Source organism: Solanum dulcamara, chromosome 9 (genome assembly GCF_947179165.1).
Source record: "Solanum dulcamara chromosome 9, daSolDulc1.2, whole genome shotgun sequence".
Taxonomy (NCBI): Eukaryota; Viridiplantae; Streptophyta; class Magnoliopsida; order Solanales; family Solanaceae; genus Solanum; species Solanum dulcamara.
Genome location: NC_077245.1, coordinates 72,475,804 through 72,547,892, shown reverse-complemented (window position 1 = coordinate 72,547,892; position 72,089 = coordinate 72,475,804). Strand labels below are relative to the sequence as shown.

Genomic DNA, 72,089 nt, shown 5'->3' with positions numbered 1-72,089 from the left:
CCCAACTAAGGATTGAGTGTAGTTAATTGATTGATTTATTGTTGGGATGAGTTAGGGAATCTTTCGCTTTAGTAAACTCTTGATGTCTTATAGTACACATTTTCTAGTATTAAGAATAAAATGGGTCTAAATGGATACATAGGATTCATATCCCGATCCCAACTAAGGATTGAGTGTAGTTAATTGATTGATTGATTGCTGGGATTTTGTTGGTGATAACTATGTAACAAGTATGCTAATAGAACTTCAGATTTTCAATAGGCTTTATGCCCATCCTCTAAGTATCAATTTATTTTTCGTGTTATCAAATATCATATTTTGAACCTCTTCATTTTTGCGTTTGCTGATTCTTTTCTGTTCTTTGGTTAATTGCAGAGCTGGAACCATCATATCTGAGGCCTGGGAAGATGGGCAAGCACTAAAGGACCTCAATGCTCAACTTGTATGTTTCGTAATTTGGTGGTCTGGCAAGAGAGTGCTTGTTTTGCAGTTTCATTATATGGATATATTAATATATCCATACCGACAACTAACATAGTCACTGCCTGCCCATTTAGCTTACAGAGTACAATAGAGCTTCAGCTTATGTCCTAACAACCATGCCCACACAAAAGAAGAGATTTGAATTAGGGAAAATTAGTATATTGAGAATCTGAGAGTTAGAGTAAAGAATTTAAATAATAGTTTAAATATGATGGAGGGTTAAACTGAACACATCACACCAATAATAAGATGAAGTGGTACTAGTTTCTATTGCCTGGATCCTTGGGCACCCAAGTGTTGTTTGTCAAGGAAAGAGGCATTTTACGTATAGAAAAGAAAGGCAGGCCAAGTAACTTTGGAGATTTACCAGTCGATAACTTCAGTTAGATTATTTGCGAGCTGAATAAACCCAATACGGGCTGATCTTATATGCTATTTAGTTTCTGGTGTCTCCATGATAGTTACACTGCTAAACATTGCTTATATCCTAGATCCAACAGGTGTTATTGTTAATGAATCTTTTTTACAGAGAAACTTATTGGAAACAAAAGAAGCTATTGAACGGCAGCGTAAATTGCTGAAGAAACGACAACCAGGTGAAGTTTTCCCTTTGAATCATATGTACTTTCTCATGTTTCCTTCTCTTGGATAGAAAGATGGTGTTATTTTGCCAAATGAGTGGATTTTGTCCCAAAGAATGTTCATACCTGTTTGTTTTTTTAGTAATGGTACAAGATCTCTAAAACTTCTTTTACTATATTTCTGGTTTCAAATCTGCTCTTCATTAAACGGTTGCATGATATTTCAAAGGTCTTAAGTTGTGTTATTTTCAAGTTCACTATCATCTTGGCAGATGTCATTAGAATAAAGCAGGAGCTTAAAGCACACCATATTTAATTTATATTCGTCTCTTGCTTGAGTGTTGTTTCAGCAACATTCACTGGAGGTTCTGTCTTAGTATAGTTGCCTAAGTCTTATCAGCTTGAAAATAATATTTTACTAAAATGACTTCCACATTGGCTTCTTGTTCATGACAGTTTGTCATTATCTCAGCAGGAATAGCTGTTCATTTGATTTTTCAATTTCTTTGATTGCCCAAAACTATGTTTCTTGAAATATAAATGGTTACTAACAATAAGGTTTACCCTACCATTGCAGATAAAAGTGATGGAGGAGATGTGGAGGGAGGTTTGCAGGAAGAGGATTCTTTCATTCAGGATGAAATCTACAAATCTCGTTTAGCTAGCATCAAACGAGTAAGTGCTCTTCTTTCTCTGAATATATATCTGCCTGTCAGTTTCTCTGTCATTTCTGGTGCTTGTTGCTAAAATATTGTCCATGCTTCACACCTTCATATTCATTTTCATTAGGAAGAGGATATGATAATGCGTGAGAGAGATCGGTATGAACTAGAGAAAGGAAGGCTGATTCGTGAAATGAAACGCATACGTGATGAAGACGGTTCTCGTTTTAACAATTTTCAGATTTTGAACCACCGATATGCCCTCTTAAACCTTCTTGGAAAAGGAGGATTTAGTGAGGTCTATAAGGTAGGAATCTGAAAGTGGGTGTTATATATATTTTCATGCACCATATGGCAATGTAGACCTCTTTTATGTATTAATATATTGAGAAAAATATCTTTTCCATTCACTTCAAATTGCAAAATTCTGGCAGGCTTTTGACTTGATAGATCATAGATATGTTGCATGTAAGCTACATGGACTAAATGCTCAATGGAGCGAAGAGAAGAAGCAAAGTTATATACGACATGCAATCAGGGAGTACAACATCCACAAGACTTTGGTGCACCATCACATTGTGCGGCTTTGGGACATTTTTGAGATAGATCATAACACATTTTGCACTATCTTGGAGTACTGTAGTGGTGTGTATTGCATAATCAATATGGATCAATTACAATTATGCTCAGTGCAATGAGGTATTTTAGGATTCCCTCTCATATTTGTCATAAATATTTTTGCCTGTAGGAAAGGACCTTGATGCAGTTCTCAAAGCAACACCTGTGTTGCCAGAAAGGGAAGCAAGAATCATCATTGTGCAGATTTTTCAAGGCCTTATTTACTTAAATAAAAAGTCACAGAGGATTATACATTATGATCTGAAGCCAGGAAATGTTCTATTTGATGAGCTTGGTGTTGCTAAAGTCACTGATTTTGGGCTAAGCAAGATAGTAGAAGATGATGTCGGATCCCAGGGGATGGAGCTCACATCCCAGGGAGCGGGAACATACTGGTGAGTGCTAGATTTTTGCTGTCACATTTGTCATTATGTTTTTACTTAGGTGCACTAGTTCTGAGCTTACTTTTACTGTCAACTCTTGCCTTCATAAACTATTACTAAGGTCCATTATTTCTGGTTGTGTTGTTTCTTCAGGTATCTACCTCCCGAATGCTTTGAGCTAAGCAAGACACCTCTTATATCCTCAAGGGTGAGTGCTCCTGCTTTGGTTTCACTTGTTGATAAAGTTAAATAGGATTCCACTGAAACCAGGAGTACGCGACATTTTCTTTAGTTCTTATTCTAAAGATTTCAAACTTAATGCAGCGTCCGCATCTTGATTGATGCATATTTAATCCTAAAAATCTATGATGAATGAACAATTGTGTTTTATGAACTAAACTCGTAACTTATATTTATGTAACTAGGTTGATGTCTGGTCAGCTGGTATTTTGTTGTACCAAATGCTGTTTGGTAAACGCCCCTTTGGGCACGACCAAACACAAGAGAGAATATTAAGGGAGGACACAATTATTAAAGCAAGAAAGGTTGAGTTCCCTACAAGACCAACTGTCTCTAATGAGGCAAAGGTGAGTTTTTGGCTATCCATATCTGACTACATTTCTTATCTGACTACGATATGATGAATTATCCCTATTTTATTTTCCTTTTTGTGAGCATTATCAAGATAAACTGGAGGCCCTCAAAGTCGGTTAATACTGTTATTTCTACTGATGTACAGGACATATTTTGTACCCAATTTTAGATAAAATGAAACCAATCAATGGTTTGCCTACTTTTTAGGTCATTCGATGCCCCAAATGTGGTTAACATTTGGTCACAGCTATATTCTTCTTTTACGGATACATAATAATATGGCTTTGTTTCGTGTTGAGTACATGTCCTGATGCTCCAAGTGGCTCCATGCTTTATCTCAATCCACATCAACTGCTATATTACTAGCATGACAGTTGTCCAAATACACCATGACCAGAAACATCTACAACATATCAAGACTTGGAATCAGGATACTAGAACTTAACTCTCCTGTCCGATATAACTACTCTAGACCATGACACATGGCATACTAGCTGTTCGATGAAACAAAACTCGATTAAGCAATGTACAAGAAAAGTTTCATATCAACAGTATTTGCTAGGGCCTATTAGGATTTTTTTATATTGCTTCCTGCCACTGATTCTTAGATCACCGGTTTTATTGATTCTCTCTTTTCCATTTGTTTGAGCAGGAGTTCATTCGTCGTTGTTTGACATATAATCAAGCAGAGAGGCCAGATGTTTTGACTATCGCCCAAGACCCTTATTTGACATACACTAAGAAATGATATGAAGATGTTAATCACCACAACTTAGGCAGAGAGGGTCGTGTATGAACGTGGTTTCTCTCCTAATGTAGGGACGAGGAGTGGTGCTCGAAGAATTTTGTACAGTTGTAAAGCGTGTGTAATTTTTTGTCCCTGTACCTTCATCTGGTGCATCCCCATGTTTTCCATTTTCCGGTTTTCTCTTCTTGGAAGATCTTTTATGCCATGCTTATTTCATGTTTTTGAAATTTGATGAGTGTATCGATGAAATTCCATGGCGATTAAGATATCAATTGTTTAGATTCTACATACTTGTATGTTGGTAGAGGTTATACATGCTTTAAAAAAGACATGCAAGAAAAGTGGTTGATGAAAAGATTTCATCACCTAATGTTTGTTGTTTAATCCTATCAAGTTTGTGACTGACTGAATTTTACTTGGACGTATTTGGTTTATGAACAGCCTATGATAGAAAAAAAAACAATCTGTTTGAATTTATGCCTCTTTTCTTTTTAATTTCTTTCAAAATAAGTGTCACTTTTTATATTTTGTAATTTTCTTAATTCCAGAATAATGCATGACACGTTCAAAACCACAATACACCCATGGTCTAGTTGTCATTGAAGTGAGTTGATAACCATGAGGTCTTAGATTTAAATTCTAGCAGAGACAAATACTTGGTGATTTCTTTCCATTTGTGGTAGGTGGTAGGTATCATGTGGAATTAGTTGAGATGTACACAAGCTGTTTCGAACACCACGGTTATCAAAAAATAAAAAATCACAAGATTCAAATGACATTTTGATATATTATTATTTTTAGTTTAAAGATCACAAAATTTATGTCTCTTATTTTCTTGAACTTCATATCCAACATTAAGAAATGAAACGGGGTGATTAATATTTGTTTATATGCTTTCTCCAGTTGAGAAACTATATTGTACTTACTGTTCCTAAACTATAAAGTGACCAAAACAAACTATTCACTTTAATTTTAGGTTATAACTTGGAAGTATAAGAGGTTGAGTTTGTGTCTTGGGTAGGGTATATAAATTGCAGCCAATTGTTTTTGGATCTTGTCAAAACTATTTCCAATCCAATTGAATATCTTCAAGATAAATTACAATTTTGAGTTGGAGAACAATCAATAAAAACCAGGATTCCCTTTTAATGTTTCAAAAGAGGTCAAATTAAAAACAATGTAAAGTGTGAAATATTGAATAGTTGTAAAGAATGAGAATTCATTAAGCACAAAAAACACTATAATTTTTTTTTAATTGATTCGATTCAAATCTTAAACCTTCATTGTAAAAAGTGATTTTTACACGATATCGCGAATGTATGGTTTTCTCGATCACAACGAACACTTGCAAGTTAACAAGGTTGGTTTTTTCTCGCGCACCAACGAGCACAAATTTAAGTACTACCTTACCAGTAAAAAATATTATACATGGAAGTAGTGAGTTGGTGATCAACATTTTCAAGGACTGTTGTACTCCATAGTAAGAGCACAAGCTTCAGACCTCAGGGCCTTGGTCTAGTAGTACGAGCGCAATACGTGATGTGTGAGTTAGATATATGTCACGAGTTTGAACCATGCTGCAAGACACAAGCTTGAAATGTAAGTGAAGAAGGATAACGGGGTGAGTCCATTATCTATCAAGTTTCGGAATTTCTCAGTTTTGAAGGGGGGAACATGGCTGCAGGCTCCAAACTAAAACATTCCTTCCAAGGATGGTCCTCCCTCGCAAAAAGAAATAAGGAGCGTCTGGTTTCATCTGAATTGAGAAATAAAATGTGTCAATATAATGGCAACTATTGTGTCATTAATGGCAGCTAAATGCATCATTTAAGAATTGCCTTGTGTTAAAGCACCCAGTCAAGCAGTGAATTACTCAACAACATTCCAGTGTAATCTCATAAGTGGATTTGGGAGGGTAGAGTATAGGCAGACCTTACTCCTACCTTGGGAGGTAGAGAAGTTATTTCCAATAGACCCTTGGCTCAAGGAAAAGCATATCGAAAATGGAAAAAACTGAAGTGAAGGGATCATGACAAAATATTATAGAAAGCATGATAAAGTATTATGAAAAAAGCAACAATAACTACATCAAAAAAGTATGATAAAAAGAGACAATAGATAGTAACAGAAATTGACGAACAAAAATTATAAGAAAAATACTACGACTAAGTAGAATGGAAAGGTATGCGAGACAAACTATCTACTAACCTTCTACTCCAAATTTCTATCATCCACAAACTCCTATGTAAGGTCATGTCCTTGGTAAGCTGCAACTACGTCATACTCAAGGCCCCATATAATGAGAATGAGTGCATGGTAATTGGTAATCCGGAGGTTGCATCTTGTTTAATGGGAGAGCATCCTAATTTTAATCAAGACGACATCCCAATGAGGGAAATATTGCACTAGGGTAACTTCGACATAAACAGACCCTGTGAGCTATTTGAGGTTCCCGTGAACACTTCTTCTCCACTATGTTCCACCACTGACCTCAAAATTACCCTGCTAATTAAAACTTCTTGCAATAACCTAAATTTACACGTAAATTTTAACCCAAAAGTTGATAAAAAGGGGGAATAGGTGGTCTTCGAGAACTAGGATTGCTCCATTTGTTGTTTTTACTCACCACTAGGTGGAATCAGACCGTCAACATTCGAATGATGCTTAACTACCTATGTCGGATGAGTTAAGCTATTAGTTTCGGCACAAAACGGTCTCTTTCCCAAGTTGACCGTCTCTCACAAAAACTCACTTCTTGGGTAAGGCCAACAAGGGATTGCAAGTATTGAAATATTGTGCATACAGGTAAAAATTCTTACATGTAGATGTATAAATGGTTGAATTCCCATGAGACAATAGCAACATGTTTAATGCAGTGATAAGGGTGGTTCTAAAATGATATAGGTTGTAGGTTCAAATCGCAGTTGCGAAATTGTAACATTTTTCTTTGGATAGCCTTATTAAAATTCTTGGCTGCACAATTATATTTTACCCCAACACAACAATTATTCGGCATGTTCTGGTACTCTCTTAACTATGGATTGCAAACAAGATCACTCTAACAGATGTCTGTTTATTGGACCTGATAAATGTGACATCTAATATGGAAACTCATATTTATAGACATTGACAAGTTTTTTGGAATCAGAAATTTAGTACTGTTTTGTCTCATGAATTAATTTGTGAAAAAAAAATGTATGTTTTAAGCATGCATTTTTCTATGGACAATGTTTTGACTAGAATATTTGCTATACAAAATCTATGAATGCATATAATGCGCTTTTTATTGAAAGATCTCAGATTAATCTTTTCAATGGTAGTATTTGATGTTTGGTTATAATATCTGATCGGATGTTTGATGTACACCAAGGATTTTTATTTTCCTTAATTTAGGAGTAGTTTTGGAATGAAAAGAGCTATTTTTAAAGATGTCGCGGAATTCTTGACACCGGAAAAGATAAGAGCGAGAACTTCTAACCAGAGAGAGTATTGTGGCTAAAAGAGAAGTTCAAAGATTTGACCAGAGAGATTCTGTTAAGTGTTATACTCCCTCCGTTCCATTTTCCTCTTTAGTCTGCTCCAAAAAAGAATGTCACCTTTTATAATTAGAAACAACTTAACTTTAAAATTCTCTTTTTACCCTTGATAAATGACTTACAATCACACAAATGTCTAAAGTTTGTTTTAGACCACGAATTTCAATAGTCTTCCTTTCTTTCTTAAACTTTGTGCCTAGTCAAACAGTGACACATAAATTGGGACGGAGGGAGTAATAATTACCATCTGCTACATGGAAAACTTATCAGTTATGTAGATAGCCATAAACTGCCACAACCAAGAAGAAAAGAGAGAAATTTTACTCTCAAATATTTGAGTCATGTCTGATAGGAGGTAATGTTGTGGAATACCAGACATTCAGATTTGGGCACGAAAAATATACTTTGCATTGAGTAAACATCATCTGCACATGAATACTAAGAAAGCTTGCTAAAGGATCAACTGGATGTCACTATTAGTATTGACGGAAAACTACTTCCTCACCTCTACTGGGCCAACTTTCTCAGGATACCCCAAAACAGAAGAATGAGGAGACAAAGAATATGTCTATTAGCCTATATCAGCCTTCACCGTTAGGAGATTAAAACACCAAATGTTGCTTCTCTCAGAAGAGATAAATACTTGTTCTGAGTCAAAATTGAACCCCCCATATGGAATTTAATTATTAACAGGGATCAGGTCATACAATATTTGTGGGACAGCTTCCCCAAGTTTTGAAGAAGAACCTAGGAACCAAAATGCAATATGATATCAAGATTCTAGGATCACTTTAACCAAAAGCAATTAATAAAGAGCAGGCAGCATAGTAATTAGCAGAAAAAGCATATAAAAAAAAGATGCAATTTTTTTTGGAGAACAAAGAAAATAATGACAACCCCAACTTGTTTGGGACTGATTCATAGTTGTTGTATCTAAAGAAAATATTGCAATTGATTTTGTAAATTTCAAATAAATAAATAGACAAACCTCATTTGTAGAGATCTGAATTAGAGGCCTGAAATATTGATTGAAGAGTCCACAGCTACATATCAAACCAATGCATCAGGTTGAGGACAGGAAAACTCATCGGACATAGTGAGGTACCGGAATCAGAGTCGGTATACATAAGGTTACGAAGTCGGAACTTGATTGTTCATATACCTCTTTATCCTCTTGGATCAGTTGTGTGGAGGAACCAAACGCAGCCATCTTTTCTGACAAAAGCTTAAGAGCCTCCTGTTTATTAGCCAATTCCATAAGCACCTTGATCCTCCTAAAAGAAACATTACTTGGTTTTTGCCCTTTATCTACCATTTCCAAGAAACATCTTTCTGCCTCCGCCAACTTTCCCAGATCACAGAGCAAATCAAACAAAACATCAGAGACCAAAATATATGAGCCAAATCTTCTCTCCATCATGTCATCCCACAACTCAAGTGCCATCTCCACTTTATCGTGTCTCCTGATCAACCTGATCAAAAATATACATGATTGGGTACTCGGTAAGCACCCAGTCTCCTTCATCCTCTGGTACAAAGTCCACGAACTTCTCAAATCATTTATCCAAAAAAATGACCTTAAGAACACATTATAAGTAGTGGCATTCGGGCTCAAGCCATTTATAACCATCTCATCCATCAAACTGTATGCATCCCCGATCCTCTTCGCAATGCAGAAGTTCCTAATCGCAGCATTATAAGCAGCCACATCCGGATAACATCCATACTCCCTCATCTCCTTCAAAATGTGCCTCGCCTTATCGGGTTGTCCAGCCAACCCCAAGCCTCCAATTAAACTTGTAATCACATCAGGAGTAATATCCTTCTCTCTCATCTCCTCCACCACCCTAAACGCCTTCTCCATCTCTCTCCCTTTACAATACACATCCACCAAACAATTAAACGAAACAACATCCGGTTCAACACCCAAATCCCTCATCTTCTTAAAGAAAACCTCCACATCCTCCGACGACTTCCAACCAGACAAAAGTATATTAAAAGTCTGGTTATTTGGCCTAAAATTGTACTTCAACCTATGGTACACATTCCTAGCATCACTCATACTCTTCTCCTGACACAAAGCCCTCAACAATGCATTAAAACAATCAAGACCAAACTCATTCAATATTCTCGTAAAACCCCCAAAAGGCTCAACAGTTTCCCTAACAGAGCAAACCTTAGCAACTCTACCTAAAACAACTTGAACTGTTCTGGGTGTTATCAAAGATTGATCTTTTCTCTTCATTCCCACTAAAACCTCCCAAATCTTATCGAATTTACGATTCCTACCAAGTACATACAAAATGGTATCTAAAGAAAACCCAGTATGTTAAAACCCTTTTCGCTTATATGCATATTTAAACAACTGTAAGGCTTGTAATGGATTCGAGTGAGAAAAACGTATCCTTTTGAGAACTCTGTCGACTAAGTCGTTTGATAGTTTGATTTGTGATGATTTCAGTCCTTCTGGTGTCTGTGTTATTGTTATGATGCGATAAAGCGTTTCAACTTCTTTGTCTATGGATTGAGAGGATTGAGAATGGAGAGAAGAAGGAAGAAAATGGGTTGTTGGGTTTTTCCATTGAGGAGCTATAGAGAGGTTCTTGTAGGAGAAAATTCGAGCCATTGTTGGAAGTTCTTGTCGAGTGTTGAAGCTTTGCTAATTTGTGGGAAACTCATTTAAACATTCGAATTAAGTTAAGTTTCAATTGAAAATTAATTTTCGTATAGTGTTTTAATTAAGCTTTTTCAATTCAAATTTTAAAAATTATTTTACGGTAGATAATTGAATTAAATATTATGTTTCAATTGAATAATTATTTTGTAGTAAAGTGTTCCAATTAAGCTCTTTTAGTTCAAATTTGAAAAAATTGTTTTATGTGAATTTTTGTTTGATCTCTTTTTATGTTTTTTTTTTAATAGAGGTCTCGAAAACAGTCATCCTACTTTGATAGAAATAAGGTCCGCGTACATTTTATTCTCCCCAGATCCCACATTATGCTATTTCACTGGGTTGTTGTTGTTGTATAGTTGAGTTAGCTACGTAACATATAATATTTCTTTTGATGTAAAATTTCAAAAAAGATCTCTATGATTGAAAGAGATGACATTTTATGCGGTTAACTCTATTTAATAGACGAATAAAAATAAATGTAATTTTTTTAAAAAAATAAATTGAATCAAAAGTGTATAAGAGTTGAGGTGTTCAATAGAAATATAATTTAGTTCAAACATTCAAATGAAATATTCTAACAAGTTTAAGAAATGACTATGTATTAAAGCTCAAATAGAAAATATGAGTAATATAAGTGATACTCCAAGTTTAAAAAAAGACGGAGTTTGAGTCACCCTCACTATAAAGTTATCTTTATTAGAAAAAAATGTACTTTAATATAAATTTTATCGATACAAATGTGAGTTTAATTACGCTTCAATATGAATATCGAATTTTGAATTGAAAATCTAAAGAAAAAGAATTAAAATAGGAGTTAGTTACGTATTGTCATGAAGTAATAAGAACAATATTTTATTTTTAAAAAAAATTTTAATATTGTGATAGTAATAAAATATTTAATTAATAATTAACAATAAGCCGTCTTAGCTCAGTAGTCGAGCGCGTGGCTTTTAACCACGTGGTCATGGGTTCTATGTTTAGTTGTCATGTTATATTTTTCAAGAGTCAATTTGATTAATTTTTAAAAATAAATTGAATTATATTAATTTGATATTTTAAAATAAAAATTTAGATATTCAAAAATAACACGAAAAGTATTATAAATTGCAAAAAAAAATTCATATCAATATAATGAAAATCAAATAATCTAACATTAGCAATTAAAGATTGAAGCAAGAATACATGATTAAATAATTAATAGGTTTTGCAAAATACATGATGGTGTATATATTTATTGATTGGTATAAATATGTGATTTACTTCTTGACATCAGATCATCTTGGACGTTTACTGATTCTATTCTTCTGGATGCGCTCTACATTCATCAAGCTCGACTCGCAATTGACTAAATAAATATTCCTCCAAAGTAGTTAAATTACCAAGTATATTTTTTTAAATAAATTAGCCATTTTAGCTCAGTGATAGAGCGCGAGGCTTTTAACCACGTGGTCGTGGGTTCTCGATCCCCACAGACGGCGAAGTTTTTTTATTATTATTATTAAAATTTGAATTAATGATCATGTCATTCGATTTCCTAATTCTTAAATGATAAAATTTAAGTTTGTCTTTCTTTTAATAAAATAATAAGTGCGTTGTTTTCTAATTGAGGAATTTGAAATGAAAATGATATATGTAAACACACATTAATACTCACATATATATTAAAATTTAGACTTCTTAATATTAGAGCACGTTTGGCTCCCCCCCCCCCCACCCACACAATCCCTTCCTTTTATTTTTTAAAACTTTTTAAATTTCTTTTAGAAAATATTTTTTTTAAAAAAATAATCATAATTCACCCCCTCCCCTCTCCTTCATAAAAATGTTATTATTTTTATTTTCTTAAAAAATAAATTATACCCACCCCATCTAACCATCCGCTCTATATATATTATTATTTTGTGTTAGATATGTACATATATTTTTAGGAAAATATTTTTTTCAACTTGCATACCAAATATAACATAAATAGCAATTTTATTTTAAGAAAATTCTTACGGCAAGTACTTGGTAAAGAAATGATCCATTCGAAAAAGCAACACTTGCCCACAAAAGTACTTGGTAAAGAAATCAGGAAATAGTGAAAGATTGTAACTCTGGATAATCTAGCCTTGAACGAGTTGTGCAAAAGTTTCAAGATGTTAGTTTCCTGAATTTTGTTTTTAATTTACATTATTGTGTTGATATGTAAGATTAAGATCTATGATTATGTTTTCGTTGTGTGCATATTCTACAACCCGTACACATTTTCATGGGCCGTAGAACGGTCCGTGAGACTCAACCCTCAGGACCTTGGGCAAGTCCCCCTTATACGATGCTCTTCACGACCCGTGGTGAGGACGACGACCAGTAGACTATTTCGTGGAGGAGGAGATCTCAGTGACTTCTAGAGAGTGGTTCCACGAGGCCCTTCATGGCCCATCATGCGCTACAAGACCCATTACCCCGTCAGTCAAATCTCTCATTTGACCAGAATTGACCCCCTACCTTCTACGGACTACTCTACGGTCCATGGAACGTTTCACGGACCGAAGAAGTAGACCATGCAGTACACTTCGGCAGTTTTTCATTGGGGTGTTTGGGTCTTTTTCCATTAGTTTAATTATGAACATGGACGTTTCTGGGGATTAATTCCTAGCCTATAACTAATTCCTAATACTCCTAAACCCTCATTCTTCCAAATCACAAGATCAAACCTCTTAAGTTTCTCCCAAATTCTCTCCAAGGAAATATATATGGAAAAATCTCCAAGCTTCTATTGAAAGGGGTTAATTCAAGCTTTCTAAGTCCCGCTATATGGGAATTCAAACTATTTATTCTTAATGAACTCATGACCCAAATTATCTACTCTCTTACCCCACTTTCTCCTTTTTTATTTCGCGCATACCGTCAGCATCACTGTTATGAATTAATTATCTGTGATACTCCATCGGTATATTGATACCATATCGGTATCATATAGGATTGAGCTCTTTTTTTTTAAGAAATAAAAATGAAACAATTAAGAGAAAATTATTAAAGTCACAATCTTAATTACTATTCCAAATTGGTAGAAAATATATTCTTTGTGATACTCCATCGATATATTGATACCATATCAGTATCATATAGGAGTGAGATTAGTCCTATGTGATACTCCGCCGGTAATGAGGCAATTAAGGGTAAATATTTTTCCTTTTTGAGGTATAAATGTTCTTTTCCTTATCTTTTTGAGGTATAATTGTTCTTTTCCCTATCTTTTTGTTGCCGTATGTCTGTGTTCAACAACCTTTTCTCCACAAGACTTTTAGCACTAAAATTCGTGCATCCCTTATGTTGTTGGGATAAGCAGAATATGTAGGATCAAATAGCAACTGCAGTTATTATCGGAAGTGTTTTTTTTTAATTGTGTGTATTCCCCAATGGTTTGCTCTTAAAGTTCTCATTTGGGGAAGTTTTCGGTTAAAATGAGAATCTCCGATGAAAATAAATTAATATGTTACTCACTTTTTATCATTATATACATGGTGTTGCTTAAACAATTTTTGAAATGTATATATATTCAAGAGTAAGCTTGGCAATCTTTACCTTAGAATCATCTTAGGAAAACATGTCCTCCAAGTAACTTTAGTTTTCTGCAATAAAAGTAAATTGGAGAGCATCTGGGAAAATCATATAAAGAAGAAATTTTGCAAAGTTACAAGTATTAAAGTAACAACTGCACCTATATGAGCTTGTTTACCAAGACAAGATATAGGAGGAAGGTTAAAGAGGGTTAATCAAAAACAGTCTCTCTATCAAGGATAAGGTTGCGTACATCTTACTCTCTCCAAGCCCCATTTGAACTCAAAATAATGAGTTTGTTAGTGCTTAAATAGTATTTTACATAAGACAATTAGTCTTCAAGAAGAATGCAATAACATTAGTTTCTATTACATTGATGTTTGGGTATTGTATTAACCTGCAAAGATGATTAATTTAATCAAGCCAACTACATAGTATTGTGATAGCTGTAGAATTTCTCGTTATTATATCCAAACAGCACCTTTACTTGGATTGCTATCAAGGCAGAAAAGTTTTACACTAGACCAGATGCAACGGAAAATTCATGGTATTCTAGACACTAAAAATGTCAGGAATACAATAACACTAGGACCAACAAAAGATGCCCTTCAATATCAGGAGGCAACTCGGACACCACCAACATTTTGTCAATGCTTTCAAGCATTGGCGACCATCCCTTCATGGAAGTCAGTGGGTAAGCTTCCTTCTCCATCAGTTCCTTCCGAATCTGCTTTTAGCTCGGATTTGGGTGACCAACCATACATCTTCCTTCTGGCTTCCCTACGAGCTTCTCGTTCTTCCAACTTTACTTCCTTAAATTGCTCTTCAAGTTTTGTTTCATCTTCAGGTGTAAAGAAAACTACCTCCATTTTCCCGAGCTCCTCATACAACTTCTCAATCTTAGCTTTCCAGAAGAGGCCTAATTCAGTGTCCATCTCATGGTAAGGTGTCTTCAGCAGGTACTCATCAATACCCCCTGCCTTGTCAATACATCGCAGGGCATGAGTTGTAACTTTCACACGAATCTGACGATCTAGGATATAGCTGAAAAGTCGTTTCTCTTGCACATTAGGCTTCCAAGTCCTCCTCGACCTGTTCATATAAACAATCACAGTTTTATTTTTTGAGGAAATCAAAGAATGGCAGCTTATTATGATTTACCACATAAGATCGGAACTAAACTGCAGTCAAAAATATAACCTTACCTTTTACATCTTTGGTAACCAAAGAGTAGCTAGAAAATAATGTCCTAGAACAAACATTTTGGCAATATACCAAATTCTAATTTGGGAATTATCAAGTTTTTTGAACAACTGAGATGTACTTCAATCAAAACTTCAAGCAAAACATATATTTTGAATATGGACTAATAGGATCAAGGATTCTCATGTTCACTGCTTTTTACCGTTTACCAAAACCATCCCAAAAAGGGTGATTCTTGAATCAGAAAATATAAATAAACTGAAACCTCACAAGGCATTTCCGAGGCAACCAAATGCAGCTCAAAATGAAACCCCTTCCAAGTTGTTATTACTCATTAACCAAAATTACCAAACTCTCATATGCCTCACTTTCATGTTGTAGAAGCTGCATAGGCTTGAGCAGAAACAGGCATAAAATCACATTTGGCTATAAATAAACTTTCTTTGAAGTGGTTGCCATTGTAAATGACATTCATGGTAAGCAGTTAAAAGATGATTTCCATATTTACACAGTAAAACAGAAGATGTCTTCTGATAACTTCTAGCCAGTAACGAGATTTCACTTTTAGAACTTGATATTTTTTTCTTTATTTTACAGAATCAATCCCAACTTCCAGTTTACCACACACTTTCAAAAATTGAACATTTTAGATGAAAACTTGTTATGACCAACCTCGGCCCAATGTCAATACCTACACGGATGTGACAAAACTAGTTATTGGGCCGAGAAGAAGCAACAGAACTGGAAGCCCTTCACAAAGGTTGATTTGGGACCCAGGCCCAATTAACAACTAGCTAAAAGGACGACGGATGACAAAGAATGGTTTATGCCTATTGTGAAGAAACTGTTGTTCCTCTCATCTTCGTTCTAGAGTCTAATATTCTCATCCTCATTCTTAAATCTATCCTTTGTTACTTGTTAATTCAGTATTTTCATTGTAGTTCAATAGTTTTAAGTGTTGTCGTTGAAATTTGGTTATCTGTAAGTATATAATACTTGAGTATTAGTGTTGAGAATTCGGATTTGCTACATTGGTGCTTTCATTCAGAGGCCTCTCTAATGGAGGACCAATTAGAGCAGGTAACCTACGTGACAGAGTACGTAAATCGTTGTGACGATATGTTGTCAAGCTTTCATGAGTCACATGTACTCTTCCCAGGCCACACATATGTTCATTCACAATGGAGCAACATAACCAACTCACTTTTACCACAATATTATGGTGAGCAATCAGAATGCCAAAGCAATGCGGGCAAGGTGTTTGATGAATTTTCCGATTGGGCTAAAGGTGCTATACTGGAACCACACAAGGTATGTAAATGACCAAAGATACTATTGAAACACATTTCCCTAGTGATTCTGAGGATCTTGTTGCCCTGAGTGATGTGACCAATGACTATGTTGTTGCTGAAAATAAAGACATGAATGAGGGAGAGACTTCACTTATCATTCCTACTGAAGATGATGTGATCGCCGAATTTTTCCCATGCCTATTCGCCTAGCCCTCTCTAGCCTTGATGGCTGATGATTTTGAGGATCTAACATTGTGTGTGAGCATGAAAAATGGCTTACCCCCTTGCTATTGGTTTGGAACTGGACTACATATCTCAGCTCAAACACAGCTTGGGAATGGGTTGCTCACAATTTGCTACTCAACATGTGGGCGAACCACGTCCTAGGTACCTCATAGTTGTTCCTGTCAATACAGCGATTTTGGAGCGGTTAGTGGGGAACCAATTGAGGGTTGCACAAAGGCAGAACAATTGGATCGCATTGAGTTCTCCTTATTTTGTTTTCATGACAACCTTTCGCCAAACAACGATTCTGACTGGAGCATGACTCTTCAACCTTATTTTTCATTGTTTCTCTCGCCTTTGCAAATCGTCCATTTGATCCTGGTATACATGGTATTCTTCTATCATGTGGTGCCAATGAGAATATGTTTCCAAATAGTAGTTCTGTTTCTACTTATTTTTTAGTAGTTACAGTGTTGGTGAACAAGTTTGTGGTCATTGGCTGAAACATGTAGGCACTGATGCATCTAAAACATTTTAGTAGTTCCTTGGAATTTTTATTAGCACTCAATCATGTTAGTTTAGTGCAACATACATGGATAAAGCAGTGGAATGCACTACTTCAACACATTGACCCAAATTATGCTAATATTATTAAGCTTAAGAAAACTAGGCAATGGAAGGGTCTTGAGCATAACTCTTCAGTGAATCTGATGTCACTATATACCATCACCTACAGAGGATGGCATCTCGGTGCACAGTACTATGGAGGAACAAGCATTTTGGCATGGTCGAGAGACCATATCAGAGTCCACATCTTTCACATAGTTATCAGACTAACCCGACTTTTAGTGTCCCAATGTTTTTCAAGACCATGTCATGGAAATTGGACGCAAGCACTGGTTATATTGACTGGAAGCAACTGGAGAAATGTGCCCCATTGTTTAGACCAAAGTTAATTGTTACTAAGGCAAGTGCTTATGCTCGCCGATGTAATCGTGGACGTCCCCGCAAGGTATGTAACAAGCAAGAAGTTTTTCTCTTGGCATACATGGCACATATCAGTGGCTTGGTTGCTTCTTGGGTCAAGTATTCTCCTTTTGAGTTGCAGCTGTTGTTACATGTGCTACACAATTTATGGGTGCTAAAGTTTACACTACAATTGTGTTTGGAAAGAGCCTGTTTGCATTTGAGGGTTTTGGTAATGAGCAGACCGTCTTTTATATTGTTCCCAGGTTGGTGGTTCATGTTGTTGCAAGAAGTATACTAGATCACATACTATTTTTTTCCAACATTACACAGTTTGTCTTGGCTACAATTGGTGGGGAGCATGCTATTACCACTATTCTTGACTCGAACCTTGAGGACAAGGTTCTTATTAAGGACAGGAGTATTGTTATGAACCAGCTTACACGGATGTGACACAACTAGCTATTGGACCGAGAAGAAGCAACAAAACTGGAAGGCCTTCACAAAGGTTGATTTGGGACCCATGCCCAATTAACAACTAACTAAAAGGACGATGGATGAAAAAGAACGGTTTATGCCTACTATAAAGATACTGTTTGTTCCTCTCACCTTTGTTCTAGATCTAATCTTCTTATGCCCATTCTTATATCTATCCTTTGTTACTTGTTGATTCAGTATTTTCTAGTGTAGTTCAACAGTTTAAGTGTTGTGGTCATAATTTGGTTAACAGTTAGTATAAAATAATTGAGAATTTGGGTTTGCTACGAAACTACTCAGTCCACTACGTTAACAGACTAGCATCTAATACAACGCCATTGAACCCTATAAAACAACAACTAATGAATTTCCTGTCTCTTTCGATAGAGGGAATTGTGAGAAACTCCTAAACGGATGAAAACATACCTAATTAATAATAGAAAATTGCCTAGAAATTGAAACAACATCCGAGCAAGGTAATCTAAAGAAGAAACTTAACAAAATCTCACATTTAGCGTAGAAATAGAAAATTGCGAAGAAGAAAAAACTCACGTATTTCCACCCTTCTCACTGACCCTATTACCAAACTGAATGTGGCGGCCAGCAAAGAGGCCACGCTGAGCACGGCCCATGACGACTTTTGCATTTGGTACGCATCTCTCAAGCCGTTGTTTGACTCCAGATGCCAAGTTCTTCTCTCCACCTATATTCTTTACTATCTTTTTCATCATTTCTCTAGATCTGAACGCCATTTCTTCCCTTCCACTTCCCACTTTGGATACAAATTTCTACCTGATTTCAATGGAATTTGAGGTTTAGGGTTTTTTACAAGAGCTGAGAAAGCAGTGGATACTTTTTATTAATTTTCCACAATATTACTGTTGATGCTTCCACTTCTTCTTTTGATGTTGCAGAGTTCATTAACGTTTATTTCTCCTTTTTTTCAGATTGTTTACATTCAATTATGCCGGAAACAGTAAAGCACGAAGTAATGCTAAGTGGAACAATGATGCCAACATTAAATTTATTGATTTGTGTGAAAATGAGATTAGACAAGGATGTAGACCACACACTCATTTAAATAGAAATGGATGGAATTGATGTCTATTGGATGGTTTTCGCGATATGATTGCTAGTGACATTTCTAATGCTAAATGCTTGTATTATATGAATATTTTCCACTTCTTGTATTTATAATGGAGTGGTTTTGGTTGGAAACAAAAGATACTAAAGCAATCACATTACTCCAACAAACTTCATTAGAAAGCGTAAATGGGACATGTATTTATAAAAATATAGTAGAGTGGTTTCGGTTGGAAACAAAAGATATTAAAGCAACCACATTACTCCAACAAACTTCATTAGAAAGGGACATGTATTTATAAAAACATTAACTTAAATAAACATTTTATAGTGGATGTGATATTACATTATAAATTACTTTTGATTAAAATCAACTTTAGAGTTTAAAAATGTTTTAAATCAACTTATTCTGGTGTTAACAACTTTGAATTTGTCAAACACATCAACAACTTATTTTCAGCATAAGCACTTTTATCCAAACACTCAATTGCTTATTTATAAAAATAACTTTCAGCACATAAAAGTTTTAAAAGCACTTCATACATAAATATTGTTTTTTTTAAGTCCATCCAAACAGGCTCTTAGACCAGTTTTTTCATCATCTATCTAAAGTTTCATCTTAACAGAGCTCAAATAAACAAGTTGGTGTGTATCCAATTCTAAGTTTTGTATTGTAGATTTGAAATGATCATTGCAATCAATAAATTGCTGAATTCATACATAGATGATTATCAGATGTGATTCAATAAAGGGAAAGTTACACAATTGACAGTTTACTCAAAAATATCAACAGCCCCTGAGCGATATACATATTTTTTTTCTATAGACCTACTTATAAAGTACACATTTTTTAACCAAAAATCTGAACAGATCTGAAATACACAAGCATATATAGATCAAAATTAAACAAGTATAAAACATCAACCTCATACCATAAAAAAAATTAAAAAGTTTTGCAAGATAATTTAAAGCTGTAGATTGAATCTAAGCTCATTTATACGAACATACAAGGCACAAATCATGCAGATTTGATCTCAGAATGAAAGGTTCATAACTTACAACACTGATAAAGAGTGAAATTGAACTGAGAAACTTGCAAATATTCAGATCATACATCTTCAACAAAGACTAAACAAATCTCAGAGAAACACAGACTAATCTGCCATAACTGAAAATCACATAATATTCAAATCTCATATGTTCAACACAATATAAGCAAATCTCAGAAAAACAGAGACAATTTTGGCATAACTTAAACTGAAAATTCCATGAATATTCAAATCTCATATCATCAACACAACCTAGACAAATCTCAGAGAAACACAGATAATTTTGGAATTCCATGAATATTCAAATCTCATATCATCAACACAACCTAGACAAATCTCAGAGAAACACATATAATTTTGGAATTCCATGAATATTCAAATCTCATATCATCAACACAACCTAGAAAAATCTCAGAGAAACACACATAATTTTGGAATCACATGAACATTCAAATCTCATATCATCAACACAACCTAGACAAATCTCAGAGAAACACAGATAATTTTGGCATAACTTAAACTGAAACTTACGTAAAAAAAAAAAAAAGCAGTCCGGTGCACTAAAGCTCCCGCTATGCGCAGGATCGGGGAAAGGCCCGACCACAAGGGTCTATTGTACGCAGTCTTACCTTGCATTTCTGTCAGAGGCTTAAACTGAAACTTACATGAATATTTAAATTTGATATCATCAAACATATGATAGACAAATCTAAGAGAAACACATACTAATTTTCAATTATTACTAACAAAACACAGATCTATTACCAGATTTTCGCATCAATATCATACAATCTGAAAGGAAAATACAAGAGAAAATGCAATAGATCTAACCTTTCGAAATCCGAAGACAGAAATGAGAGAGAGAGCTTCACTAAAACCCCTGTTGTTTGTATATAATTTCCTTAGGTAAGTGCTTCATAAGTGGTATAAGTGTAACAATTACAGCCCGCAAGTCCACATATGATCTGAGGTATTAATTAATTCTAAGATTATTTTATTTTGTACTAAAATTATAGTGGGATGATTACTGTCTCATAACTAATAAGAAGGTAGGATAGAATAATCTCATAACATATCTTAATCTATAAAATATCTTAATCTATAAAATATATTTATTTATCTTATTATGTATATCAAAAATTATTTGTATTATAAGTAAATTGAGTTGTATTCAAATTCGTTAAATGAAAATGAAACAAGTCTTGGATGCTTGAAACATTATCCAAAAGAAAAAATCCATCATCAAAATTAGACAGTATACTTGAAATATATAGTGAGGTAATTTAAATTATCAGATTAATTGAAATTAAATTCACAACTAAATATATTTTTATCATTAATTTAAAAAAAAAAGAATTGTAGGACTAAAATTCTCTACATACTCATAAAACCACACATTGTTATCCATGTTGGATGGTTAACTGATTCACTTCTTTTCTTACCTATCTGTTTTGTCATTCTATATTGACAAAAAAGCCCTCATAAAACCACACATTGTTATCCATGTTGGATGGTTAACTGATTCACTTCTTTTCTTACCTATCTGTTTTGTCATTCTATATTGACCAACAACCCCCCATTGAAAAAGTATAAGAGTTATTGGTGTTACATGTGTAAGAAGGTGGATGAAGACGTGGATCGTCAACTTATTCATTGCTGGTTAACCATGAGGTTATGATATGTTATGTTTAGTAGAGAAAGGTAAATTCTTTAGGAAAATGTTTTTTTTTTATTTCACTTAACATAATGAAGAGATCATATTTCAACCATAGCTTTGATGCAGTCTGTATAATAACAATCTCTTTACTGCACTAAGCAGACATTTACTTATTGTATCGACCAAGATTCTTTTGTGATATTTTTTTACTTAGCTGATCTAAATTCTATTCTTGATCCCGCATTCTAAAAAGTGTATTTACAGGTACCAAGCGCCTACCCGTTCTAAAAAGGTTAGAATGAAAAACACATTTCGAATGCATGACTCGATTTGGGTGATTGTAGATAGAATGACCAAATCAGTTCACTTCTTGCCCATTGAGACTACAGATTCAGTAGAGGATTACACAAGATAGTACATTAGAGAGATAGTTAGATTGCATGGAGTTCCTTTGTCCATCATCTCAAACAGAGATACCCAATTCACTGCACAATTTTGAAAGTCATTTCAGAAAGATTTGGGTTCAAAGGTGAATCTTAGTACCACTTTCATCCACAGACAAATGGTCAGGCAGAACGTACAATTCAGACTTCAAAAGTACATATGATGTTTAAATATGTTATTCAACTTTGGGAGTGGTTTAACAACTTGAGGTCATCAATAAATGGATCGAAATATAATATTAGGATATCGTTTTTGTTCCATGTCTCTCTTGCTTTTGCCTTAGTTATGTCCATTCCATTTTAGATGTAGTTTGTCCTATGGTAATCCTTCTCTCTACTTTCTATCAGATTATGGACATATTATGTTGTATCATGCTGTGTTATGTGGATGAAAAGGTTTTAGTTGTTGGTAGGCTGATTCATTTTTGATGCAGGAAGAATAGGTTTTTACGCGTTTCATTAAATCTACTTGACTCCCTTTTGAAGGCTCTAATTTATTCTACTTCTTTGTGGAGTCGCGAAGTATTGACCCTCATTTCTTCATTCTTGTATCAATTTGTGAATGATTTATGTTCGTGTTGCTGATCAGTATCTTGAATTTTTTTTGGACATCTTATCGATAAGTATAAGCTAGAAGAGCAGAAATGGACAGACTTATAGTGTATTGAACGATCAATTCATATGAGCCTACATCTAGGTAGGTAGAGTTGTTATGTAAATGTACAGGTTGAATAAGTTGAGGTGCGTTCAACTTGGCATGGCACCATGATTGAAAGAAATGATGGTGATTGTTGTCTTCTTTTTGAGGTTGTTAAAGGAAGTGGTTGTTTAAGTGGAAAAATGTAGATGAGCAGGCCAATTATCTACTGAACTTTGAAATTGGAATTGCGGATTCTCGGTTATCAATAATAACAACATCTCAATCTCAAACAAGTTGTGTTCGGTTATATGAATTCTCACTTCTTCATTTAACCTTAAGATATGGTTCTTGTTATGTCGAAAATAGACAGTTTAAAATTAATTTCAACTTTATAGAGAAAACTTCAATTTTAGAAAAGAAGAGTCGCCACTTAATTTTTTAAAGAAATTAAGAAAACATAATTTAAAAGATTCTAACAGATTTAAATCTTAAAAATTCAGAGAAGAAGGTACGAGGTTCTTATTTCCACTTTGAGAAGGTGTTAAGCATTCAAATTGACCGCTAACGCACGATTATCCGACTATTTAAAAAATTATTTGACTAACTTTTGAAATATTAATTTAAAAGGAAATGAAGACTTTAAAATTATTATTATTATTATTATTAGAAAAATGATCAAACTTAAACATTTGAAAATAATATACATGTGTATATATAAAAAAGTAAAAAAGTTTATCAAATGACTAAGTAAAGGTAGAAAATCATTTAAAGAGTAGATTAACATGAATTGGTTTATCTTTAGGGGATTCTAATTAAGTTAAAATAAATTAAAATTAATATCTAAGTAAATAAATTATTACAATCCGAATCAATATAAATAAACAATAAATAACACATGAAAATATTGTCCAACACTTAGTTTTTGTACGTCTGGACTAAGCTGTTGGGTCATCTGCGTTTTGGGTCTTAAGCACAATTTCACTATATATCACAGTTGTATATACATTATATATCAGACTGTATATATACTGTATACATTGTATACAATATTATTTTTGTATATCGAACTGTATACCACTTGTTTGTTCCATGTATCTGTTGTATATCACTATATATCAGATTGTATATATACTGTATATCAGTGTATACAACAGTGTTTTCCACCTCTATTCTGTGTATACAACTCAATGTCAATATTCAAATCATGAATATTACCTTCCTTTCCATGTATCAACTTTCCAGAAATTTGAGCAAGATGATGGGAGACTCAAATTCAATGATATGCAAGGATGGAGTCCAAAGATGGACTCGAATTGATATCACATACATCAAAAAAAATTAAATAAATATTTACTTATTTTAAGCTAAATTAAGAAATATATCATGATATTTTAACTTATCAAATTGATGGGCATCTTAGAAGTGACTAACAACATGCATATATGTAGACAAAGGAAAGGAAAAAAGAAATATATTCAAGTAACTAAAAAACACGGATTTAATATATACGTTATAATAGCTAAAATTTTAAAGAAATAATTAAATCAATTAGGCCCTGAAAGTTCTAATTAAATAATAACTTTAAGCATATTTTTGTTATCTAAATCATGTTAAAAGAAGAAATTAAAAACATGAAAATTTATATTGTCAAAGAAAACTATTTGGAAAAATAATGAACAAAACTAAGATCTTTCATGAAATAATCCTAACACATGATAACTAATTAATCCTAACACATGTTAACTATAAGAAATTTCTATCATTAATCTAATTATTCTTAATACATGCTAACTAAAAAAATAAGACTACGAATCAACTAAATATAAAATATGAAATAATTAAATAAAATAAAGTTGAGAAAAGGTTTTACCTCTTTTCGAGTAGTGAGAGTGAAGACGATGAGCAGAAGACAACTCCACCATCACCCAAGAGCTTGATGGGACTTCAATCTACAAAAAAAAATAGACTCGAACCTTCGTGGTTAGATGTTATAAGAACACTGTTCTTAGCCTAAATTTCTACTTCAATCCCCTATTTTTCTTGAAGAAAACTATAGATTGAAAACTAAAAATTTTCACAACTTTTAAGCTAGGGACAATAGTTCAAAATCCTAGCAAGTTAAGAAAACTTCTAACTTTGGGTGGCTAAAATACCTCTCCCTTCTCCCCCCTCTTAATAAGAATATGAGTCTTTATATAGGCTCTAAAAACTTTAAATTTTCATACAATTTTTGATGTGGGAGATTGGGGATTTTATTATTATTTTTATTTTGTTTTATTTTTAGAAAAAAACTAAAAATTTCAAAAATGCAAACTATAATTAAACTAACCTAACTAACATTGTATTTAGTTAAAATAAAATATTTTTGAGATAATTTTTGAGTAACTACATAAATAGTAATCAAAGATATAGTTATATAGAAATATGTATATTATACTAAAATTTATAAAAAAATAAAAATAGTTAAGAATAACATGAAAATATCTTTGTTTTTATAAAAGCTAATTATTTCAAAAATGTTCAAAATTCAAAGAAACTCGATAGCTAATTTGCGTTGTGGAGGGTCAAAATTGGGTGTCAACAGTTCTTTTTCTTTCATTGTGCCTTGTCTTTAGCTAAGTTTGCATTGATCTCAAGATATTGTAGATATTTCGAGACAACTTACTTCCATCTGATTATAGATCTATCTTATTCCCTTTTAATACCTTCACTCACGATAGTATCACACCTACAAAGTGGTGCATCTCTGTAGGTTAATGCATGATATGACCAAACCAACTCAAGTGACTTGTTCTCATTTTATCCTCAATGCGCTCTATTTGCACCTTCAGACAAATGTGGTCATCTATAATCGTATCTGATCTTGTACAACCGTATAACTATTATTAGCATCTGCATATCTACAACACTCATCTTGAGGATATGTTGGACTTTAGCGGTTCAACATTCACTATCATATAATATTTCCGGTCTTATAACTGTTCTGTAGAACTTACCTTTCACTTTGGAAGATATCCTTTTATCACGTAGCACCCTGGCAACACCTCTACATTTCAACTATCTAGTTTAAATTATAAGAGTGATAGATGAAGATGTTACTCAGAGAATCAAAGGAAAGGGTAGTATGTACGCACATCTTGCCTCTACCTTGTGTGTTTCCGATATTTAAGTAAGCAAATTAAATGTTGTACCTCAATACTTCTCCTAGGTGTTCTACTATTCTGCTTATTCTGGGTGACATTCAGGGTAATGCAACATACTAAAATTTACCCTGTTTGTACTTTTCAATTTAGAAATATCAATTAGCTTTAGTTATACATGCAATTGTAAGGTACATCAAAAGCTGAAAGTTCAACAAGTATATGAGGTACAAACACAGATGCACATATTTCTGCTTCCCAGCCCCCCTACACACACGCACAAAAGTCTTGTCCTCTTGGATCCACAATAATAAAAAGTGGACCAATTGGCTAGTACTACACATGTAAACATACTTGTACTTCTGTACAATTTGCTTACTCTAATTAAACAACCACAATATATTCAATGTAATCTCATAAACAGGATCTGATGAGAGTAGTGTGCACACAACCTTATGAAGGTAGGGAGATCCCCAGCTCAAGTAAAGCATAATAACAAGTACTAAAAGAAAATATAGTAGTGAAGAAGTCATGCTAAAAATAAAGTAACAGAGAATAGTAGCAACAATAAATAATACAGTAACCGAAGTAAAGGAAACAATAGGTAATAATAAAATCGAAGAAATTGTACTAATATGGAAACTAATCAATGATCGATTACCTATTAACATTCTACCCTAATTCTCGACCTTCATATCCTTCTATCTAAGGTCATATAATCTTTAAATCACAGGTGAGTCATGTATGGTCTAATCGATCACCTTTTTCCAATATTTCTTCGATCTTCCGCTACCTCTTCTTATACCCACCATAGCCAACCTTGCTCAATTCAGATTTATGAGTCGTAGAATATAGGTAAAAAGAGAGGGACATTTTAATCCATTTTAGATATTTTTTGCTATAATCTTTGCCTTACATTGTCCTTGCTCTTGCCATAGTTCGATATAGAAAAATAGAGTAAGTTTAAGTTTGTTGGGTTTTTTCGTCGTACTAATCATATTATTGTAATTCTTTGTTTTTGATATCCACCATCATTGGTAAATCTTACTACTTCAGTTGGTTGACTACCTGAATTCCTACCTTGTGGGTGAGGGTTCGATTCCTCATATTGTAATCCCCTCTCAGTTACCTCTTCCTCTTCCCCCAGTTTTTGAAAGAAAAAAAGAAGATATATACCATCTTTTTTTTTATATTTCGATAATCGCACTATTTTGTTGTTTTTATTCTTTTCATGCAGGCTTTGAAATGCTTTCCTTATTAGTTGTTATGTTTTTTCTACATTGTTTTCTTCTTCTTCTTTGTACTTAGATTTGCTACACTTATGTCGTCGAGGGTCTTTCGAAAACAACTTATCTACCTCCTCTGCCACTTTGTTGTTTTCTCTAAATGTATAGATGGTTTTGAAATGGCTAGCCGAAAATTTACAAGGTAATATTAATAGTGTACACCCTAGCCTCCACATATCCCCACTTATGAGATTTCACTGGTTATATTATTATTGTAATGGTTGACTGTTGTCCTCTTTATTTACTCAATTGTCTGATCAAATAGTCTTTTACTTTGGTATATTTTCACTAATACATTACTCAAACTCATATTTCTAACTTGGAATGTAATAATTCAAATAAAAAATTTTATTGCATCAAACATGAATTGTCAAATATTTGAGGTTATATTCGTGATAATTAAGCTCTAAAATTTAAAAAATTAATATATCTCATAAATTATCAGATCGATAATTATGATCTACATATTGTCAGAAAGCTCTCGACGAGATCTATAAAAGACCTATTGTTTTATGCAAAATTTAGGCAATCACAAACATGAAATAAGGCAATTAAATTACGAGTTTAACATTAGAATCCTAAAAACAGACAATACGTTGGCATTTTAATCATGTCAATCATCAGAAAAACAAGCCTATAACTCTTATGCACAAGAAATAAATATTGATTTAATTCAAATATTTACTTAAACAAACAATATAAATTTTATATTTAGTTATGTTCCTATTATTGGGTGATTGAATTATTTGGGACAATAATGAACTGTCAACAATGACACAAAATTAAATTTGCATATTTGAAATGTCAGTTTCTCTGATACACTGTTTCCAATAAAATGATATCTCCTATGTTATTTTTTTCTCCAGTACAATGCTTAGTACACATATTTGCTACTTGATTAAATTACCATCAGGGTCTATATACATCTCAACTTTGTGAGTGACCTGTGTAACGGTGGAAATATATGTGAGTCAAATTATTTTTATTACGATGAATATATTAGTTTTAAATTATAAAATTGAAGGGGTATGTCAAATCTTTTTTCCTATAATAATAGTTGAAGTAAACAATTGTGTATAACTAATTATATCTATACTTGTTTTTCACGCGTATAAATAGATGGATCTGACCAAAAATCAATGAATTTTGTTGAATCTGCGAACTCATGGTTGAATTTGCCATCGTTGATATTATTTACGAGGGGAAAATGAAAGATCGAGTTATAACTCATTTATATTATTTTAGCTCGATTTATATACAGTGAATCGAAAATATTGACACACAATTATATATCTATTCATCATATGTATGATATCATTTCATTATAATGATTAAGTTTTCTTGGAATCAATTTCTTATGTTATATTATATTTTATATTTTTATAATAACATTTAATTCGCTATATAGCAACCACAAATTATCTAAATAATCAATAATGTATAAATATTTTGATTGTATATTAAGTATGTATCCCTACATCTATAAGCATTGTAGATACATTTTTTTATTATTTTTTCATTCGGTATGTGGTACTCATATTAGAGTTTAATTAATTTGAATTCATTCATTACATGGTATTTTTTGATGGCAGCGCTCTCAATATGATTTTTTCTTTACACCCAAAGTTTGAACTTGAGATCTTTAATTAAGAATAAAAGAGTCCTATCAATTTTACCGCATCGTGTTGGTAAGCATTAAAGACTCAATTATCCTTTATTGATACATGTAGGGACTTTAGCCTTACCTTTTTCCAAAAATGATGACCCAAAATGTTCACAAATACTCTTTGAAAGTCCTCACACGATCGATCGATATTGTGTCTCATGATAAAAGTTATTTGATTTATTTTCAAAAACATTGAAGACTCATTTGTCCTTTTTTGATATATGATATATGTAGGTATTTACCTATACCCTTTTAAAAAATAATGACAAAAAATGTTCACATATAGCTACTCCACCTCTCGAGCCTGTAGAATATTATTTAAAAAATAATGTATTTATCCGCGCTTCATATACTAATAAAAAGTTAAAATACTAATATTAAAAAATTAATATTTAGTAATCTCTTTTTTTTGGACAAATATTAAATGTGAACTTGTACGAAAAACAAATGTTAAATATAAACAACTCATTATATCAATACAAAACTTTCTAATCAGTTTTTTTTGTTTGTTAATATGAGTTAGTGACACTTATATATCCTGAATTATTATTATAAGATACAATTAAAGATGTTGGTTTTTGTAAATTAGAAAGAATCCAGAGACGAATAATATATTTTATGAGGAGCTTAATACAAAAGTAAAAAAATAAAAGATTGACATTAACGTTGAAAATTAATAGTAATATTCACAAGTCCGTTATTTCGGAAAAAAGAAGCCGCCTGCCAAGCTGCAAGAATAATCCAGAGATGAATAATATATTTTAAAGATGTTGATTTTTATAAATTAAAAAGAATTCATAGATGAATAATATATTTTATGAGGAGCTTAATACAAAAGTAAAAAAATAAAAGACTGAAATTAACGTTGAAAATTAATAATAATATTCACAAATCCGTTATTTCAAGGGAAAAAAAGCTGCCTGCCAAGTTGCAAGAAGAAATAAAGACTATATTTGTCACAAATAAAAGGGAAAAAGAAGAAAGCAGAAAATAATGTTAAATAATGCTTTATTTTGAAAAGACATATATGTATAAAAACAAGTCACAAACAATTAGAAAAAGTTCCTAAATGATGTTAACAACTCAATTCCTCTCAGGTTAGAAAAATTATTAAGCTTTTATATTCAAAATAGCTGTAAGAGACCCCAACACCAAATTGGAGAAAATGAAAACACTAGAGTTTCCCTTATTTATGTGTCAACCATGTTATTTTGTTACCCTCAAAACAGACTATACAAATTGCTATTCCTCATGTTATATACTGTGGACCAATTCTCAATTATTTATTTTGGTTTGCTCATTTAGTTTCACAATAATATAACAATAGCAATAATAACATATTCAATATATTACAATATTCCAATAATAACAATAATAATATATTTAATATATTTTTATATCCCAACAAGGGAATCTAGAAAAGGCAAAGTGTACGCCTAGTCGCCGACCTTACTTCTATCTATGTGAGAGTACAAAGAATGTTTTCGATAAACTCTCAACTCAAAAAAAGGACGGACCATAAGGTTCTATTTTACGCAACTTACCTTACATTTTTGCAAAAGGTTGTTTTCATACTTCAAATATGTGACCTCTTGATAACATGACAACAACTTTGTTAGTTACATCAAGACTCCCCTTCTCATTTTTCAGAAAATGATTTGAAATAAATGCTAGAGCAAAAGGTTATGATGAAAATATACATCAAAGAAAGAAAATTACCGGCATTACTAAAAAAATCACCATCTTCCCGTTGAAAAATATTCAGTGGCTATTTTCTCATATATTTTGATTGAGTTAGTGAGAAAAAAATATTCATCAATTATTCTCAGTATTTTTATTTTTCATCATGCATATTTCCAGTAATCCGATTCAATAAAAATAGAATAAAAAATTATATTTTATAACATAACTTTTTAAATTAATTAGCGATATGTATTATTCAATACTGATATTTTCATAAAAAAATATCTTAGAGAAGTAATTATACATATTTATTGCATAATTAAATTGAATAAGAAGACAACTAGCAAGTGAACGGCTATAAAAATCTTATCAAAAAAGAACGAAAAAATGTACCCTTGACTCTAAAAGTTTAAGTTGTTTGTAGCATCATGTGCTCAAATATAGGTAGAACCCATTGGTGGCCCACTAAAGTTGACACTAACTTTTAATTAAATATCTCAATTAAGCTTTGTTCATTTTAGAAGCCTCAAGTAAGGCCTGATGTGTCATTTTGACATTTTTTTTTATAATCACCCAAATATCTAAAGTGTATGTAATGTACTCGCCAATGATGTGTCAAAGTGGCGAATTAAATAAAGACATGTGATATATATATCAAAAATAATTCTAAAGTGATGAATTTTGAGTAGAAAAATAAGGGCCAATGACTCAACGACAAGTGACATCTTCTTAAATCCAAATAATTAAAAAAAAGAATTGAAAAATAAAACTCCACCCCAAATCGTCTTCTAAACTACCCCCACCCCCCTACCCACCTACTTTAAATCATCTTCTACACTACCCCCACCCCCGCACCCACCCACCCTGAACCCTAACCCCTCCCCACTCAGATCGTCTTCTATATCACCACCACCCACCCTCACACCCTCCCCCTCCAAAAATCAATGCTTTAATACATATATAATTTATTATTATAAAAAAAAAAAAGTGACCTCGTAGTAACAATGAGGTTGGGGATGATGATGAGGGGTAGAACAAAATTCGATTTAACACAATTCATTTTATATTTGGTATCATCAAGTCTATTTCATCATTGATGAAAAATGGTAGCTAGAAAATGGAGAAGAAGAAGAACAAGAAAAAAATATTAAAAAATTATATTTTTTAAAAACAAACGTTTTTCACGCACTCAAAATAGGTGCAGAACACGCAATGTGCCAAGTCAGCACAAAGTGTCAAAATGACACATCGGGCCTTACTTAAAGTGTCTCAAATGAACAAAGCCTAATTGAGGTGTCTAAGTGAAAGTTGATGTCAATTTTAGGGGGTCACCGATCGATTCCGCCCTCAAATATATGAGTTATAAATTTGTCCCCTTAGACAAGACTTTTCATCGAGAAAAAGTCGAATTCTCAAATTTGAAGCGAAAAAGGGAAAAAATAAATAAATAATTTCTTTGTCAAGAAGCGAAAAAGAAATCAAATACTTCGTTCATTTTAATTTTATATCTTATTTTTTTAAAAAAGTTTACTTTTTATATTTAGCAACGCTTTACTAATTCAGACATTTTAATGATATGTTTCAAATTATAAGATTTCAAAGACTTTACTACATGTATATTTTAAATTTAAACAAACAAATTCATAAATTTCATATTAATGTTTTTAAAAATAAGTATCTAACCAAATTAATACATATAAAATAAAACGAAATGAATAGTTTCTTTCATCCTAATTAATACACGTGTATAGTTAGGATATTTGAAAAAGTCAAAAAGTATCTTTTTATTGTTGGGAGCTTTTTGTTGTATTTAATATTTTCCTTTGAGATCTTGGAGATAAGTCATCAAGAATAGAGGATATATTTTATTTGATAATATTTAATCAAAATATGAAATATAAAAAATTAATTTGATTCATGTAAATGAAAGAAATATTAAGATAATTGAAAATTTTTACAACGCCTATTTTTTTTACCTTATGATTTTATGTGTAAGTCAACTAAAACTATAAAAATTTATTGAGTCTCAAGTTATTACTGAAGTATATACAATATAAAGATATTTTTTTATTTCTCATTTAGTATTCGATATTTATATTGAAACTCAATTTCATATTAGAAAAAGCTAAAATATTATTTTCTGACAAAGGCTACTTCGATACATATCAGCTATCAGGATATCAAATTCAAAATCACAACTTAAGAATAAAAAAAAATATCACTTCATCACGAGTCCATGAGCCTTTTTGATCAATAATAAAGATATACCTATCTAGCTCAACTCATCAAAGGCTAAGCAATGAAAATTTCTTTACAAATATATGAGGATAAGGTTTCATATTATATATATATATATATAATGATAAGGTTTCATATATAGTCAAGAATCAGATAAAACACTATTTTCTAACAAAACGATTGCCATACATATAAGGATTTAACTCAAAATTTTATATTAAGAATGAAAAAATATTTACCACTCCATCATGAGTTCTCGATTTTTTTTTATCAAATACACCTATATGGGTCAACTCATCAAGGGCTAAGCAAAGAAACTATATTTATAAATATATAAGGATAAGGTTTCATATATACATATATACATATATACATATATATATATAGTCAAGAATCAAGATGCTACGTAGAAAGTCACTAAATTAATTAACTTAGTGTTTTAAAAACTTTTGATGTTGCTAATTGATTCATGTAATAAATTGAAGTGATTAAATTAAGTTTGTCCCAATGAGAAAATTAATATTTTTTTTATTAGATACTTTCGATTCAAAATCTATAAAATCTTTTGTACGTATTTTTTAGCTTCTATTAGGTATTAATCAGATAAATATGTTATCTCGTTTAATTATAAATACCAATCTCAATTGAAATACGCCTGAGGTCTTACATATGTTCAGTACTCAATTGATACAAGTAATAATTCTTATGACTAAATAAAATTGACCAACAAATTTATAAATTAAAAAAACACAATTGAAACAATAATTACGTACTAAATTTTGCTGACCCAATGTGTCCCAAAATTTATACAAAAAAAAAACATTATTTAAACAATAAATATGTATTGAGCTCCGCTGACCCAATATATTCGAACTTCTATCTCCGCTCCTCATCTTAATTTGGCCATATATAACAAAGAACTATAATTTCCATGTTAATGGGGGCAATTATGGTTCATGAGATGATATAACATGTATTGCTTGTGTGGTGGTAGTAAATTATTTCGTACAATATTTTACATATGCTCAATAATTTTTATCTAGATCTTATACATTTTTATGTATGATTTTTTGTTCATATATATATATATATATATATATATATATATATATATAGGAGTCAGGTTGTTGAGGCGATGATTTATTTTATGGTGGATGTTATCGTTCGAATTCACTTATCTTCGTAAATTTAATTGATACAAAACTTTGTATTAATATTCAATTCTACCGATTATGTAGTTCGGTCTATATATAATTTAATATAGTTCGATCTCTCTCTCTCTCTATATATATATATATATAATTCGATGGGAATGCAGGCTGTTGATGAGACTACTTAGGGTCCTATATGTTTAGCCACAACTTCAAGGAGTAAAAAAGTATAGCACACTTTTTAGCGAAACATGAATTTAAGATTATTTAAGTTTTTCGTTTGTATTAGCGCATTAATTTTTGAAATATTGAATGACTAAGTCCATTTGATCTCAAGTTTTTTTGAGGCAAAATAGACTTGATTATTCACATGAATTTAGCATTATTTAAGTTTCTCGTTTGTATTAGTTTATTATTTTTTCTAAATATGAATGACCAAGTCCATTTGTCTCCAAATTTTTTTGGGTCCCACTTGTGACGACCTAGTGAATGATGCTTATTATTTCTACAGGATCGACGCTGTTTTTATTACTTTCTAGATCACAAATAAGAATTCAAAATTATCTCAGTTTTTCATGTGTATTAGTCCATGAATTTTTTGGAATATAACTGACTAACTCTGTTTGAATCCTAATTTTGTTGATCTATTCATGACAACCTAATTAACAATACTCATTGCCTCTATAAAACCGACACCATTTTTATTTGAAGTTTCAGGATCACAAAACAGAAATCCAAGATTTCATGAGTCATGTGTCAATCCATTCCTAATTAGGATAAGATGATTTCCATGAACTGTATGGTGTCTAGCTGGGCAAAAGCTAGCTATTTTAAGTCCACAACTTGTACTTAAATGCCTTTTGCAATTTGATTATTCAAATAGTGTATTTACCCTTTAAGGTTTTACTTCGTGTTCAAAATAAATACACATTTTTTCATTTTCAAAGGATATTTGTCTATTGTATGCGTACATTATAATTTATTTTTTTTATAAATTTTATCACATGCATATAAATAAAGAAAAATGTATCCATCCCGTAATTTTAATCAATCGATTTATTCAGCATTACAATTAAACTAATAATAATGCAAGTTGGTATTCCTGAGATGAAAGTAAAAGTCAAGCTTCTCTAAACGTTATTGGATGATACCTTGTTAAAGTAAATATCAAGTGTCATTGATAATGAAGTAATATTTAAGAAAATGAACCAATTAAGTATCAAAGAAAGATTTCGTATAGTGAAGTGGAAAAAGACTAAATAAGGGAAGTTAGAAAATATAAATACTTTCATTATATAATTGGAAGTATATGTTAAATATATATATATATATGGGGCCTATATATAGTTTCAATTTTGTATTGGTGACTTGTTTAAAAGGGACGTTTCATAGGTGAAATGAAAATTCATTCACATGCTTTGGTCTCCCAATATTTACGCCAAAAGTCCGTCCAACTATGTACTTCTTTTCAACGTGGTGTTTAGGTCAGCATAAACGCATCCTAATTGAATTAACGAAAAATGTAATTTTTTTATCAATATAAATAACGAATAATTTTGTTTATTGTGTTCACTTGGACGGATAGAAAGATATCATGACCTGTTATTTTTCCTTCTATTGAGATTCGAACTTAAAACTTTATGATTCTGATCAGCTAACCCACTTCATTAACCAACAACTTGTTGGGTGTGTGCTAACAAATTAAGTACCAAAAGTATAAAAGAGTTCTTTGATATGTGTTATTTTAGTCGGGAGTCTTTAAAAAACAGTCTCTTTACCAAGCTAAGCTCCATGAGGTAGCTAAGGGTAAGGTCTGTTGACAATCTACTTTTTCAGTCCTCACTTGTGGAATTTCATGACTAAATATGTTGTTGTTGATGGAAAGTAGAAAGGAAAATAAGCTATAAAGTGTTGAATAATCTTAATTGTGTGAGGCCTAAAGGAAAAATCATACATACTTGACCTAAAAACGAACAATATCACACTATATTAAGAATATATATTTTGGATGGTTATAGCTAACCCAACAAAAGCCACACCCTTAGATGTTATCTTTGAAACTATGACTTCTCACTCCAACACTATATAATCTAGGTATAACATACTTAGAAAAGCACAACAAGTTAGAAAACCCTACAAAAAAGACCAAGAAAACAAAACCCCTAGAGAGTCAAAAAATTCAAAAGAAAAAAAGAAGATAATTTTATTGTTTTATCACAATGGCAAGAACCAATGGAAAGAGAAAAATGAACAAGATAATGAATTTGAAGATTGTGTTGGAGAAACTGCAAAGGAGCCTTTCAATGGTAAGGAGATTGTCAGTCGAATTTGATAGTCAGCATCAGCATATCCAACCAAATCAAAATGACTCCTCGAATAACGTGCCTAAGGACGTTAAAGAAGGTCATTTTGCAGTTATAGCTGTTGATGAGGACGAATTGAAGAGATTTGTGGTACCATTGAAATGTTTAACACATCCTTCATTCTTGAAACTATTGGAACAAGCTGCTGAGGAGTATGGTTTTGATCATGATGGTGCACTAACAGTGCCATGCAGGCCAAGTGAATTTGAGAGAATTTTGATTCATGAACAATCAAGTATGTTGAAAAGTTGTTAAACATAATGGAGCAAAGAAAAAAAAATTAAAAAATATAAGCCAAATTTGCTTCCCATCTCTTGAAACTCCAATTAACTCATCTTATCAAGTCTCTCGATAAGTTAACTAAGGGTACTCCACGTTGGTTTTATTATCTTGTTCTAAATTATATATATATGCTGAAGCCCAAGTGTTGTAGCAGTTGGTAAGAATTCCTAATCAGAGTGTATTACGGTTTTTCACCAAGAAGTGCATATATCGAAACGATATATATGGATCATGTCATTCTTCTCGCTCCACTTTTTATTTTTGACCGTTAAGACGAGGATTTGGATAGAGGGATAATTGATCATCCCTTAGGATGGTAGTTTCTAATTCTTGATTATCCCGCCAAGTTACAACTTCAGTTAATTAATAATATATAGTTTGTTTTTTTCGTTTTTCCTTTCTTCACCATGGTTAAGTTGTTGCATGTTACATGTACATTTTTTTAAAAAAAATTATATGTTGTTATACTGTTGGAGTATATAATGAAGATTTACCTTCTTTTACTGAGTGATTTACTTCACCCTATTTTTACTCTTTTTACTTTAATTCAATTTACTCTAGTTTTTGTATAAGTGCGTAGTGGAAAATCGATATTGTCCAAAAAAATGAGAAAGAGAAAGAACTCACTTATTTATTTATTTTATGTGTCATTCTTTAATAGTTGGTCTTGAATATGCCTGGATCATTACCATTTTATACCATATGAGTCATTATCCACTAATGAAATCCTACCTTGTCTAATTAGTACCAGATTTTGCTATGTATATAACATTATTTAAACCCTCCATTGTTTACCAATTCTTTGACGCATGTGAGTCATTTCATTAAGTTCAATGACAAGTGAGATGTAGTTGGGTACGAAAATTGAAGTATGAGTGTATAAATTAAGAGTGTGCAAGTGTGTTCATGACTTCATGGTGGGATTTGGGGTGTTACAATGGTTGGGATGTTTGAAAATAAAAGGTTTAGATTAATGTCATGTGGCAATATCAATACTAATTATATAAGATGAGGCTCCATTAGTGGAGAGTGACATATATGGTCCAAAATGTAATGGTTAGAGTCTATTCAAGATCAACTATTCATGAGTAGCATATGTTAAGTTCAATAACATATTGAGATGAAATTTTCAATCCCCAACTTTAGACTTTTGGGTTAATGTTTTCAAAGTATATTCTTTCGATTTTAAAGTTAAAGATTGTTTAACCTAACGTCAAATTCAAATATCTGAATCTCGAATTGTAATTTAAATTTCAAACCTCATATCTAAAGTTAGACATAGAGCCCGTTTGGATGGACTTTAAGTTGGTCAAATCAACTTATAAGCCCCTTTTTAGCTTTTGGACGTGTTTGCCTAATGTTAACTTTAAGCCATAAAGTTCTTAAAATCAGTCAAAAATGAAAAGTTAGGATTTCTAACTTTTTTTTTCTAAGTGCTTAAAGCCATTTTGTTTGACCATGGAAATTACTTTTATATCCCTTATATTTTAACTAAATTCCCAAACTACCCTTTTTATTCTTTTAACCCTAAAATTCAAACACTTATTTTCAACATAAGCACTTTTATCCAAACACTCAACTCTTATTTATAAAAATAACTTTCAGCACTTCAAAGTTCTAAAAACACTTCATACATAAAAATTATTTTTTTTTAAGTCCATCCAAACGGACTCATAGGCAATTCATTTTAAAAGTTTAGACATAGGTCTGATTTTAATTATGAGACGACTAAATTTTAAAAGTTTTTAAACCTCGATTATTCTTTAAATAGGGGTCCTAAAAATAGTTATTTGTGCTCTCCACCAATGGAGAAATTCATTATAAGGAGAGTTTTCTTAAACCTAAGGTACAAGTACTATAATACGTAGGGATCCCACTTCTGTGTTTGGTTTCCTTTTTACTTGTGAAGTCTATTTTGATTAGATAGGTCACTTGTCTATCAATTAAAAAATGACTTGATATCATCACATGTTGTCTTCTTCCAACTTCCAAGTACTCACTTGTCATTTAGTAGTAAACTATCAATTTAATGCTTCTTCCAAACCTATTATATACTCTTTAGGATCATTTTGTTTGTCATGTTTATTTTGCATACTTAAAAAAAATGTTAACTAGAGGGTAATTTGACTAAATTATTTTTATGTATTGCTTCCATATTTATGATTAAGGTAAGGATATAATAACAATTATTTTGAATCATCTATTTTTTATAAGAATGACAAGTAAAGTGGTCAGGAGAAAGTACTTTGCTTGTATATTGTATATATACGTTGAAAAATTCTGCACCAAGTAGTGACAAAGTGGCTTCCCCTATCACAGGTTCCTCTAGGGTGGCTTTGCCCCAACATTAGGTTCGTGCTGCCTAACTCTGTCCATCAAAGTTTAGGTGGGTGGAAAGTATTTATTTGATATTTTATCTTTATTGAAATTTGGACCTACGATCTCATGATTCTTCTCCATTTTATTGACCATCAGTCATACCCTTGGATCTTCTTTCTTTCTTTCTCTTCAAGAAATTACATCTAATGACCTTAGAAATGGATAATCTAAAACTTTTAACCCTCGTCATGGACAAACCTTCAAGGTCAAAATTCAAAATTTGTTAAACTTAAAAGTTTACCAATTGATTAAGCAAGGTCAAAAGTTTAGTCTAAGGTCATTTTTGTAAATCACCCTATTTAAGTTGAATATATTTGGTAACTATGTTATACACTATGCAGGCCAAGAAGGCGCAAAATGAAAATAAGTGCGCAAAAAGCCCAATATAAAAGATAAGAAGCTAAAGGCCCACATACAGCTAAGTGGCCGGCGCACTTCATCTTTCGGCATTGTATTTTACTTATTATTTGTTTCCACATAAAATTCAACTTATTCCTCGTAAAAATAAGAGGACAGATCATCACTTTCTCCCATAAATCGGACGGTAGTCGGAGTCGGTTGTTTTGGAAGGATTCCCTCATTTGAGATCTTGAAATACAACAAATAAAAAATTCATGAACCCATCAACTCATTAGTCATTACCCAAGAACGTCTTCTTCCATACATAGGAACCTCCCTTACCTCAATTGTATCAATATATTATTGAGAATAAAAATCTCTACAATTCTCTCCATCTTCTCTTTATTAGTATTATTTTATAACAAAAATCTCTTTTTTTAGTATTTGTCCTGTTTCAAAAGTCACCAATGTTACTACTAAATAATTAAAGAATTATACGTTCCAAGTATTATGAACCAAATAATAGCGTAACAACCTGCTAATTTTACTGACTCACCCTTCATGTTGAAAATAAAATAGAAAAGAAACAGATATACTGAACTGAAAATGATATTAAAAAATCCATATAATAGCTTTCAGAATCCCAAAATCTGAAGTACATCATAGCAATACTATAGAATAGAAATAACATGAGGAATAAGCTGTAATGTATCCTCTCCAAAAGCTAGGGGAATATGTAAGTAGAGTAAAATGGACACAAAAATAATGGACTAAGCCCGTACAATAACCAGAGTTCAAACGGTCAGTGACCATGGTTCGATCACTTACTCTCTCTCTAGCAGGCGTAGTCTTAGCTAACTTTACTTGGGTCTTACTAGTGATCAAGAAACCCTCACTTTCTCCCCTCAGCTACCGTGATGGGGCTTACTGATGTTTCACCATTACGCCTTGGCACTGAACCACCAAGAGGAAACAGTGATGCCATCACACTTTCTAAAATAAAACACATAGTATCACTACTTTAATCACCCAATCCAGCCCTTTTCTTCAAGTGTTTCTTGAAGTCCATGATGCCACCCTCCCACCGCGTCACAGCCTGATTTTCACATACCCATATCTCATGGGCGACCTGGTTTATGAGCCTAAAGTCGTGACTCACTAGAACCATCCCACCATCCCATGCGTTCAACGCCTCTGCAAGTGAGTCAATGGTCTCAATATCAAGATGGTTGGTTGGCTCATCCAACAGCAGCATGTGGGGCTGCCTAAAAGCCAACCATGCAAAAATCACCCTACTTCGCTGACCATCTGACAAGTTCTTCATAGCCATTACTTGAGCTTTACCTGTGAGGCCAAACCTCCCAATTGCTGCTCTCATCTTCTCCTCCTCATTCCCAGGGTACTCTCTCATCATATACAAAAGAGCTGACAATTCCATGTCTAGCTTCTCAGCCAAGTGCTGGTGGTACTGTGCAATTTTTAGGTGATTATGCCGCTTAACCATGCCATCAGTGGGAAATAAATCCCCTATCATCAGCTTAAGCAGTGTGCTCTTTCCAGCACCATTAGGCCCCACAAGTGCTATCCTGGAGTCTAGATCTACACCAAAATCAAGGTTCTTGTAGATGAGGTTATCAGGTGTGTAGCCAAAAGCAACTTCAGAAAACTGTAGAACTGGAGGAGGAAGTTTGCCGACATCAGTAAACCGGAAAACCAGGACACTGTCCCTCCCCACCTTCTCAGTAAGCCCACCGCGCTCCATCTTAGCCAATGTCTTCTCTTTACTCTGTGCTTGACGGGCAAGTTTAGCCGAACCATGCCCAAAGCGAGCGATGTATTCCTTCATTGCAGAAATCTGCTCCTGCTCCCATTTGTACTGTTTCATCTGGTTCTCTTCCAGCTCTGAACGGGTTTGCACATATTGGTCGTAGTTACCTGTATAGAGTTTCAACTTCTTGTTTTGCATGTGGATGATGTTGGTACACACACCATTGAGAAAATCCTGCGAGTGTGAAATGACAACCAAAATGCGTTCGAAGTTCTTCAAGGATTCTTCCAACCACACACAGGCCTCTAGGTCTGCATTCAAGAAGAATTACACATGTCAACTCTAAAAGACACAGGAAATTAAGAAGAATTTTTTTTAATAATAAATTAACATTAAAAGGAAACATAAAAACAGCCAGGAGAGTTGCTGAAATCAGGTTGCAATGATGCATAGATATGTCAGACAGTATCTTTATGTGTGTACTGTGAAAGAAACCGAGTATTTAACCCAAGATCTCAAGGAAATCTGAAGTGTCTCAAAATCTTTATAGACCCCTTTTGGTGCCCTCCTATACCCAATATAGCATGTTACGCAATTCATCACCCCCACACACATGTAACCCGATTATGGTTCACACTTTGGATGTTATGTGTGTGAGGATGAAGTGGCGAAAGAATAGTTCAGATTGATTGAGATACTATGTGAAAAAATAGTCTACATATCCAACTAAAAAAAGACAATGTGTAGCGACTCAAGATCTTTACGAATCACTTTGGATGCCCTTTATATTCAATTTAGGACACTATATCACTGATAACTCAACGTGTAAGACTACACATTGTCCATATAAATGGAGCACAGCCAAACCCTAATAGTTTCTGAAAGATTGATTCTACTAGATCTAGAAAATGGTAAGAGAAGATTACCGAGATGGTTTGTGGGCTCATCAAGCAACAAAATTGTTGGATTCATAAATAGGGCACGCGCAAGAGCAATCCTCATTCTCCAGCCACCAGAAAAATCGCGTGTTTTCTTTGCTTGCATTTTCTTATCAAATCCAAGCCCAAACAAGATTTCAGCAGCACGTTTCTCTGCAGTGGCTGCATCCATAGCTTCTAAACGCTCATAGATCCGTTCAAGTTGCTCTCCACCACCATCGTCCTAAAATACAGATGAAACTAATCATATTATCCAAAGGAAAACCAAGACAAAGGAACATTAATTGAAATTTAACAGCATCATACCTGCCCAGCCAATGCTTCAGCTTCTTTCTCCAATTGCAACCTCTCTTCATCGCAATTAATGACGGCCTCAAGAGATGTCATGTCAGAGGCTTCAATCTCCCGTGAAAGATGAAAAATATCCATGTGCTCTGGAATGGGAAGTTCCCGCAATCCTATAGCGGTAAGAAGAGTAGACTTCCCGCAGCCATTCAATCCCAACAAACCATAACGTCTGCAAAAATATGATTTCAAAACTTGAACATCAATTAAGCCAAGGTACACAGCTATTCATGAAAATAACAAGTCTTACCTGCCATAGTTGAGCTCCAGTTCAGAATCAACTATGAGATCATGTCCGTGGAAAGTGACTGATAAAGATTCTATCTGTATCAAAAAGAGCACCAAATCAAAACAAGGATATTCCAAACAAAAGGTAGAATCCAAAGGTTATGCATGCTAATATTCAGCTTCTTTTACGACTTAATATTATAAATATGCACTCCTCTTGAGAGCAACAAGCACCTTATTTAATAAAAAAGGTTGGAACCTAAGAAATATCACAAATTTTGTTACCAGGTATAATGCAAAATTTGAGATGACGAACACATAAAAACCATAATAACACTTGAATTTTCCCCTATGCATAGGAAAGCCAAAACGATTCAATATAAGAAAAAATATAGGTAAATATGTTAGGTAGCCCAGTATTGTAGTATTAGTTTAGTATATGCGTAGTATCTAATTCTCCTAATTTTCACTATTTAATGTTGTTTCATTTGTTCTGTTTATCTTTCTATTTTTCAAGTCTGTTTTTTCCTTCTATCATGCTTTGATTACATTTGATATGTTGTTGGTGTTGTGTAGCTAAATATTTCCAGAAATAGAATGAAATGTGCCCAAATAAACCATAATGGATATTGCAGAATCATATAGCCAACCACAACTACTTATAGTTTGATGTGTAGATTGTTATTGTCATGAGTATAAAAATAGCACAAAACCTCTATATAGAATTTCGTTTAAGAGAGATGCTCGTCCACTCAAATTTTGTGCAGCACAACAATATGCAACCAGCTACTAAACCAAAACAAAAACCATAAACACCATCAAATATCTTAAATCTAACCAATCAAAATATGAAAATCGAAACCCCAACAAGTTATGAAGAGTACTTATCACGAACAAAACCATATACAATAACGAATCTAAACCTACACTAATACAGAGAAAAATCAGATCTAAACACACAAAAACTGACCCGAATATCCCTCGAAAGCGGATGTGAGCACAAAACACCCGTACAATTCCGATCAGATATCTGTAGATCCCCTACTCCATTCGTCAAATTATCAACCCCGTTAGTATCCACTGCCGATTTAGACGCCGTCGCCGCCGATTTAGATGCTGCGGCACCTTTCCCACCTCTCCTAGCTGCAGCTGCCGCCTTCTTTTGAGCATCTCTCTTCTTCGCCGCATCCGACACCATCTAACACGAATTATACCTCAAAAAATCAGGAAAAAATTCAAAAAAAAATATGAAATCGAAACAGAATCAGCAATACAATACCTTTGAAATCGAAAGATCTACGGATTTGGAGAAATTATTATTAATAAAAGTTGGCAGGGAGGAACGAGGGTTTTTTTGAAAGAGGGGGGTTGAGAAAAAGTTGGAGGTAAAGTATATATAGTGTGTATGTGAGCACGTTGACGGTTCAATTGAGATGCAAGGATAGATATGGACGGTGATCTTTTGTTCAAGTTTGGCAACAAAAGTGAAAAATATGTCGGTTTTTTGGGTTTTGGGCTGACCTAATTTTACTTTGCTTGGGGGATTTAGGGCTTTATCAAGCAAGAGATTGAAGAAAATGAGTATGAAATAGCCAAATAGGCCCATTTTTGGCCCATTACCCAATCTAACTAAGTATAACAATTAACACTATAGAAAAAGCAATGATAATAATAATATAGGGAAACATAAAATTTGTAGTTTTGATAGAATAGTATATAGGGAAAAGGGTCAAATATACTCTTATACTTTTTTTTGTTGTTCAATTTTGTTCTCCGTTATGTTATTTGGTTAATTCCACTCTCCTTTCAATAACGATTTCTTCCAATCTTAGCTAAAATTGTCCGATTTCAAACGGATCCATGACTAAATTTAGATGTGACCTAGACTAATCCATCTATTCTAATGTAAGTAATATTTTTATCGATCAAGACCTTGCATGTCCAGAAGATGAAAGTAGTAAAAATTAGCATGTTGAGTGGACATACGAGGAAACATAAGATTAGGAACAATGAAAGATAGAAATGACATCTATGGTGGATAAGTTGAGGAAGTCAATGTTGAGATGGTTCAAAAATATGAAAAGAAGATGCACATATGCTCCAAGGAGGCGGTGTGAAAGACTGGCAATGGCAGACCTGAAGAGAGACAGAGGTTGTTTAAAGAAGTATTTGGTAGAGATGATTAGACAAGACATACCTCCAACTTATCAAGGGCGTGAGCCTAGATAGAAGAATTAGATATGAAGAATCAGGTTAGAAGGCCTTTAATCAGAAATCGAAAGAACAAATACAAAGAGTTTTTCCTCCCGAAGACTGCAAAGTTAATACTCTTTGTCTAGAGGAATATACTCTAAGATAACTTTAAGTTTATGTTTCTCCATAGTATTATTATCACTGCATTTTCTATATTTTAAAAGAAATTTATTGCTTTGAAATTATAGAAAGAGAGAGAGAGAGTAATATTTTATTTGAATATTTTTTATGATAAGTTTTAAATCTCAATACATGCGTAGTATTGAAGAAAGAAAAAGATTGATATAGTAATTTCTTTCTATTTCTATTATAGTTTTTCTTATTTATATTTTTCCACATTATATAAGTTTTTTCGTGGTAGGAATAAACAAAAATATGATATATAGGTTATAAATATATATATTTTTTTTAAAAAAACATTTGGGGCCTGATTAGATTCAAGACAGGCCCAATCAATGGATTTCAAACTGAAAGCCCAATACTATTAGCGGGTTATATGGACCCGAATACCGAAGGATATCAGCCCCAATTTGAAATTGCGCGAGTCTACTTCGGCGCGTTCAGACCACTCTCCGTTGGCCGTCGAACTTCCTCCTCTCCTGCTCTTTCTCCGGCAAATCAAGTGGTGAGTTCCGATTGCTATATCTACATATTCTTCTCACAAAGCGATAGCTCTTATCCCTTTTTTCCCCGATTTATAAATTGAATTGCAATTATCCTCTCCCCATCGAGAAAGCTACTTTGTAGTTTAATTTATCCAATTATGCATTTCTGTTTCGGGATTGCCTAGTGTGTTTTACATGTATGGTGTGGTTTGCGAGCTATTGTACATGAGCGATTTTAACACCAGGTGCGCACCTAGAGGGGTAGAGGCTGCAGGTTTGCCTTAGGTATCAAAAATGGCTAAAATTTGTATTTCAGCTAATGGCTGAAAGTTGTATCAATCATGTATTTGAGTACTTCTGTTAGTAATTCTTCTTTGATGTCCTGTAATGTTAATGGGTAGTAAGGGTTTTGGCAGAAAAGATGGAATCTTTACCCTCTTGTAGTGAGTTTTCAACCTTTTGGGAAATAATTCTTTGTGTCAATTAATATTCCAAATCCTTTCATTAATTAGAGCAACCATTCAGGTGTTTACTAGGTAAACCCGCTATTGTGCAATAGCTCGCAAAACAATACAGGAGATGTGGAGCTTAATAACTCACTCCCGAGGAATGTAGCCGACTAGCAGTAACAACATCTTTTGATAATCTGTCGATAAGTCATCATTTAGTGACGGATTTTGTTGTTTAGCTATAAAATTTGTCAGTTCAATTTTTGTTTTTTTAGTAGTATCGAGTTGATCATTGTTGCAAGTTCGAGCTTAATTTTATCTTCCTAATTACCATTCAGAATGTGAGAAGCAGCAAGATTTTAGAGGACTTTGATTGAATATTATGGAAGAAACTCAATAGTCTTTAGGTTCGTCATAGTCTTAACTTATTGGACATATTTAACTACTGTGAAGACCTTTCGAGTATTCTCTGATTTATGCAAAAGATTGAACTTGATTTATATTTTTTTTTGGAAGGAAAATATGGACTTTTACCTGTTTGCTAGAGATGTTAAATGTATGCTCTCACTAACTGAACTTCCTTTTCAACAGATTGGATTTTTGAAACATGACGTTGCTAAGGAGGTATGTGTTGAGATTGTTCATTTCGTTGAAGTACATCACTGCAAATGTGGTAGATAGAAACAACGGACGAATTGTAGCAACATCATCTACGGTTGAACATTCAGTGAAACAGTCTCTGGAGTGCGGTAGAATTTGCAATGCAAAGGCAGCAGCAATCGTAGGAGAAGTGTTGGCAATGCGTCTCAAAGTGGAGGGTCTTGATCAGGGGCAAGAAAACGGGATCCATGTCAATGTAAATAAGGAGGTTGAGAAAATAGGTTTCAAGAATCGCACAAAAGTTTGGGCTATAGTTAACGGCCTTAAGAACAATGGAGTGAAACTTATTTTGGATGACAATGAAAATGACATTTCTCGCCCTAACTTCCACTAGAATAGTGCGTTGATCCTCCTATCACACGCCTACAAGGTACAAAAAGTGAATTATATATCGTCTCAGTAAATTAATTGTACTTAATATGTAGTCGACTCTTCAAATTTGATTATGCTTTATTTTTTTTCCAGATCCGTGAACTTCCTAAGTGAGTCCAATAGACAGATACATTGCCATAAATTTTGTTTAGTAGATACTAGATAAATGTTTTTTTCGTGTATGGAGGAGAATTTTGGGATATTTGTGATGAATTGGATAGTATAATCTGCATATTTTGTGTTCTTAAATCCCTTCGAAGTCAGTATCCTTCAAGCAACTAAAAAAACGATAGGTTCTATTCATCAGTCATCTATACTTTTTCTTTTTTTATGTATGGCATTTTTTTCATTATATTCCTTTGTTTTGCACTTCTGTTCAAGTCTCGCAACTATAGTTGAAGAAGTTGGAGTCATAGTTGAGCCTGGGCAACTGAGATGGAATAGAACGAGATCAACACGTATTCAAACAAAGGCAGATCCAAGATTTGCAGTGTAGCCGTCCACAATTGGGTTCACAGTCAAATATTTAGTAGATTTCTTTAATACATATTCTGCAGGACTTAAGATGGCACTCTCATCTTACTCCCTTTCTTCGTACTATTTAGAGCCCGTTTGGATGGGTTTAAAAAAAGTAACTTTTATGTATGAAGTGCTTTTAGAACTTTTATGTGCTGAAAGTTATTTTTATAAAGAAGCAGATGAGTGTTTGGATAAAAGTGCTTATGCTGAAAATAAGTTGTTGATGTGTTTGGCAAATAAGTGCTGTTAATATTAATGTAAACACAAATTTAAGCCATAAAGTTTTTAAAGTCACCCAAAAATGAAAAGTTAGGATTCCTAACTTTTTTTTTGAAGTGCTTAAATCAATTTTCTTTGACCATGGAAATTACTTTTATATCCCTTATATTTTAACTAAATTTTCAAATTACCTCTTTATTTTTAACCCTAAAATTCACATCTATTTTCCTCATTTCTTCAGCCAACGTCCACCAAGAACAGAGACGCCAATAGCTATGGCAATTCCGACAGCGGAGAAAGTGTAAGGTGAGATCTGTATCATAGCTCTGGACCACGAGCTTGATGCTCCCACAACCGCCATTGTTGAAGCTGCTGACATTGTGAAATCTGATTTTGCTTTGGTTTCTAACAATTTTCTCCTTTGTCGATCTTGAGATTTCTTCAGTTTGGGTGAGAGAGAGAGAAGGGGATTGAAGAGAAGACGGAGACTAACGTCTGGAATTCTCCCACCAACAAGAGTTCTTCCTCCGTCACTCCACAATCTCTCCATTGTAGATGTCATAAATCCCCTTTTGAGGTAAGTTAAATCTCTGCATATCTTCATATTTGAGCTTGTTGTTCCCCTTTTTTTTGTTGAATGGTATGAAAAGAATCAATTTTAGACAATTTTGGTTAGAACCATAATTTTTCTTTAAAGGATTGTTCATTTGGTTATTTAATTACTGCTTCTGTTAGTGGTACTTCATAGTTTCATATTTGAGCTTGTCGTTCCATTTGTTTTGGTTGAATGGTATGAAAAGAATCAATTTTAGACATTTTTGGTTTCATTTGGTTGTTTAATTTCTGCTTCTGTTAGTGGTCTTCATAGTTTCATATTTGAGCTTGTTCCATTTTTCTGTAAATTTTATGTAAAGAATCAATTTTAGACACTTTTGATTAGACCCCAGAATTTTTCTTCGAAGGATTTATTCATTTGTTTGTTTAACTTCTGCTTCTTTAGTGGTACTTCATAGTGGTACTTCATAGTTTCGAAGGCCGATATACAACATGTTCTCTCAACTAATATTTCAGTTTTAAGCTTTTCAATATATGTGCAAAATCAAATTAAGGCATATAGTTTGAAACAGAGGGTTAAAGAACCATTTTTCCATAAATATGTGCAGATATCAATTAGAAAAATGTATTTTTTTACATGTTATCACCTAAACAGTGATTATGATTAATGAAATTTCTTCTAAAAATGTGATCTTTACCTGCAACAATAAAAATAAATTCAAAATCCTTTATTCCTTATCTAATCAATCAACTACCCAACAAACAAAATATTTAAGCACATCATTCATAAGTTTTTTCTTCTTCAGATTTTTTTATAAATACATGTCCCATCGTTCTATTCCTTTCTTCAGATTGTTTACATTCAATTATGCCGGAAACTAGTAAAGCACGAAGTAATGCTAAGTGGGATGATGATGCCAACATTAAATTTATAGATTTGTGTGAAAATGAGATTAGACAAGGACGTAGAGCACACACTCATTTAAATAGAGATGGATGGAATTGATGTCTATTGGATGGGGTTTCGTGATATGTTGCTAGCGACATTTCTAATGCTTGATGCTTGTATTATATGAATATTTTCCACTTCTCGTATTTATAGTGGAGTGGTTTTGGTTGGAAACAAAAGATACTAAAGCAACCACATTACTCCATCAAACTTCATTAGAAAGCGTAAATGGGACATGTATTTATAAAAAAATATAGTGGAGTGGTTTCGGTTGGAAACAAAAGATACGAAAGTAATGACCACATTACTCCAACAAACTTCATTAGAAAGCGTAAATGGGACATGTATTTATAAAAAAATTAACTTAAATAAACATTTTATAGTGGAAGTGATTTTACATTATAAATTACTTTTGATTAAAATCAACTTTAGAGTTTAAGAATCTTTTAAATCAACTTATTATGGTGTTAACAGCTTTAAAGGTATTTCAGTCATTTTGACAGAAAATAAGTGCTTAACAACACTTATTTGCCAAATACATCAACAACTTATTTTCAGCATAAACACTTTTATCCAAACACTCAACTGCTTATTTATAAAAATAACTTTCAGCATTTATAAAAGTTCTAAAAACACTTCATACATAAAAGTTACTTTTTTTTAGTCCATCCAAACGGGCTCATATAGAGAGTATTGTGGAAAATGAATAAAAATCTGCTTTCTCAGCTCTTGTAAAAACCCCTAAACCTCAAATTCCATTGAAATCAAGTAGAAATTTGTATCCGAAGTGGGAAGTGGAAGGGAAGAAATGGCGTTCAGATCCAGAGAAATGATGAAAAAGATAGTGAAGAATATAGGTGGAGAGAAGAACTTGGCATCTAGAGTTAAACAACGGCTTGAGAAATGCGTACCAAATGCAAAAGTCGTCATGGGCCGTGCTCAGCGTGGCCTCTTTGCTGGCCGCCACATTCAGTTTGGTAATAGGGTCAGCGAGAAGGGCGGAAATAGGTGAGTTTTTTCTTCTTCGCAATTTTCTATTTCTACGCTAAATGTGAGATTTTGTTAAGTTTCTTCTTTAGATTACCTTGCTCGGATGTTGTTTCAATTTCTAGGCAATTTTCTATTATTAATTAGGTATGTTTTCATCCATTTAGGAGTTTCTCACAATTTCCTCTATCGAAAGAGACAGGAAATTCATTAGTTGTTGTTTTATAGCATTCAATGGTATTGTATTAAATGCTAGTCTGCTAACGTAGTGGACTGAGTAGTTTCGTAGCAAACCCAAATTCTCAAATATTATATACTAACTATTAACCAAATTACGACCACAACACTTAAACTATTGAAATACACTAGAAAATACTGAATCAACAAGTAACAAAGGATAGATATAAGAATGGGCATAAGAAGATTAGATCTAGAACAAAGGTGAGAGGAACAAACAATATCTTTATAGTAGGCATAAACCGTTCTTTCTCATCCGTCGTCCTTTTAGTTAGTTATTAATTGGGCATGGGTCCCAAATCAACCTTTGTGAAGGCCTTCCAGTTCTGTTGCTTCTTCTCGGTCCAATAGCTAGTTGTGTCACATCCGTGTAGGTATTGACATTGGACGAGGCTAGTTCATAACAATACTCCTGTCCTTAATAAGAACCTTGTCCTCAAGGTTCGAGTCAAGAATAGTGTTAATAGCATGCTCCCCACCAATTGTAGCCAAGACAAACTGTGTAATGTTGGGAAAAAATAGTATGTGATCTAGTATAGTTCTTGCAACAACATGAACCACCAACCTGGAAACAATATAAAAGACGGTCTGCTCATTACCAAAACCCTCAAATGCAAACAAGCTCTTTCCAAACACAATTGTAGTGTAAACTTTAGCACCCATAAATTGTGTAGCACATGTAACAACAGCTGCAACTCAAAAGGAGAACACTTGACCCAAGAAGCAACCAAGCCACTGATATGTGCCATGTATGCCAAGAGAAAAACTTCTTGCTTGTTACATACCTTGCGGAGACGTCCACGATTATATAGCATAAGCACTTGCCTTAGTAACAATTAACTTTGGTCTAAACAATGGGGCACATTTCTCCAGTTGCTTCCAGTCAATATAACCAGTGCTTGCATCCAATTTGCATGACATGGTCTTGAAAAACATTGGGACACTAAAAGACTTTTTCGGGTTAGTCTGATAACTATGTGAAAGATGTGGACTCTGATATGGTCTCTCGACCATGCCAAAATGCTTGTTCCTCCATAGTACTGTGCACCCAGATGCCATCCTCTGTAGGTGATGGTATATAGTGACATCAGATTCACTGAAGAGTTATGCTCAAGACCCTTCCATTGCCTAGTTTTCTTAAGCTTAATAATATTAGCATAATGTGGGTCAATGTGTTCAAGTAGTGCATTCCACTGCTTTATCCATGTATGTTGCACTAAACTAACATGATTGAGTGCTAACAGAAATTTTAAGGAACTACTAAAATGTTTAGATGCATCAGTGCCTACATGTTTCAGCCAATGACCACAAACTTGTTCACCCAACACTGTAACTACTAAAAAATAAGTAGAAACAGAACTACTATTTGGAAACATATTCTCATTGGCACCACAGGATAGAAGAATACCATGTATACCAGGATCAAATGGACGATTTGCAAAGGCGAGAGAAACAATGAAAAATAAGGTTGAAGAGTCATGCTCCAGTCAGAATCGCTGTTTGGCGAAAGGCTGTCGTGAAAACAAAATAAAGAGAACTCAATGCGATCCAATTGTTCTGCCTTTGTGCAACCCTCAATTGGTTCCCCACTAACCGCTCCAAAATCGCTGTATTGACAGGAACAACTATGAGGTACCTAGGACGTGGTTCGCGCACATGTTGAGTAGCAAATTGTGAGCAACCCATTCCCAAGCTGTGTTTGAGCTGAGAAGTATGCTGTCCAGTGTCAAACCAATAGCAAGGGGGTAAGCCATTTTTCATGCTTACACACAATGTTAGATCCTCAAAATCATCAAGGGCAGAGAGGGCTAGGCGAATAGGCATGGGAAAAATTCGGCAATCACATCATCTTCAGTAGGAATGATAAGTGAAGTCTCTCCCTCATTCATGTCTTTATTTTCAGCAACAACATAGTCATTGGTCACATCACTCAGGGCAACAAGATCCTCAGAATCACTAGGGAAATGTGTTTCAATAGTATCTTTGGTCATCGTACATACCTTGTGTGGTTCCAGTATAGCACCTTTAGCCCAATCGGAAAATTCATCAAACACCTTGCCCGCATTGCTTTGGCATTCTGATTGCTCACCATAATATTGTGGTAAAAGTGAGTTGGTTATGTTGCTCCATTGTGAATGAACATATGTGTGGCCTGGGAAGAGTACATGTGACTCATGAAAGCTTGACAACATATCCTCACAACGATTTAGGTACTCAATCACGTAGGTTACCTGCCCGAGATTGGCGAATCTCCCTCTCGCGGAATCAAGTCCCTTTTGTTTAAATCAAATTCTCACCTTAGCAGCAAAATGCGGCCAATGAATCAATTGATTATTCATAAATAACCACCGGTACCATTCCAATGCTTCATTATCAAGGTAGAACTACACTACACTAAGCTTCTGATCTTCCTCAATTTTATGGAAATCGAATAATGCTCTGCTTGGACTATCCAAGCCTTCGGATTCTCGCCTCGAAACTGCCATAATTTGGCGTCTATAATTGTGTTTCGGGGTTCAAAAGAGGTCGTAGCATTTCCCCCCAAAACCTCCAGCAACATCGAACGGAATTTGGCGTGATCTTTGGAGATAGAATCGCTCATTTCTTGGATAGAATCACAGATTGAATCATCAACAAAAGCCTCGAGTACTTTTTGGTCCTCCATTATAGAGGCCTCTGAATGAAAGCACCAATGTAGCAAATCCGAATTCTCAACACGAATACTCAAGTATTATATACTAACAGATAACCAAATTACAACGACAACACTTAAAACTATTGAACTACAATGAAAATACTGAATTAACAAGTAACAAGGATAGATTTAAGAATGAGGATGAGAATATTAGATTCTAGAACGAAGATGAGAGGAACAACAGTTTCTTCACAATAGGCATAAACCATTCTTTGTCATCCGTCGTCCTTTTAGCTAGTTGTTAATTGGACCTGGGTCCCAAATCAACCTTTGTGAAGGGCTTCCAGTTCTGTTGCTTCTTCTCGGCCCAATAACTAGTTTTGTCACATCCGTGTAGGTATTGACATTGGGCCGCGGTTGGTCATAACAAGTTTTCATCTAAAATGTTCAATTTTTGAAAGTTTGTGGTAAACTGGAAGTTGGGATTGATTCTGTAAAATAATGAAAAAAATATCAAGTTCTAAAAGTGAAATCTCGTTACTGGCTAGAAGTTATCAGAAGGCATCTTCTGTTTTACTGTGTAAATATGGAAATCATCTTTTAACTGCTTATAATGAATGTCATTTACAATGGCAACCACTTCAAAGAAAATTTATTTATAGCCAAATGTGATTTTATGCCTGTTTCTGCTCAAGGCTATGCAGCTTCTACAACATGAAAGTGAGGCATATGAGAATTTGGTAATTTTGGTTAATGAGTAATAACAACTTGGAAGGGGTTTCATTTTGAGCTGCATTTGGTTGCCTTGGAAATGCCTTGTGAGGTTTCAGTTTATTTATATTTTCTGATTCAAGAATCACCCTTTTTGGGATGGTTTTGGTAAACGGTAAAAAGCAGTGAACATGAGAATCCTTGATCCTATTAGTCCTTATTAAAAATATATGTTTTGCTTGAAGTTTTGACTGAAGTACATCTCAGTTGTTCAAAAAACTTGATAATTCCCAAATTAGAATTTGGTATATTGCCAAAATGTTTGTTCTAGGACATTATTTTCTAGCTACTCTTTGGTTACCAAAGATGGAAAAGGTAAGGTTATATTTTTGACTGCAGTTTAGTTCCGATGTTATGTGGTAAATCATAATAAGCTGCCATTCTTTGCTTTCCCCAAAAAATAAAACTGTGATTGTTTATATGAACAGGTCGAGGAGGACTTGGAAGCCTAATGTGCAAGAGAACGACTTTTCAGCTATATCCTAGATCGTCAGATTCGTGTAAAAGTTACAACTCATGCCCTGCGATGTATTGACAAGGCAGGGGGTATTGATGAGTACCTGCTGAAGACACCTTACCATGAGATGGACACTGAATTAGGCCTCTTCTGGAAAGCTAAGATTGAGAAGTTGTATGAGGAGCTCGGGAAAATGGAGGTAGTTTTCTTTACACCTGAAGATGAAACAAAACTTGAAGAGCAATTTAAGGAAGTAAAGTTGGAAGAACGAGAAGCCCGTAGGGAAGCCAGAAGGAAGATGTATGGTTGGTCACCCAAATCCGAGCTAAAAGCAGATTCTGAAGGAACTGATGGAGAAGGAAGCTTACCCACTGACTTCCATGAAGGGATGGTCGCCAATGCTTGAAAGCATTGACAAAATGTTGGTGGTGTCCGAGTTGCTTCCTGATATTGAAGGGCATCTTTTGTTGGTCCTGACATTTTTAGTGTCTAGAATACCATGAATTTTCCGTTGCATCTGATCTAGTGTAAAACTTTTCTGCCTTGATAGCAAGCCAAGTAAAGGTGCTGTTTGGGTATAATAAAGAGAAATTCTACAGCTATCACAATACTATGTAGTTGGCTTGATTAAATTAATCATCTTTGCAGGTTAATACAATACCCAAACATCAATGTAATAGTAACTAATGTTATTGCATTCTTCTTGAAGACTAATTGTCTTATGTAAAATACTATTTAAGCACTAAAAAACTCATTATATTGAGTTCAAATGGGGCTTGGAGAGAGTAAGATGTACGCAACCTTATCCTTGATAGAGAGGCTGTTTTTGATTAACCCTCTTTAACCTTCCTCCTATATCTTGTCTTGGTAAACAAGCTCATATAGGCGTAGTTGTTACTTTAATACTTTTGACTTTGCAAAATTTCTTCTTTATATGATTTTCCCAGATGCTCTCCAATTTACTTTTATTGCAGAAAACTAAAGTTACTTGGAGGACATGTGTTCCTAAGATGATTCTAAGGTAAAGATTGCTAAGCTTACTCTTGAATATATATACATTTCAAAAATTGTTTAAGCAACACCATTTATATAAGGATAAAAAGTGAGTAACATATTAATTTATTTTCATCGGAGATTCTCATTTTAACCGAAAACTTCCCAAAATGAGAACTTTAAGAGCAAACCATTGGGGAATACACACAATTAAAAAAAAAACACTTCCCATAATAACTGCAGTTGCTATTTGATCCTACATATTCTGCTTATCCCAACAACATAAGGAATGCGCGAATTTTAGTGCTAAAAGTCTTGTGGAGAAAAGGTTGTTGAACACAGACATACGACAACAAAAAGATAGGGAAAAGAACAATTATACCTCAAAACGACAACAAAAAGATAAGGAAAAGAACATTTATACCTCAAAAAGGAAAAATATTTATCCTTAATTGCCTCATTACCGGCAGAGTATCACATAGGACTAATCTCACTCCTATATGATACCGATATGATATCAATATACCGATGGAGTATCACAAAGAATATATTTTCTACCAATTTGGAGTAGTAATTAAGATTGTGACTTTAATAATTTCCTCTTAATTGTTTCATTTTTATTTCTTAAAAAAAAAGAGCTCAATCCTATATGATACCGATAGGGTATCAATATACTAACAAAGTATAACAGATAATTAAGTTCAGTCTTATATGATACCGATATGGTATCAATATATCGATGGAGTATCATGGATAATTAATTCATAACAGTGATGCTGACTGTATGCGCGAAATAAAAAAGGAGAAAGTGGGGTAAGAGAGTAAATAATTTGGGTCATGAGTTCATTAAGAATAAATAGTTTGAATTCCCACATAGCGGGACTTAGAAAGCTTGAATTAACCCTTTTCAATAGAAGCTTGGAGATTTTTCCATATCTCTTTCCTTGGAGAGAATTTGGGAGAAACTTAAGAGGTTTGATCTTGTGATTTGGAAGAATGAGGGTTTAGGAGTATTAGGAATTAGTTATAGGCTAGGAATTAATCCCCAGAAACGTCCATGTTCATAATTAAACTAATGGAAAAAGACCCAAACACCCCAATGAAAAACTGCCGAAGTGTACTGCATGATCTACTTCTTCGGTCCGTGAAACGTTCCATGGACCGTGGAGTAGTCCGTAGAAGGTAGGGGGTCAATTCTGGTCAAATGGGAGATTTGATTGACGGGATAATGGGTCTTGTAGCGCATGATGGGCCATGAAGGGCCTCGTGGAACCACTCTTTAGAAGTCACTGAGATCTCCTCCTCCACGACATAGTCTACTGGTCGTCGTCCTCACCACGGGTCGTGAAGAGCATCGTATAAGGGGGACTTGCCCAAGGTCCTGAGGGTTGAGTCTTACGGACCGTTCTACAGCCCATGGAAATGTGTACGGGCTGTAGAATATGCACACAGCGGATACATAATCATAGATCTTAATCTTACATAACACAATAATGTAAATTAAAAACAAAATTCAGAAAGCTACAATCTTTCACTATTTCCTGATTTCTTTACCAAGTACTTTTGTGGGCAAGTATTGCTTTTTCGAATGGATCATTTCTCTTTTCTCATCTTCAGCCTATTTATACTAGTTTTCTCACTCAAGAATGAATAGGAAAAGTCAAACGAATTTTAGGCTTAATGAGCAATCAAGAGGGGCATTCAAGTGAGAATCAATTGTGATTAATACAAAAACGTTTTCAGCCATTAAGGCCAAGCACTTTTGCCATTAACTCAACATTTGAATTTCAAATATTCCATCTTTTAAAGAATATCAACAATATAAAAAATAATTGGTTCTTCTTTTTCAAACGTGGTCAATTAATCAGGCATAGTGGGGACCGTCGATATATTTAACTGAGGCTTTCAATTAGGACAATGATTCACAAATGAATTAATTAACCATATCGCAATAAAGTATAAATTATTCCACTAAAAATCTGTAATTGTACGCCTCGATTTAATCTCAAAATCTACCACTACATCTTATTTTACCCATAATGTTAGAATTACCAACACCAATCAATTAAATCAAAATTTCTGAAAAAATTAATTTATTGACAAACTTAATCCTTTATCATTATACTTAATTTATTTCAGTCTCAGATATAAAAATCTACCTGCAGAGTTTCACGTGAAAACATATAAGCAATCATAAAGGGGTATCTTCTATCTCAAGATCGAGACATAGTTCTATCAACTAATTGTAATTTCACTAATGTTATTTGTCATTATCCAATCTATTAGAAATTTATTGACTCATTAAAAGAGTATCACATTTTAGTAGATTAAAATAATAAATCAAATTACATAGATCATAATAATTATATCACGATTACGACTATAAGTACATGTAGTGGACTTGAGATATTGTTTATTAAAATTCAGAATCTAAACAAATATCTCAATTTGGTCCGATCAAATACATACTAAATGTACTAGCACAAGAATTTGGATTGTATTATTCCCATAATTAAGATCAAATTCTATTTAATTTTGTGCTACAATCATCAAGATGTTTGTCCAACTTCATCTTTAATTGTGAACATTTAATTTATAACTTATATGAACCGATAATTTTAATCTTCTGTGTATGAGTTAAATAACTCTAACTCCATACACAAAATCGTCTACTATATAAGCAATGGACTCACATATAAATATAATGATCTACTCAAATAAAGACTTTATTATAATATATAAGATAAAATAAAATAAATTATCTTTACTAGAGATTAAATAAAATATTATAACTCAACTACATGGTTCATAGTATATCCCAACAGTAATGGTGGTTAAATAATCTCACTAACTTTTTATCCGTTTTCATTTTGAGACTCCATCTCAATCTCATTTTACTTTAATCCTATAATTCTATTTTTTTAACGTATCATTTAAACATAAAAAACGTTATCCAAAACATTTAATTGAATAATACCATATATATATATACTATTTTTTTCATCATTTCAGAGCTGATGAAATCGACGAAATTTCATTTCGTAACTCGAAACTCCGAAAGAATCCAAAATCAATATTTCACAACTTAAGCTTCTTAAAACTCCAAACTTTCAAAAATCACAACTTTTCAAAGAACTGTCACGGCCCAAAATGGGCCATGAGTGGCACCCACACTTAACCTCCTAGGTGGGAGAACCAACGATACAAACTCCAACTAATAACAATAACGCGGAAGTTCAAATAAATATATTTTCCCCAAAACCTGAAAGTCATCACATGAAGGACATCTAAATTCTAAAACTAAGTCTCGAATTATCAAACACCAAATAAATAAATAACATAACGTGTCTGAAAACTAAGGACACCATGCCATGATAAGAGATTCCATCGCCAGCTAGAAGGATAGCTCACCCTGAAATCTTATGAACTGGAGACCGACTAGAGCTGAGGTCGAGTCGAAGTCGGTGGAACACTCGCTGCACCCCATAAAATAAAACAAGAAAAGATACAAGTAGGGGTCAGTACAGGACAATATGTACTGAGTAGATATCATCGGTCGACTCAAAATAGGAATTAATATACATAAAATAATAGTGAAAAATCAACCATAACACTTAACAGGAGGCAACCAATGAACAATTACATAACCAGTCAACAATATCAAGATCACACAGGAGGATTCATGCCTCCACATCACACTCTTTTGGAAAATGAGTTATTAGAGATTGGGTAGCATTAAGTCATTTTAATTTATTTTCCTTTAATATTACCGTGCCGGAACGTGACACCCGATCCAAATATATCATGTCGGAACGTGACACCCGATCCAAATATACTGTGTCGGAACGTGACACCCGATCCAAATATGTCGTGTCGGAACGTGACACCCGATCCAAATATATTGTGTCAGAATGTGACACCCGATCCAAATATAGTTAATTTATCATTATTCATGATTACATTCCACTTCATTAACAATATTTCATCAAGCCTTCTTTATTCAAGGCACCATTTTTGATAGGGCAAGTTCAAGATTATGGATTTCATGGCCTCGGGATTTCAGACCAATCACAACAACATATCAACTATCCAAACCACAACAATTAAATGCGTAGTAAATTTCACACATTACCCAATGAATATCAATCACTATTAAGAATATATCTATGATATAGAATAAAAACCATAACCTACCTCAATCGAAGAACCGAAGTAAAGCAAGCTAATCCACCAATGTCTTTTCTTTCTTCAATGCCTCAGACCAATTTCAATCTATCAATATATAATATTTATAAGTAAACTAATCCGTAAACACCAATATTATATATATGTTTAACCTAGACCCAATAACTCACTCAATTCTATAGTCGCGTTCCTAATCTTGATGCCACTTAACATGTAAACTCCCATATTTTCTGAATTTTAAAACTAGGGTTAAACCTCAATTAAATTAAATAATCACTTTAAAACTTGAGCCTTTCGTAACGCTTCCGAACGATCAAAATCTGTTCAAATACATAATCTTCATAAGAATACGAACTCAATGACACCCATATTGCTATATTTATTTTCGAATAAAAAATTGGGTCAAAAAGTCATCCCGAGTCATTGAAGTCAAATCTGAAATTTTCTTTTCGATTATGTTCTCTCATGATAAAATAAACTCACATGTCAAATTTCAGCTAAAACGGATCGTTATTCAACCCCCAAATCAAGATTTTATGTGAAGAACCCTAGGGTCATATTTTCTTATTTCAACATTATTTCTCCACCAATATACCCTAAAAATATATTCATAATCACATAAAAATTTAATGGAAAGGATGAAAATAATTACCTTGACGCTTTGGAATGAAAATCTTTATTTTTCTCTTCTCCTTTAATTTTCTTTTCCCTTTTCTTTTCTTTCTTCCTCCGTATTTTTTTTTCTCCTAGTTTCTGCGTTTATTTTCGTGTTTACGCCGTTGTTACATCTGATGGCTTAATGCCATCACATTTTTTTTATATATATATATATATATTTGTTTTTTTTATTATTATTATTATTTATTTTCTTCTTTTTCTTTTCTGAATCGAAATTAATAAACCCTATCCTTTTTCTTTAATAATTGGTATAGAATATTAAGTAAAATACCAACTTAGCCCACTAATTAAATTAGTTATTTAAATTTACCCCTCAACTAAATAAATATGGTTATCGAATAGTCTAACGTACTCATAAGAAAATACGGAATGCGTCTTTTATGAACTAAAAAGCTCTATTTCTCAAAATGACATAATGGGTCGTTACAATAGATACCAATTTACCCACCGTTCGTCCCCGAACGGTCAAAAGAAGAGCGAGGATTGAAAAGGGTACCTGACTCGACGAACATATGTGGATATCTTCCACGCATATCTGCCTCAGTCTCCCAAGTTGACTCCTCAACCGGACGATTCTTCTGTTGAACCTTCACAGACGCAATCTTCCTTGACCTCAACTTACAGACCTCCCTATCAAGAATAGCTACAGGCTCCTCCTCGTAAGACAATTTCTCATCAAACAAGACTGAATTCAAGAGAATAATATAGTTTCCATCACCATGATATTTCTATAGCATAGACATATGAAACACTGGGTGCACCCTAGACAAACCTGGAGGTAAAGCCAATTCATAGGCCACTTCTCCAACACGCTTAAGAACTTCAAACAACCCAAAATACCTCGGACTGAGCTTACCTCGCTTACCAAATCTCACCACACCCTTCATGGGTGAAACCTTCAACAACACTTGTTCTCCCTCCATAAACTCCATGTTCTTGACCTTTCGGTCTACACACTCCTTCTGTCTGCTCTGAGCTGCTAGAAGCTTCTTCTGAATGAATTTCACCTTCTCTAATAATTCCCTCAAAAGATCAGTTCCCTAAGGTCTCACCTCAAACGCATCAAACCAACTAATAGGAGACCTACATCTCCTCTCATACAATCCCTCAAACGGAGCTATATCAATACTTGAGTGATAGCTATTATTATACGAAAACTCTGCTAAGGGTAGGAACTAATCCCAATGATCACCAAAATCTATTACGCATGCATGAAGCATATCCTCTAGCACTTGAATTGTCCTCTCAGATTGCCCATCGGTCTGAGGGTGAAATGCAGTATTAAGGTCCAATCTAGTACCTAACTCAGCATGCAAGGTCCTCCAAAAGTTAAAAGTAAATTGCGTACCTCTATCTGATATGATAGAAATCGGAACTCCATGTAATCGAACAATCTCGCGGATATAGAGTTTGGCTAACTTCTCTGCATCATAAGTCACCAATGCGAGGAAGAGGATACCTATTTATAATAGTTACCTTGTTCAGCTGCCTATAGTCTATGCACATACGAAGGCTACCATCATTCTTCTTCACAAATAAAATTGGAGCACCCCAAGAAGAGGCACTCGTTCTAATAAAACATTTACCCAACAACTCCTGAAGTTGGGCCTTCAACTCTCTCAACTCAGTCAGAGCCATTCTATAAGGTGGAATGAAAATAGGGCGATTGTCGGGCTCCAGGTCGATACAAAAATCTGTATATTTATTAGGTGGCATACCAGGTAAATATGCGGGGAAAATATTCATAAACTCACGCACTATCGAAATAGACTCAATCGATGGCACTCCAGAACTATCATCCCTGAGATGTGCTAGGAAGGCTAAACAACCCTTACTTACCAACCTCTTAGCATGAAGAAAAGAGATAATCCGTCCTGGAGCGGGAAGATAGTCACCCTCCAATACCAATTGATCCATCCTAGGCTTGGCTAATGTCATAGTCTTAGCATTACAATCTAAGATAGCAAAATTTGGAGAGAGCCAAGTCATACCCAAGATTACATCAAAGTCAATCATCTCTAGAATAATCAAATCTACATAAGTTCTGCTCTCCACAAAAGTCACAAGGCAAGACTTATACACTTTCTCAACTAGCACAGACTTACCAACAGTAGTACAAACACGAATAGGCATGTTAAGTAAGTCACAATGTAAATCGAGTCCATCAGCAAATACGAAAGATACATAAAAAAATGTGGATCCAAGATCAAACAATACAAAAGCCAAGCGATCGCAGACCAGAATAGTACCTGTGACAACAACATCGAATGTCTCTGCCTCTGACATCCCAGGGAAAGCATAACAATGGGCTCTATAGCGAAGCTATCTGGCTTCACCCCCTCCACCTCTATCATAAAATCAACCACTTCCAAAGGTCTAACCCAATTTTATATGCACGTTCTTACTAAAATCTTCGATTGCCTTTACCCAAGTTTACTTGTTGGGTCTTCTTGTACCCATAATCTTGTCGTTCCTATATCGATCCACTTTCTTAGAGCTTACGATAAAGTCACCGATCCTTATTTAGAATGTTTGAAATATACTCAACAACCTAAACGCATTAATCGTATCTAAGATCTATCCCTAGAACACATTATACCTATCGAGAAGACTGTACCTCAAATGACTCGCACCTTCCTACTCATTGAATAACTACAAAACATTATCAAATTCGACCCATTCTATCTCTATCCCAAGCGATATACATTTTTTTCATAGGTAAGGTCGCTAGCAGAAGTAACACAATCCATAATCTAACCAAGTAAGCATCGATGTCATTATAGTAGTCATATCCTGACCCTTTTTGATATACACTCAATCTATAAAACTGCAATAGAGATTCTGACCACAATCCTTTCACAAAGTGGCAAAATCCGCTCTTTTGGATTGAAGCAAAGTTGCATATTTGGATAAGGCACGAAACCTGGTCTCACAGGCTACAACGAATACCTTTCCTTGCTCTACATTTTGGAACTCATGTCCCCTCTTGTCCCTCTAGGTCTAGGGATATACTTTTTTATGAAGAAGTCAGTAGACGTTGCCTAGCTGCCTGATCTCTGCCTCGGGTGGGTTTTCTTCTACGACCTCTACCATGATCTCTCATCACTAACCCCCTCTAGCTACAGCCCTAATGGCTGGCTCAGGTGATGCTATTGTTTTAGTTCTGAACATTTGCAAAAATAGAGTGAAGAAGGTCAGATACCAATTTGTATCACCTAGATACCAATTGGATTCAAGTGATAGCACGAAAGAAAGAAGGAATGGAGTTTTCCTAAAGTCTCGTAGCCTCTCGAAGAAAAGTAAAGGCGTCCCCATACCGTTCCGCAAGACTCTGCTAGACCTATCCTTGTGTGATGAGATCACCGAACCTAAAGCTCTGATACCAAGTTTGTCACGACCCAAAATGGGCCATGAGTGGCACCCACACTTAACCTCCTAGGTGGGAGAACCAACGATACAAACTCCAACTAATAACAATAACGCGGAAGTTCAAATAAATATATTTTCCCCAAAACCTGAAAGTCATCACATGAAGGACATCTAAATTCTAAAACTAAGTTTCGAATTATCAAACACCAAATAAATAAATAACATAACGTGTCTGAAAACTAAGGACACCATGCCATGATAAGAGATTCCATCGCCAGCTAGAAGGATAGCTCACCCTGAAATCTTATGAACTGGAGACCGACTAGAGCTGAGGTCGAGTCGAAGTCGGTGGAACACTCGCTGCACCCCATAAAATAAAACAAGAAAAGATACAAGTAGGGGTCAGTACAGGACAATATGTACTGAGTAGATATCATCGGCCGACTCAAAATAGGAATTAATATACATAAAATAATAGTGAAAAATCAACCATAACACTTAACAGGAGGCAACCAATGAACAATTACATAACCAGTCAACAATATCAAGATCACACAGGAGGATTCATGCCTCCACATCACACTCTTTTGGAAAATGAGTTATTAGAGATTGGGTAGCATTAAGTCATTTTAATTTATTTTCCTTTAATATTACCGTGCCGGAACGTGACACCCGATCCAAATATATCATGTCGGAACGTGACACCCGATCCAAATATACTGTGTCGGAACGTGACACCCGATCCAAATATGTCGTGTCGGAACGTGACACCCGATCCAAATATATTGTGTCAGAATGTGACACCCGATCCAAATATAGTTAATTTATCATTATTCATGATTACATTCCACTTCATTAACAATATTTCATCAAGCCTTCTTTATTCAAGGCACCATTTTTGATAGGGCAAGTTCAAGATTATGGATTTCATGGCCTCGGGATTTCAGACCAATCACAACAACATATCAACCATCCAAACCACAACAATTAAATGCGTAGTAAATTTCACACATTACCCAATGAATATCAATCACTATTAAGAGTCTATCTATGATATAGAATAAAAACCATAACCTACCTCAATCGAAGAACCGAAGTAAAGCAAGCTAATCCACCAATGTCTTTTCTTTCTTCAATGCCTCAGACCAATTTCAATCTATCAATATATAATATTTATAAGTAAACTAATCCGTAAACACCAATATTATATATATGTTTAACCTAGACCCAATAACTCACTCAATTCTATAGTCACGTTCCTAATCTTGATGCCACTTAACATGTAAACTCCCATATTTTCTGAATTTTAAAACTAGGGTTAAACCTCAATTAAATTAAATAATCACTTTAAAACTTGAGCCTTTCGTAACGCTTCCGAACGATCAAAATCTGTTCAAATACATAATCTTCATAAGAATACGAACTCAATGACACCCATATTGCTATATTTATTTTCGAATAAAAAATTGGGTCAAAAAGTCATCCCGAGTCATTGAAGTCAAATCTGAAATTTTCTTTTCGATTATGTTCTCTCATGATAAAATAAACTCACATGTCAAATTTCAGCTAAAACGGATCGTTATTCAACCCCCAAATCAAGATTTTATGTGAAGAACCCTAGGGTCATATTTTCTTATTTCAACATTATTTCTCCACCAATATACCCTAAAAATATATTCATAATCACATAAAAATTTAATGGAAAGGATGAAAATAATTACCTTGACGCTTTGGAATGAAAATCTTTATTTTTCTCTTCTCCTTTAATTTTCTTTTCCCTTTTCTTTTCTTTCTTCCTCCGTATTTTTTTTTCTCCTAGTTTCTGCGTTTATTTTCGTGTTTACGCCGTTGTTACATCTGATGGCTTAATGCCATCAGATTTTATATATATATATATATATATATATTTGTTTTTTTTATTATTATTATTATTTATTTTCTTCTTTTTCTTTTCTGAATCGAAATTAATAAACCCTATCCTTTTTCTTTAATAATTGGTATAGAATATTAAGTAAAATACCAACTTAGCCCACTAATTAAATTAGTTATTTAAATTTACCCCTCAACTAAATAAATATGGTTATCGAATAGTCTAACGTACTCATAAGAAAATACGGAATGCGTCTTTTATGAACTAAAAAGCTCTATTTCTCAAAATGACATAATGGGTCGTTACAATAGATACCAATTTACCCACCGTTCGTCCCCGAACGGTCAAAAGAAGAGCGAGGATTGAAAAGGGTACCTGACTCGACGAACATATGTGGATATCTTCCACGCATATCTGCCTTAGTCTCCCAAGTTGACTCCTCAACCGGACGATTCTTCTGTTGAACCTTCACAGACGCAATCTTCCTTGACCTCAACTTACAGACCTCCCTATCAAGAATAGCTACAGGCTCCTCCTCGTAAGACAATTTCTCATCAAACAAGACTGAATTCAAGAGAATAATATAGTTTCCATCACCATGATATTTCTATAGCATAGACATATGAAACACTGGGTGCACCCTAGACAAACCTGGAGGTAAAGCCAATTCATAGGCCACTTCTCCAACACGCTTAAGAACTTCAAACAACCCAAAATACCTCGGACTGAGCTTACCTCGCTTACCAAATCTCACCACACCCTTCATGGGTGAAACCTTCAACAACACTTGTTCTCCCTCCATAAACTCCATGTTCTTGACCTTTCGGTCTACACACTCCTTCTGTCTGCTCTGAGCTGCTAGAAGCTTCTTCTGAATGAATTTCACCTTCTCTAATAATTCCCTCAAAAGATCAGTTCCCTAAGGTCTCACCTCAAACGCATCAAACCAACTAATAGGAGACCTACATCTCCTCTCATACAATCCCTCAAACGGAGCTATATCAATACTTGAGTGATAGCTATTATTATACGAAAACTCTGCTAAGGGTAGGAACTAATCCCAATGATCACCAAAATCTATTACGCATGCATGAAGCATATCCTCTAGCACTTGAATTGTCCTCTCAGACTGCCCATCGGTCTGAGGGTGAAATGCAGTATTAAGGTCCAATCTAGTACCTAACTCAGCATGCAAGGTCCTCCAAAAGTTAAAAGTAAATTGCGTACCTCTATCTGATATGATAGAAATCGGAACTCCATGTAATCGAACAATCTCGCGGATATAGAGTTTGGCTAACTTCTCTGCATCATAAGTCACCAATGCGAGGAAGAGGATACCTATTTATAATAGTTACCTTGTTCAGCTGCCTATAGTCTATGCACATACGAAGGCTACCATCATTCTTCTTCACAAATAAAATTGGAGCACCCCAAGAAGAGGCACTCGTTCTAATAAAACATTTACCCAACAACTCCTGAAGTTGGGCCTTCAACTCTCTCAACTCAGTCAGAGCCATTCTATAAGGTGGAATGAAAATAGGGCGATTGTCGGGCTCCAGGTCGATACAAAAATCTGTATATTTATTAGGTGGCATACCAGGTAAATATGCGGGGAAAATATTCATAAACTCACGCACTATCGAAATAGACTCAATCGATGGCACTCCAGAACTATCATCCCTGAGATGTGCTAGGAAGGCTAAACAACCCTTACTTACCAACCTCTTAGCATGAAGAAAAGAGATAATCCGTCCTGGAGCGGGAAGATAGTCACCCTCCAATACCAATTGATCCATCCTAGGCTTGGCTAATGTCATAGTCTTAGCATTACAATCTAAGATAGCAAAATTTGGAGAGAGCCAAGTCATACCCAAGATTACATCAAAGTCAATCATCTCTAGAATAATCAAATCTACATAAGTTCTGCTCTCCACAAAAGTCACAAGGCAAGACTTATACACTTTCTCAACTAGCACAGACTTACCAACAGTAGTACAAACACGAATAGGCATGTTAAGTAAGTCACAATGTAAATCGAGTCCATCAGCAAATACGAAAGATACATAAAAAAATGTGGATCCAAGATCAAACAATACAAAAGCCAAGCGATCGCAGACCAGAATAGTACCTGTGACAACAACATCGAATGTCTCTGCCTCTGACATCCCAGGGAAAGCATAACAATGGGCTCTATAGCGAAGCTATCTGGCTTCACCCCCTCCACCTCTATCATAAAATCAACCACTTCCAAAGGTCTAACCCAATTTTATATGCACGTTCTTACTAAAATCTTCGATTGCCTTTACCCAAGTTTACTTGTTGGGTCTTCTTGTACCCATAATCTTGTCGTTCCTATATCGATCCACTTTCTTAGAGCTTACGATAAAGTCACCGATCCTTATTTAGAATGTTTGAAATATACTCAACAACCTAAACGCATTAATCGTATCTAAGATCTATCCCTAGAACACATTATACCTATCGAGAAGACTGTACCTCAAATGACTCGCACCTTCCTACTCATTGAATAACTACAAAACATTATCAAATTCGACCCATTCTATCTCTATCCCAAGCGATATACATTTTTTTCATAGGTAAGGTCGCTAGCAGAAGTAACACAATCCATAATCTAACCAAGTAAGCATCGATGTCATTATAGTAGTCATATCCTGACCCTTTTTGATATACACTCAATCTATAAAACTGCAATAGAGATTCTGACCACAATCCTTTCACAAAGTGGCAAAATCCGCTCTTTTGGATTGAAGCAAAGTTGCATATTTGGATAAGGCACGAAACCTGGTCTCACAGGCTACAACGAATACCTTTCCTTGCTCTACATTTTGGAACTCATGTCCCCTCTTGTCCCTCTAGGTCTAGGGATATACTTTTTTATGAAGAAGTCAGTAGACGTTGCCTAGCTGCCTGATCTCTGCCTCGGGTGGGTTTTCTTCTACGACCTCTACCATGATCTCTCATCACTAACCCCCTCTAGCTACAGCCCTAATGGCTGGCTCAGGTGATGCTATTGTTTTAGTTCTGAACATTTGCAAAAATAGAGTGAAGAAGGTCAGATACCAATTTGTATCACCTAGATACCAATTGGATTCAAGTGATAGCACGAAAGAAAGAAGGAATGGAGTTTTCCTAAAGTCTCGTAGCCTCTCGAAGAAAAGTAAAGGCGTCCCCATACCGTTCCGCAAGACTCTGCTAGACCTATCCTTGTGTGATGAGATCACCGAACCTAAAGCTCTGATACCAAGTTTGTCACGACCCAAAATGGGCCATGAGTGGCACCCACACTTAACCTCCTAGGTGGGAGAACCAACGATACAAACTCCAACTAATAACAATAACGCGGAAGTTCAAATAAATATATTTTCCCCAAAACCTGAAAGTCATCACATGAAGGACATCTAAATTCTAAAACTAAGTTTCGAATTATCAAACACCAAATAAATAAATAACATAACGTGTCTGAAAACTAAGGACACCATGCCATGATAAGAGATTCCATCGCCAGCTAGAAGGATAGCTCACCCTGAAATCTTATGAACTGGAGACCGACTAGAGCTGAGGTCGAGTCGAAGTCGGTGGAACACTCGCTGCACCCCATAAAATAAAACAAGAAAAGATACAAGTAGGGGTCAGTACAGGACAATATGTACTGAGTAGATATCATCGGCCGACTCAAAATAGGAATTAATATACATAAAATAATAGTGAAAAATCAACCATAACACTTAACAGGAGGCAACCAATGAACAATTACATAACCAGTCAACAATATCAAGATCACACAGGAGGATTCATGCCTCCACATCACACTCTTTTGGAAAATGAGTTATTAGAGATTGGGTAGCATTAAGTCATTTTAATTTATTTTCCTTTAATATTACCGTGCCGGAACGTGACACCCGATCCAAATATATCATGTCGGAACGTGACACCCGATCCAAATATACTGTGTCGGAACGTGACACCCGATCCAAATATGTCGTGTCGGAACGTGACACCCGATCCAAATATATTGTGTCAGAATGTGACACCCGATCCAAATATAGTTAATTTATCATTATTCATGATTACATTCCACTTCATTAACAATATTTCATCAAGCCTTCTTTATTCAAGGCACCATTTTTGATAGGGCAAGTTCAAGATTATGGATTTCATGGCCTCGGGATTTCAGACCAATCACAACAACATATCAACCATCCAAACCACAACAATTAAATGCGTAGTAAATTTCACACATTACCCAATGAATATCAATCACTATTAAGAGTCTATCTATGATATAGAATAAAAACCATAACCTACCTCAATCGAAGAACCGAAGTAAAGCAAGCTAATCCACCAATGTCTTTTCTTTCTTCAATGCCTCAGACCAATTTCAATCTATCAATATATAATATTTATAAGTAAACTAATCCGTAAACACCAATATTATATATATGTTTAACCTAGACCCAATAACTCACTCAATTCTATAGTCACGTTCCTAATCTTGATGCCACTTAACATGTAAACTCCCATATTTTCTGAATTTTAAAACTAGGGTTAAACCTCAATTAAATTAAATAATCACTTTAAAACTTGAGCCTTTCGTAACGCTTCCGAACGATCAAAATCTGTTCAAATACATAATCTTCATAAGAATACGAACTCAATGACACCCATATTGCTATATTTATTTTCGAATAAAAAATTGGGTCAAAAAGTCATCCCGAGTCATTGAAGTCAAATCTGAAATTTTCTTTTCGATTATGTTCTCTCATGATAAAATAAACTCACATGTCAAATTTCAGCTAAAACGGATCGTTATTCAACCCCCAAATCAAGATTTTATGTGAAGAACCCTAGGGTCATATTTTCTTATTTCAACATTATTTCTCCACCAATATACCCTAAAAATATATTCATAATCACATAAAAATTTAATGGAAAGGATGAAAATAATTACCTTGACGCTTTGGAATGAAAATCTTTATTTTTCTCTTCTCCTTTAATTTTCTTTTCCCTTTTCTTTTCTTTCTTCCTCCGTATTTTTTTTTCTCCTAGTTTCTGCGTTTATTTTCGTGTTTACGCCGTTGTTACATCTGATGGCTTAATGCCATCAGATTTTTTATATATATATATATATATATTTGTTTTTTTTATTATTATTATTATTTATTTTCTTCTTTTTCTTTTCTGAATCGAAATTAATAAACCCTATCCTTTTCCTTTAATAATTGGTATAGAATATTAAGTAAAATACCAACTTAGCCCACTAATTAAATTAGTTATTTAAATTTACCCCTCAACTAAATAAATATGGTTATCGAATAGTCTAACGTACTCATAAGAAAATACGGAATGCGTCTTTTATGAACTAAAAAGCTCTATTTCTCAAAATGACATAATGGGTCGTTACAAGAACTATCAAACCAACTCCAAACACTGATAAAAAATGACTTTAGATAACTATCGAAAGGAGTAAAACGATCATTTTACAAAAAATTTTAAAAATGACCTTTAGGGTTAATTCAACTCTCTCCTTTTTCTTTCCATCATTTCTCAACCATCTTTCTTTTTTACTTCACCTTTATTGCATATTATTTTCAACCACCTCCTCCTTCATCTTCTATATTTATCAACATCCTTCTCTATTTTATTCTTCATTATTTTCTTATTTTATAGGCTAATTTGATTTGTCCTTCATTTTAATTTTTAATTTTTTGCCGTGGTAAAATTTTTCCACGTGACAATTTTTTTTTTTAAAAAAAGAGATAATTTAAGTGTGTTTGTCATACCCTCAATAATTTAAATATAAAACTCAAAAAAAATAATAATATTTTTAACACTTCACTGTAACAAATTCATATGGCATAATGAATTACGAACAGCAAATACGAATCGTTCAACGAAAATAATCTTTACTAAGTTATTTTTTTAAAAAAAAAGGAAGGATAACGACAACACTATAATGAATTTTAAATAGCATGCTATCACTTTTTTTCAAATCAAAGAGGAAGAAGTGAAAAAGAAACGTTGTACAGCTTTTCATTATTTGACCTAGCCATGATAATAGTTGTTCCTAGCTAGGAAAAGATGCCTAGTTGTGATTATTATCCAATTGGAAAATTTAGGAGAAATTAGTGGTCACCACCCTATCAATGAATCTATTAGCCTATATCATTAAGGGCATTTAGAAAAATATAAGTATTCTCTAGAAAAAAGAGTAGTTTTCTTATTTATACTTTTGTGTTTGATCAGTACGTGATGTGATAGTGATCATTTTAAAAGTATTTATATATAATTTATATAAATACTATATAAGAGGTGAGGGTGGGGAGCTATGAGCATAGGGATAACGATGGAATGTGTTGGAGAATTGAGAGAACATAATTAATGTGAAATGTCACGCGTGGAACTTATTTTTTTTACTTAATTTCAGTAAAAAAGTTGTTTTTTTATTTTTAAATAACATATTTCCTTGAGAAATTGTTTTTTCAAAAATTTGATCACCCAAATATGAAAAAATTGAAAAATATTTTTCCACTCTATTTAAAACACTCTAAAGCTAAGCAGGGTTTATTTGACTTAAGTATATTTAGGCCATGCATTGTAATTCTTTTTTGGGGGGGTGGGGGGTGGGGGGAGGGGGGTATAACC

At 33.9% G+C, this 72,089-nt stretch overlaps 5 protein-coding genes, 1 non-coding gene and 2 pseudogenes across 9 annotated transcripts in view; 5 read left to right on the top strand and 3 right to left on the bottom strand.

The window, feature by feature from the left end:
• LOC129902942 (serine/threonine-protein kinase TOUSLED) overlaps positions 1-4,357 on the top strand; it is a 17,905-nt gene extending 13,548 nt beyond the window's left edge. For both annotated transcript variants that reach the window (XM_055978390.1, XM_055978389.1), the window contains exons 8-16: positions 376-442; positions 1,013-1,079; positions 1,642-1,739; positions 1,854-2,033; positions 2,161-2,371; positions 2,475-2,739; positions 2,881-2,935; positions 3,153-3,314; positions 3,974-4,357. In XM_055978390.1, coding sequence (XP_055834365.1) covers positions 376-442; positions 1,013-1,079; positions 1,642-1,739; positions 1,854-2,033; positions 2,161-2,371; positions 2,475-2,739; positions 2,881-2,935; positions 3,153-3,314; positions 3,974-4,069 — 1,201 coding nt within the window. In that variant the 3' untranslated portion in view covers positions 4,070-4,357. The remainder of the gene's footprint in view (positions 1-375; positions 443-1,012; positions 1,080-1,641; positions 1,740-1,853; positions 2,034-2,160; positions 2,372-2,474; positions 2,740-2,880; positions 2,936-3,152; positions 3,315-3,973) is intronic.
• A 977-nt stretch (positions 4,358-5,334) lies between these two features.
• LOC129904635 (putative pentatricopeptide repeat-containing protein At1g02420) lies at positions 5,335-10,258 on the bottom strand (annotated as a pseudogene).
• A 1,425-nt stretch (positions 10,259-11,683) lies between these two features.
• On the top strand, positions 11,684-11,757 carry TRNAK-UUU (transfer RNA lysine (anticodon UUU)). Its single transcript has one exon. It is a non-coding gene; the product is annotated as a tRNA-Lys (tRNA).
• Positions 11,758-14,159: 2,402 nt separating this feature from the next.
• Positions 14,160-21,025, bottom strand: LOC129904196 (uncharacterized). The gene is made up of 3 exons (XM_055979736.1): positions 20,949-21,025; positions 18,538-18,777; positions 14,160-14,914 (listed from the first exon to the last, which is right to left on the bottom strand). The coding sequence occupies exons 2-3, from the start codon at positions 18,735-18,737 to the stop codon at positions 14,479-14,481; spliced, it is 636 nt and encodes a 211-aa protein (XP_055835711.1). The 5' UTR covers positions 18,738-18,777; positions 20,949-21,025; the 3' UTR covers positions 14,160-14,478.
• Positions 21,026-36,065: 15,040 nt separating this feature from the next.
• LOC129904059 (protein SMALL AUXIN UP-REGULATED RNA 12-like) lies at positions 36,066-37,134 on the top strand. The gene has a single exon (XM_055979586.1). The coding sequence runs from the start codon at positions 36,241-36,243 to the stop codon at positions 36,637-36,639; it is 399 nt and encodes a 132-aa protein (XP_055835561.1). The 5' UTR covers positions 36,066-36,240; the 3' UTR covers positions 36,640-37,134.
• Positions 37,135-39,980: 2,846 nt separating this feature from the next.
• LOC129902048 (ABC transporter F family member 1) lies at positions 39,981-44,050 on the bottom strand. The gene is made up of 6 exons (XM_055977064.1): positions 43,943-44,050; positions 43,634-43,861; positions 42,686-42,759; positions 42,397-42,607; positions 42,079-42,313; positions 39,981-41,463 (listed from the first exon to the last, which is right to left on the bottom strand). Exons 2-6 carry the CDS (start codon positions 43,859-43,861, stop codon positions 40,406-40,408), a joined length of 1,806 nt encoding a protein of 601 aa, XP_055833039.1. The 5' UTR covers positions 43,943-44,050; the 3' UTR covers positions 39,981-40,405.
• Positions 44,051-45,450: 1,400 nt separating this feature from the next.
• LOC129902913 (uncharacterized) lies at positions 45,451-54,403 on the top strand. 3 transcript variants are annotated; one of them, XM_055978360.1, is made up of 5 exons: positions 45,451-45,541; positions 46,562-47,000; positions 47,982-48,046; positions 48,186-48,317; positions 54,303-54,403. In XM_055978360.1, exon 2 carries the CDS (start codon positions 46,578-46,580, stop codon positions 46,962-46,964), a length of 387 nt encoding a protein of 128 aa, XP_055834335.1. In that variant the 5' UTR covers positions 45,451-45,541; positions 46,562-46,577; the 3' UTR covers positions 46,965-47,000; positions 47,982-48,046; positions 48,186-48,317; positions 54,303-54,403. The 3 variants fall into 3 exon arrangements, with proteins under 3 accessions (XP_055834335.1, XP_055834336.1, XP_055834334.1); XM_055978361.1 differs by having other exon boundaries at positions 48,176-48,317; XM_055978359.1 differs by having other exon boundaries at positions 47,982-48,317.
• LOC129902912 (uncharacterized) lies at positions 49,853-54,989 on the top strand (annotated as a pseudogene).
• The last annotated feature ends 17,100 nt before the right edge of the window (positions 54,990-72,089 follow it).

Excerpts from the sequence above, each read along its gene's own strand:
- LOC129904196 (XM_055979736.1), bottom strand. The coding sequence starts at position 18,737 with ATGGCGTTCAGATCTAGAGAAATGATGAAAAAGATAGTAAAGAATATA. Across the intron at positions 14,915-18,537 it reads AGTGAGAAGGGTGGAAATAC|GTCGAGGAGGACTTGGAAGC; the intron begins GTGAGTTTTTTC and ends TTATATGAACAG.
- LOC129904059 (XM_055979586.1), top strand. The coding sequence starts at position 36,241 with ATGGCAAGAACCAATGGAAAGAGAAAAATGAACAAGATAATGAATTTG.
- LOC129902048 (XM_055977064.1), bottom strand. The coding sequence starts at position 43,861 with ATGGTGTCGGATGCGGCGAAGAAGAGAGATGCTCAAAAGAAGGCGGCA. Across the intron at positions 42,608-42,685 it reads CTGGAGCTCAACTATGGCAG|ACGTTATGGTTTGTTGGGAT; the intron begins GTAAGACTTGTT and ends ATATTTTTGCAG. Across the intron at positions 41,464-42,078 it reads TGAGCCCACAAACCATCTCG|ACCTAGAGGCCTGTGTGTGG; the intron begins GTAATCTTCTCT and ends TCTTGAATGCAG.
- LOC129902913 (XM_055978360.1), top strand. The coding sequence starts at position 46,578 with ATGACGTTGCTAAGGAGGTATGTGTTGAGATTGTTCATTTCGTTGAAG.